General features: G+C 45.2%; 2 protein-coding genes across 12 annotated transcripts in view; both read right to left on the bottom strand.

Moving 5' to 3' along the window:
- Positions 1–4,337: 4,337 nt before the first annotated feature.
- AP5B1 (adaptor related protein complex 5 subunit beta 1) lies at positions 4,338–32,566 on the bottom strand. 8 transcript variants are annotated; one of them, XM_085879062.1, is made up of 4 exons: positions 31,441–31,570; positions 24,613–24,801; positions 15,189–15,325; positions 4,338–11,651 (listed from the first exon to the last, which is right to left on the bottom strand). In XM_085879062.1, the coding sequence occupies exons 3-4, from the start codon at positions 15,306–15,308 to the stop codon at positions 8,781–8,783; spliced, it is 2,991 nt and encodes a 996-aa protein (XP_085735188.1). In that variant the 5' UTR covers positions 15,309–15,325; positions 24,613–24,801; positions 31,441–31,570; the 3' UTR covers positions 4,338–8,780. The 8 variants fall into 8 exon arrangements, with proteins under 8 accessions (XP_085735188.1, XP_085735192.1, XP_085735194.1 ...); XM_085879066.1 differs by having other exon boundaries at positions 24,635–24,801; XM_085879068.1 differs by lacking the exons at positions 24,613–24,801; positions 31,441–31,570 and adding an exon at positions 32,530–32,566.
- A 17,278-nt stretch (positions 32,567–49,844) lies between these two features.
- The window catches only part of WNT4 (Wnt family member 4), a 180,635-nt gene continuing 166,790 nt past the window's right edge, over positions 49,845–63,689 (bottom strand). For 3 of the 4 annotated variants that reach the window (XM_085879081.1, XM_085879080.1, XM_085879078.1), the window contains 3 exons: positions 63,667–63,689; positions 51,703–51,843; positions 49,845–51,609 (listed from right to left, as the gene is read on the bottom strand). The exon at positions 63,667–63,689 is cut by the window's right edge and continues 43 nt beyond it. In XM_085879081.1, coding sequence (XP_085735207.1) covers positions 51,283–51,609; positions 51,703–51,843; positions 63,667–63,689 — 491 coding nt within the window. In that variant the 3' untranslated portion in view covers positions 49,845–51,282. The remainder of the gene's footprint in view (positions 51,610–51,702; positions 51,844–63,666) is intronic. The other variant, XM_085879079.1, reaches the window with a different exon arrangement.

Genomic DNA, 63,689 nt, shown 5'->3' with positions numbered 1-63,689 from the left:
TGTCTGTCTATTTGTGTGCAGGATATCTCTAAAAGTTGTGGACGGATTCGGATGAAACTTGGTGGAGAGGTTGGGTGTGTGACAAGAACGAATTGGTTCAATTTTGATAAAAATCCAAATGCGAAAATATTATCAAGCGATTCTTCACTATTAAGAGATTGGCCCTAACACGATATAGCATATCATCTCCAAAATTGATTGCACCCGATATGTTCTACCTGATCAGGCATTACGTGTTGGAGGCATGTACTCTAGTTTTTTTTTATACGTATTTATCGATGCCGAAGTGACGGGTCGTATAATAAAAGAAGATCGTATGAAATGGGGAAATGTGCCGTAAAATAAAATTGCACATTTTCAGCGAGCCAGCCACTGCCCGATGTACCGCAGAACAACACGGGGCCAACACAGCTAAGTGGTCCCTGAACTTTGTTCAAGTCTATCGATATACGGTATTCAGTGGCAGTGCGACTATTGTATATAGAGCGCTCACAAAGTGGCTTAAGCACTAAATAAAGTGGTTGACAAGGAACGGTTGGCTTGGCAAGCGATTAGTGATCACCGATCAGTCATATTAAACATCCCCCAGAAACGCCCAACATATCCAATGATGTCCGAATTGGAGAAATGAACTTTTTTTTTTAGCAGTCAGAACTTCTGCTAAGTTCAATTCTTCAGCTTCAATTTTGAAATTCGGCTTACTTTAAGATTCTAGAGGTGATGGCATGTGTAAAAATGAAATAAAACCATGAACACTCGTGTCTCCGGGTGTTTATAAGCATTGCAATGTATCCAGTGATTCATAGGTATGATCATCAGGCATTCAATGATCTGATTAATGGAAAGTAAAAAAGAAAGAAGGAAACAAACAAAGAAAAACTATTGTTAAGAAATCGTTGAGGCCTGTTCCAAGTCGAGATTTTGTTGAGCGGGCCAAAAAAAATAATTACCCCCGGTTGAGGGTGACTGTCATCTCTGAAGCTCTGTAGATGTGGATCTCTGATCGGCTTAGAATGGCTTCGATGTCGTCTTGTCTTTTGTTTCAACGTACAAACGAAAGCCCGGGAGTAAAAAGGATAGAAAACCTCAGAAATCAAACTACATTTCTGAGTTATCCGGAGATAGATTTTGAAAATGGTTGATTTGGAACATTTATGATCAATGTGTTCAAAAGGATAGAAACTGGACCCCAGAAATCAAACCGCATTTCTGAGTCATAAATGGCGGATGATATTTTGACAATGGATGATTTCACAAGTTTACAGCATCGGTGACCTTGACATTGACCTTCAATCAGGTCTAAAGTCACACCGTCGTGCATCACTCATCGACCCCTACCTTCATACCAAGTTTCATCAAGATCGGACAAAATTTTTTTGACCGTATGACATCGGCGTTTTTTCCAACTTTGAAGACACGTGACTCGATAACTTGGACGAATTAAAAAAAAAACCAGCCCGACCAATTTTAGATATTGTTCCATATTATCAGAATCCAAAGAAATTTCGAAGATCGGATCACAAATGGCGGAGGAGATAGATTTTGAAAATGGTCAATTTCGCAACTTTGGGGTGACCTTGACGTTGACCTTGACCTTCAATCGGGTCAAAGGTCATACCGTCGTGCATCCCTCATCGACATCTATGCACAAACCAAATATCAAGAAAATCGGAGGAAAAAATGGGGACGTATGTACGTACATACAGACGGACATCGAGACAGGTAACGAGATGACCTAAAAATGGTGACTTAAGACCCCATTGATGGAGAATGAGGTGTCCGAGGATGCGGATGATGAAGGATATAATTACATAAGGCCGTTAATTACCTTCTTAAGGTGGTGTTTTAAATAACTCAAACACCCAATTTTCACCCCTGCACACTCTTGGAGTTTTCTTAGTGTGCATGCAAAGTTTCAGGCTGATAGGTTTCGTGGTTTTTGAGTTATGGACACACACACACACACACACACACACACACACACACACACACACACACACACACACACACACACACACACACACACACACACACACACACACACACACACACACGTCAAATTCCAAAAAAAACATTTCTTAACAGTAAAGAGAAATGATCATCTGATTTAGCGTACTCGGGCATTTTGCCTCTCGATGGCAGAAATAATCTACAGTGGTTGTCAGTCCTATTGTAGATCGTGGTGTTCGCTTGAACCGGTTTCCCCCCAAAGGCGGAGTGCATTTCATAACGTTCTGCAAGTATATTAGCAGTCGCTAATTCGTGCCTCATCTACCCGCTGCCATAGATGATTCCTCTGACCTTGAATGGCTCAAATATCCCAGCAAGCTGGTACTCAATTTGCCGATCTCAGAAGGATGACAGGCTAAGTCAACCCCCTGGTGTGTATTAATTCAATGGCCAACAGGTCTTGAACTCAGGACCCTTGGATCCCAAGCCGCCACCCTAACCACTGAGCCAACACCAGGATTATATATATATATATATATATATATATATATATATATATATATATATATATATATATATATATATATATATATATATATTTAAGGATTCAGCGATGGAGGGATTCTCAACCCACTCCGGCCGTCTCCGGGATCGAAAACGCTGGCCGGCTCAGCACAGGCCTCGGGTCACGTGCCTTCAATCGCGATACCAACGTAATCCTTGTACCTTGCCAGTTGGGGAAACAGAACCCCTGGTTACGGACTGGTTTTGTCAGATGCCGAGTGTTTTCTGCCAGTCTGTAACCATTTTGGTTTTATATACCAATCGAACGGATCGTTTCTCGATGCGACACAAATTAATCCACAGCGGCAACTTTATACGAATTAACCAGATTTATTGGGGAACATCGGGGATCACGACACAAGCAAAATCCACGACAATGGTTCTATTAACAATCCTCAACCCGTTCTTAACTAGGTAACCACGGACTACAGGTTTCGAAGGAATCGCTACAGAAATATTCCTCAAACAATGTGCAGACAAAGACAGACAGACAGACAGACAGACAACATGCATGCAAGACAAGAGAGAGTACTTGGTGATGTCTCATGGACACAAGAGGACAGTGTCAAAAGCACGAATGTCGCTGGCAACAGGCGGATGTCCACGGATTCGAACCCAGCTCGAACGCGCCGCTTGGCAAGATGGCGGCGCTGCACTCTTCCTTCTCAAGGCACCGCGTGCGCACGCCCTCCTCAGCACGCTCCGGCCCCGTGCAATGTCAACGATGGGCCTCAGCCAATCTCTCTCAAGGTCCAGCATACAAATCCAGGCCTGGCCTGTTCACCAGACAAGGCCCAAATCGAGGTGCCGGGCTCCGGCAAGCGGATCGGCAAACGTGTCAAACCGTTGGTGTGAGCAGGGACCGTCAGAGGCTCCGGCGTCTCCTCTCCTGCCTTCCCGCCTCAAAGCCCGACTTCCCAACTCCGTCCTCTCAGTTTCTCCGTGTAGGCCGCCTCTCCCACTGCCCCAAAAAGGCCGACTTGACGTGCAGGCAGCCTCTCTTTCGTTCACTCGCTTCGAAACACGAGCACCCTCTCAACCGACTGCAGTTTTGTCTTCTGCCAAACTGAAGTTGTTCACGAGGTCTTTGTTTGCTCTCTTGTTCGCTCCTTCGACACACGAGCACACCTTCTCTCAGCGAAGCCGACAAACTCCTCCCCTTAGCTCCACCTCCTCCCCTTGGCCACACCCTCCCAGCCGACTGGGCGGGGCCCATCGTCCATAGAGGGGAGGAGGAAGAGGGAGCCCTTGTTCCACCACCACCTAAAACAATAAAACAGCCTCTTCACCTCCCGACAAACATATAACGTCCATTTTATCAAACAACCGAGCTATACATGCATTTAATGTGGGATCTGAGCCAATCCTATATTTAGTAGTCCAATAAGGGCCATTTCCATAACAATATATAAAGGTATATATATATATATCTCAGGAGCAATCGAGGATCTCTGTTGAGATCCCTAGACACCGATGGGTTCAATTTTTTTGTTTGTTTGTTTTATTGAAAAAAAAAAAGAATGCCTTTGAGGCAGATATGATGGTACTATATCAATCCTGTGGATTATTATTATTTTTAAAATATTCAACAAATGCCATCATTCAAGCTCCACATTGCCCAAACATAAACTCCATATATCCACATGAAACAAAGTCTGCAATGGCGGAACATCGAGCTTTTAAGTCTCAAAGTAATGATAAGAGCAAGATCGAAAGAAGTATAAAACAAGGTAACAGAATGGTTCACAGCAAGCTAGTAGTGTTGCAACAGTTTAATTTTCAAAATAAAGGACGTTGATTGAGAAAGACGAGACAAAACAATCAATGATTCACAGAGATATTTTATTTTTTATTTCAAACAATGACGAATGTTTGAAAATCATGATGGAAGAAGTAAATTTGGAGTGTCAGAAGATCAGATGAAAATCAAGTGCAGTACAAGTTTCAAAACAAAATAATGTTCAACTAAACCACAAAGCAAAAAATTCATTCAAATTGATCATTGCAGAATTGGAGCAACCAGCAATTGCAGATATTTACACCAACTTATTTAAAAAAGAAAGAAATACAAGTCACTTGAGGAAAGTGAAGACAAACGAGAGCGGGATGGGCACGGGATGTTAATTACTCGAGCAACTGTTTGTACCTGCCTCTGTAAACTATTTTGATTCACCCAAGCTTTGTTCAAAGAGTTCTGCTCTGTGGCGAGTGGAAATTCCACCTAGGATAGGACAATATATTCCCAGCTTCATGTATGCATGTACATCGATAAATACCAAGTGATAGTCACGCATTTTCCAAAGGGCCTTTGGCTTTGTTGGTGCAAATGTGAAGCATTAATCAAGGTACCAGGCAAGCCACAAACACAGCTTTATCCACCAGAGATCACCAGTGTCAGTACTCGTATCGTTTTCTGATAACTGAAATTCCACGAAGAGAACGAGAGAAGCACAACTGAGTACGAGTGGCCCTATGATGTTGTGGATCGAAGTGCAAGTGGACACAAAATTTGAATGGACAAGGTTTTGGCACCAAATGAGGATTCGTGCATCAAGTGCCAAATGACAAGATGTGGCACAAAATTACAACAGCATAATTTGTCAAAAATAAATAAATAAATTCCCCTCATCAAGCCTACTTGCAGCACAAAAAAAAAATGTTAAACTAATGAACGAAGCAAACAAATGGAATACTCTCCTCGAGCGTAATGGTTCCCAACAGAGAGTTCAATCAGCATCTTTCTTGCAAATGGGAAATCTGTTCGAGGCGTTTTTGGTCTTAAATACGCGCATGTTTCCATTTTTTGATTCGAAGGAGACATGGTGAAATGTCCCCTCATAACAGAGTTTTAAAAATGGCATCTCAATTCACATCTTCAATGCAGAACTTTTGAAATAAGCCGATCGGCTCATACTGCATTGACGCACGTGCACAGAAACCCTTAGTAACAATGGTGATCGGGGCATAATACATCATGCGTACAAGGTAACGATTGATATGTTGGCCTCTACCTATCGAACATGCCAGCAAATGTACACGACATGTATGATATCTGTGTCTGTTTGTGGTGAGGATGTTGAGGTCGTGGAGAGATTCACTTACCTTGGCAGTGATATTCATGTCTCTGCTGGCTGTGAGTCAGAGGTCAACAGACGTCTGGGTCGGGCCTGGGGAGTCATGGATTCACTGGATCATGGAGTGTGGCGCTGCCGGTACCTGTGCGGGAGGGCGAAAGTCCGAGTCTTCAGGTCCTTGGTGCTTCCAATCTTGCTCTATGGATGCGAGACTTGGACTCTGACCAAGGATCTGAGACGGAGACTTAATTCCTTTGTTACCAGGTCTCTTCGGAGAATCCTTGGCTATCGCTGGTCAGATTTTGTGTCCAACGAGCGGTTGCTGAGAGAGACTCGGATGAGATTTGTTACCTGCATGGTCCGTGAGCGTCAGTTGCGGCTGTATGGACATGTGGCTCGTTTTCCTGACGCTGATCCTGCTTACCAGATTCTCTCAGCGAGGGAGTCTCATGAGTGGAGGAGGTCAATGGGCCGACCACATGCCTCGTGGTTGCAGCAGGTTGACCAGCATCTCAAGGAGATGGGGATGGGCCTGGCATCTGCCTCGGGGAAGGCCAGACGGAGGCCCCTGGAGTAGTAGTGGACGCAGTGGACGCAGCGACGCGCTGTTCTGGCACATGCTCCCATACCTGACCTGACCTACCTATCGAATGTATTGTGTGAATTTGATGTCAAAATCTTTCTTCATTGCTGTGATTTATCATCAAATTTGTGAGCTACTATGGCTCACCAAGCTCATATGTACGCATCAAGTGAATTGTGCTAGAATTATTAGTCGAGGCCTTATGGCTGAAGTGATAGAGAATGCAAGTTACAACTGCTGAAATGAAAAAAGAAAAATAGTGGTGGAAGGGGGGGGGGACAACAACCTTCACAATCCCTTACGTGATCATCTCTTGTATTTAAAAAAAACCAACAATAAATCTTGACATGCTCCCATTCCCCGTCCCCTCAAGAAAAAAAAAAATCAGGAGTACAACAGTACGACCACCCTTGCTCTCAAAAGTACAGATTTTGCTGCAGCTATTTTCACGTGCAATGTCAGCAACTAGCTCAAGCACAGTTTCAGTAAAGACAATTATGTCTGATAAAGCCGATAGGTTACTGACAGCAACTGGTGAGGACCATGGATGTTTAGCATCTGTCACAGTCCCTGGAGATAGCATGCGAGAAAGCTATTTGGAGGATACACCTTGGATCAAAGCGAGATAAGTACGTGCTCGATCTTGCACATCCAAATCACCGTGTCCTCCTGCAATGCATTTCAGCAAGTTGGAAAGTGGTACGCCAAGATGAGCAGAATCTGATTGCACCATTACTGCATGACAAATAGCCAACAAAGCATGGCCTGTGAGCCAATCATTTGCTACACAAAGTTGTGATGAAGCCAGGAAAGCGAGTATGACATGCTGATCCATTGAAGGTTGTTCTACCGCACAAGTGAGAATAGCAAGACCCTCTAACGGGGACTCATTTATAAAAAGGAGGGTTACCACATGCAATGGTAAAATAATGTGGCTAATGTTCTAACCTCTAACCCTCTGAGGATTTGTGTTGTTCAAAATCAACTTATTCAGACCCTGGCAAGTCTCTCCATATGGAAATATAACAACAATCCCTCTCCATCACCGCAGAATGAGAGTGGCCCACCATTGGCATTGATCAACTCAGCCGGCAGTGAAACATTGTGAAAGTTCACTCGTTCTTCAGCAAGTTGAGCAGGTATTTGTGCCATTTCTTTATGAGCTTCAAGTTTATTCGGAGTACGTTTGTTTAACTTGTGGTGGTTCATCTTCAAGATGCCAATCATTCCACGGGAACAGTTCAGGACGTCGGTGCTTTCAAGATGGAGGTTTCTTCCCACTTCCATCTGTGTTTCGCGGAACAAAGTTACGGGTGCACACCTTCGAGTTGTGGGTACGCTACCAGTCATCAGGCCCATTACACTTGCCTCATCCACTGCAGCTGCTCGTTGGTATTAACAGTATATGGTAGGAATGCGACAGCTCTCATCCACAGATATGCCTCACATTTCAGATATTTTAGTGAGTCCGATTTGCATCCAGAAACAACAATTATGCTTACCATCCTTAGTTTGTCTCTTTCTTATGAATGATACAAATTGTGTTCAAAAGACCATTTGATTTCACCCGAAGAATGGCAGGCTCAAAGTGCCCCGATTATCGGAAGTCAGTCACCGAAATTTAACGTACAATGCATGCGCGGAAGGCATCATTGAGCGTTGGAGACATTTAAAAAGTCCCGCATTGTGAGCACACAATACGATAACTTGTGTTAGGATTACATATTGGAGCACATGCAATATCACAAACTCAAAAACAAGTCGCAACGTTCACCCTCTTAACACAAAAGGATTGATCAATAAAGTGAAGGTGTCTGTTAAAGAATTATTTCAAAATAAAATAAAATAAAATAACTTGTTCAACACTCTTCAACTAATCAGGTTGGTAAAACTTTAGCAAATGTACACTACATGTATGATGTAGGATGTCTGTCTGTCTCTGCGTCTCTCTGATGTACCATCATTTTTGCAGAGCGTTGATGCCGCCAAAGCAGCTTTCTGAGCAAGGGGTATACTGGGTGGTTTGCCATTGCTTTCCCAGTAATAGTTAGGGCAAGAATTTGGGATTTGGCCATAGTGCCGGCGATAGCTCGCCTTCTCTTCACAAAGGACACAGTGGGGTCTTTAAAGTCCACCAAATAATGTTGGTGATGTGACGCCCAGTTGAATGTCCATCAGAGGGACAGCTCACACATTGATGAATCACCCTGTCTGTGAAACACTAGGACGACCGTTTATAGCTTGGCCACGATTCAAACCCAAGCGAGATAGCTAAGATGCGAGTGTGCGTACCTCAAGCCCATCCTGCCAGTCCATGGTGCAGGTATTGTAGCATCCACAAATATCCCAATTAATAATCATTTGAGAGCTTACAAATCAAGATTCGAGACGAACTAATGAAGCAAATTTTCTGCAACCATGGCAACATTACATCATCAAATCAAATGACCTATGATAAATCCATGGCATGTTAATTATTTTTTTTCATCTGGAGGATGTTCATTTGGGGGGGGGGAGGGTGGAGGGAAAGGTAGCATTTGCATAAAGAAAATTAACTCTGCAGCTCGTAAGAAAACAAACTGGGAATTTTTTTTCTGAAATAAAGCTAATCAACCTTGAGTCTTCATATTTTCAGCAAGAAATGAGCAAATGAAAGGCAGCAATTGCCAGCAATCTGTTACTATAGAGATCTTGACAGTGGCATCCAATTGGGTGAAACGCAAAAGTACATGATTCCTCGGCGGAAGAAACATTCCGATGTCGTACTGAGCTTCCAGTGCTTTGACAACAAAATGACCAAACCTATTATTAACCAAAGAGTCCAAACTTGTGTCATTCAGCTGACAGCAAAATATGCTTTCTGCACACTCCCCTTCCTCAGTGGCAGCAAGAAACTCATTCCAAAGAGCATCAAAAATGGCTCCACGAAGAGTAGAGGGGACGGGTAGTGGCAAGCAGAGCGCACAAAATGCAACGTCGACTGGTGGTAGAAGGCACAAACATGTGCGGCCTTCCGCGTCACAAAAAAGGGCTTCACCTCGTAACACACCAGGTCGTGCCTGAGAAGGCTCGACCCTGAGTCTCACCAACTGCCCCAAAGGTTCATCTGCACCAATACAAGGTACAATGGTCTCTGGTGAGATAGCACCAAGGTTCGGCCCTGCATCGAGCCGCAACTCAATAGCACACAACTGCTGCAAATGAACAGGAATGTCTGAAGCAGACATCCTATACCTCAACCAAAACCGCAGCGTTATCGTGGATGGCAGCTTCCCAGCTTCTCGTGACGCATAATACATTGCAACAGCGTCATCAGACTTATCCATGGAAACACCGTTTCGAATGCAAAATGAATGCGAATTCTGAATGTCATTGGATAAAACCTTTTTCTTCTCATCTTCATCATCATTCTTTTTACATTCTGCTTTTTGTCGAAACGGATCCCTTTCTTCACCATCACAATTTTCATCATGGTCATCATCATGATAAATTGTGCTTTCACATTGAATCACGTTGTTCTCATTTTGGACTTTCAGTTCATCAATTTTTCGATGTCCCTTTATCTCAGATTCAAGTATGTTAACCAGCTCGTGGGCACCACCCTTGCTCTCAAAAGTACAGATTTTGCTGCAGCTATTTTCACGTGCAATGTCAGCAACTAGCTCGAGCACAGTTTCAGTAAAGACAATTACGTCTGATAAAGCCGATAGGTTACTGACTGGTGAGGACCATGGATGTTCAGCATCTGTCACAGTCCCTGGAGATAGCATGCGAGAAAGCTTTTTGGAGGATACACCTTGGATCAAAGCGAGATAAGTACGTGCTCGATCTTGCACATCCAAATCACCGTGTCCTCCTGCAATGCATTTCAGCAAGTTGGAAAGTGGTACGCCAAGATGAGCAGAATCTGATTGCACCATTACTGCATGACAAATAGCCAACAAAGCATGGCCTGTGAGCCAATCATTTGCTACACAAAGTTGTGATGAAGCCAGGAAAGCAAGTATGGCATGCTGATCCATAGAAGGTTGTTCTACCGCACAAGTGAGAATAGCAAGACCCTCTAACGGGGACGAATCCAAAATTTGACTTTGGAGAATTTCATTTTGTAAAGTGCGCAAAATGTTCAGTGGGCAGACATTTTGAGGCTTCTCCGCAATCATCCAATTGAGAAATGACACAATTGGTTTCACCAAACAGGCATTCCACTTGTGCAGTCCAAGCAGCAAGTACTCCATATTTGATGAAACCGCATCACTGTCACCAAAGCAGCGATAAAGAAGTTCTGCAGCAAGGAAAAACGTTTCAACCAATTGGTTATTACTGGGCTGCAAGGTTGTGGCCATTGCTTCAAGACAGTGATACAACATTTTTGGACCTTGGATGTCCGAACTGTTTTCAGCGAGTATGATGGCGAGGATGTGGAGGCGAGCAAGGAGCAGTGACTGATGAATAGGTGCCAATGGAACATCAGGTATGACAGGTGGGCAACCCAAGAAAACAGATGGAAAAAGTGGTGCCACCATCGTTGAGGTAAGCGAAACAGGTGCATGGCCAGTGTCAGCACCATACAGTGGGAGATTTTCTGGGAAGTGAAGAACTCTATGAGCAGCACTCAGACATATCTCTGGAGTAATGAGTGGATGAACTGAGAGAGCTAATGTCCTCTTGACCAATACTCCTTCATCTTCAGCTGCAAAAAGTGTTTCTCCAAAAGTGGCTTTCAATACAAGGGAAGACTCTTGGAGCTGCAGGATTTGAGAGGCAATCAGGCGAGGTAGCAAGGGCTTAAAAACAGCTGGTGGAATGCATGGTCCACATGAATGCACAAACCAAGCTAGGTCCATCACAGTGGTCAGTTGCTGGGCTGTCGGAAGGTAGTAGAGGTATTCAATTGCCTTTACAAGAGTGGCACGCAACTCACGGGTGTCTGGCTCTGTCATAGAATTTACAATGGTGTTCAAAGGTGGGCTAACAGGAGAAATTATCATCGAGGGAAGCAAATTCGGTGGTCGGTCATCATGCAACGAATAGTCTCTGAAATTGGCCCCATGTTTTTGAATCATGTGCTGCAAAGTCCTTGTGAGTACTGGCAGGGTGTCGACGCCCAATGGTGTAGAAGCAGCAAAAATAAGTCTATCTAGCTTTCTAGACAGGAGTCCTGGAAAGCACGTCTCAAGTTCAAGCAAGCTTGCCAATGCAGCTCTTCTGAGGTCATCTTTGGACCTTCTACAATCTTCCATGACACCCAACAGAAATTGCAAAAAGTCATCAAGCCTTTGGATTTGAATCTCATCGTTCTCTTCTCCACAGCATCCACCAAGCAAGGTGGTTAGGGCCAAAACAGCATGTACCGATAGGTGTGAGGACACTGCATCAGAATGACTTGGGATAAGAGAGAGAAGAACGGTGATGGCTTCATGAAGAGACTCAGCAGACACTTCCTCAGGAAACTCCTGAATATGTCCAAGGCAAGCCAACTGCATGGGAGAAGAGGAGGAATAATTACACACAATGTGAACACTTTGACCTACAAGATAGTGGTAACCATAATATGTGTATATATATATATATATATATAGAGAGAGAATAGACATTCGGGTGTTAGCACAGAATTTCTGGTGGCCATATTGGAGTGTGTATGACGACGGCGCCTTCGTGGAAATCACGTTGCAACAGTGGGGCAGAATATTTTGCGATTAACTACACAAACTACCGAACCAGGGCAAAAGAACATGGTCTCAGCTTCCACAATTGAGTAGTGGTTATTCATAATTTCTATGATGATCCGTATTTAGTTATGAGCTAGAGTTGCACGATTTATTCTGTGGCTTACAACTAGGTAGGCCCAGCGACTATTATTGTCGACATTACTGGTTATATGGAAGCCAGTGGGACTGTGATTGCATTTGATTGATTAGGACTGATGGTGGGTGGTACCAGGGCCGATGAGAGGGAGGAGGGGGTGAAGGGAGGGAGTGAAGGGAGGGGGTGAAGGGAGGGAGTGAAGGGAGGAGGTGAAGGGAGGGGGTGAAGGGAGGGGTGGGGTTGCTGCTTCGGGGTCTGTTGAGGGGCCCGAGCTTCTCCTGTTAAAATTTTTTTTTTTTTAAACAGGAAAGTGAAACCCCATGTCAGTTCGCCCTCAGTAACTCATTACATGATTGAAGAGTCATGTCATGTCCAGTGAAAGATCACATTATACTTTATTTGAAGTCCCACATTCTTGCGGGGTTGGCCAGGAGAAGTTTGGCTCAAGTTTTTCACGAACCGGCTGTTCAGGCGTGACGTTCAACTGAGGTTAGGACAGGAATTTGTAATTTGCCCAGGGTACCGGCAATAGCTTGCAGACTCTTCGTGAAGGACACCATGGGATCTTTAAAGTCCACCAAATAACGTCGGTGATGGGACACCCAGTTTCACATCGATAGGAGGGATGGCACACACATTGATTAATCACCCGGTACGTAAAACACCGGGATAACAGTATATAACTGGGTCAGGATTCGAACCCAGGCTAGAAAAGCAAAAGCAGCACCGAAATTGACTGCCGATGCACAGACACGCACTTCAATTTACATAATAGATTTGCATTAAAAAAACAAAACTTCATATATTTACTTTTTGACACTTACACTGTGAGCTAAAAAAAAAAAAAAAGAGAAGGCTGATGATGTGATTTTGCTATCTCATTGAGGATCTTCATTAAAGAAAGTTATTTTTTAAAGTTACAAAAGAGAGAGAAATGGTTCCAACCAGAGGCCACGGTTACCTTGCAACCCGTCGGACTGCAGAGTTATTTGTGGCCGACGGCCTCAAGACCGAAGGTCGAGTAAAGGTCCGAGGAGCTTCCTCATGATAAACCCAGACCCCAGATCCATAACAATATATTGTAAGGTTCAAAGAGCGATTACAATATGGGTGGCGATGTCCGTCAGTCGAACCTTTCAGCTTTTTCTGCCTGTCCTCCGTTATTACTCGGCTGATTGTTTTGAAACTGACCATCAGAGCCACTCGGATCTATTATTTAATTAATAGTTAGATGGCTTTCCCCTCAAAATATATGGAGAGAACATAACGAGCTTTTTGGAGCACTGTTGATATCCTTGCAATGGGTCCGATGGGTCACGTGTGGAGTATTCATGCAGAAGTATTTCACAAATGAAAGCAAGTGAAATGGGTAACCCATGGAGTATCTGTGTCACATCTGATATTAAGAGTAGTACACAATACCAGTTAGGGTTTATATTTATGCAATGATCCCTGAAATGGGATTGTTTTGGATGGAAAAGTTTGGATCTTCAGCGCAAAACTTGCTCGATCGATGATGTCATAGTCGCAATTACACACTCCAAGATGGCCACCACAAGTTAAGTGTGCCACCAGAGGAAAGGATCAGAATGTGCATTCTATAATATATACATTCCAAAAGCAGTTCGGGTCTAACGGGTCTGAATGATTTCAATGTCTAAAAGGAATCTAAAGGGTCCAAATTCTATTAAAAAGTCGACAAAAGTCTAAAGGGTCTTCAGGGATCTTAAGGGGTTTATATGATCTAAGCTCAAAGGGATCTAAATGTATAACTACTTTGGGAACGTAACCTTTACACCTTCACACCCCACAAATTTTATGACACTTTCAATCCTCACACCTGTAAAACCCTTTTGACCTTTACACCATTTAGACTCTTTAGACCCAATAGACCCCCAACTACGACTGGAATGTACCCTTTAGACCCTTTCAATCCCATAGCCACTTGAGACCTTTATACCCGTTAAATCCAACTAGTATTGAAATGTACCCTTGAGACCCCTTAGATCCCACAGCCCATTTAGATTCCTTAAGTCCTTTTAAGACCTTTTAAGATCCTTTCAACACTTTAGACCCTTGCACCATTTAACACCGCTGTAGGGTCTAAAAGGGTTTCAGGGTCCTTTTACTGGACAAAAACTAATGGAACGTTTTTCATCAATTCAGGATCCGCTCATCCAACTGTACATAGTTACCTCCACCACCAAAGGTGAAGGAGGTTATGTTTTCACCTCTTTCTGTCTGTCTGTTTGTTTGTTTGTGTGTGCAGGATCTCAAAAAGTTGAGGATGGATCCAGATGAAATTTTGTGGATAGGTTCGGTGTGTGACAAGGACAAATCGATTTTGGTGAAGATCCAGATCCAGATCCGAGAATTTTTAAGTGATTCTTCACCATTGAGAGAACGGGGGGGGGGGGGAACGGGGGCCAAAAACGATATATAACAACATATCTCAAAGTTGTGGATGGATTCGGACGAAACTTGGTGGACAGGTTGGGTGTGGGGCAAGGACGAAGCGATTCGATTTTGGTGAAGATCTGAATACGAGAATTATTTAATACTTAAAGTGATTCTTCACCATTGAGAGATGGGGCCAAAAACGATATAGTCCTGTATAGCATGATATTTCAAAAATGTATTGGGCCCGTACGTTTTCGTGGATCAGGCATTATGTAGTGGAGGTATGCGCTCTATCGAGTGCCCTTCTAGTTTGCACTGGGTGAATACAATCATGTCATCAGGCCTTTCAGCCTACAGGAGCCACTAATCTTCCATCAAATCAAATTGAAAATCAGCTTTATTACCTAATGCACCTCAACTATGACCGCCCTCCATCAGTAGATGAGTGTCCCACTTGGGACGATTCATGTTTTATTTAAATGCAATCTTGTGTGATGACGGAATCTCATGATTGTGATGGACACACAAACATAGATTACATTTCGAGTTAATTAGTTAATTATCTCGCCATGTGGATGGAAATAAAAAAGGGCTCCATTAGTTTTTGCGCATTGACGTCAGGAATCATCATGCCAAGTTTCAAAACTATCAGTTGAGCTGCCTCCAAGGGAGGAGGAGAGAAAAAAAATGTTGCCTGACTGAAGGACATCATTATGGCTTTAACAGCTCATCTCAACTTCATCATGAACGATCAAAAAATAATAAGTGGAACTATAGACCTACATGTGGCAAACAACACAAGGGCTCACCTTCCTGTATGTTGCCTCATTTTCATCCTGAAGGATAGAAAGAATCTCTTTTGGCTCCAGGGACATTTCATCACAAGAGGACAACTGAGCCACCAGGCTGTTACTTCTCCAACCAGCCATGTGCTCTTATTCTCCAACTGGACAAATTCAAAGTTTCCATCAGTTTCCTCAATCGAACAGAATCGGCAAATAACTTGAGTCGAAGATTTAACTTCCTAACAGCTTCCACTACAAATGAAGCCCATATGCATAATTATACTAAGCAGATTAAAAGCTAAAAATGACATTTAAACAATAAATGTCTAAATAGTCATCCTTAGATTGGCCTGTTACAGAAGGCCAAACTCGAGCTAAGTCGATGACGTGGCATCACAAATTGCCACGCTTCCCACCGAAAGCAAAGTTGAAAGATGGCAAAAAATTCCACCAGGAATGACCCAATATCAAATCAAGTTTTTTTTTTTTTAATCTCGTGTTTTAACCCCTGTGACCCCAAGTCCTCAACCCCTGGGGCATGAACCGAGGGTCAAATAAATAAATAAATGAATAAATATGTTACATATTTCATGCATTCCACAATGTTGATTGTATGTACTGTACAAAGTTTCATTAAAAAAAAAAGTTTAAAAATCTGGAAATAATTGCTTCTTTTTTGTTTGACCTTTTGACCCCACATCAGGGACCAAGGGGGCAGGGCCAAAATGATACTACTCTTGTAAGTCGCACATTCTTCTCATCTGGTGATCATAACTACCACGTTTGATGAATTTCTGCACAACTGTTTTAGAAGGAAATAGGGTGACACAGGCAGATAGGGAGCAAATTACAATGTCCCCATTTTTAGCTCACCCCTGGACTTTAGTCTCGTGAGCTTATACGATCGAGCAGTGTCCGTACGCAAGTCCGTCAGTGAATCTGTAAATGCTTCAGTCAAGGCCCAGTTACACCTTGACGTTTTAGCCAGGAATGGCAATGTATAAAAAGGAACGTAAAACGTTGGCGTACGCTGAAGTTTTGAGGTTTTTTTTTTTAAGTTTTGGTCGTATTCATAACGTGTTGGTCGCATGCATAACGTATTAGTAACGGGCACAGAACGTTTCGTTGTGTTAAAGAAAACTTATAACAACGAATGCTTAGCCTGTTGTCGGCGTTCACAACCTATGCCCAACGATAGTTTAACTTAGTCATAGTGCGCTGCACGTATCGCCGACGAACTCGTGGCGTTCTCTGTTAAAAAAACCTGCCGCAAGCAGATTTAAATCATAACCGCCTGAAAATTGGAAGTGTCAACATCGCAGTAACACCTTGACGATTTAGCCAGCGTGTGCCAACCTATGAAAAATGTGTCTAAAACGCTGGGACACGTCGAATACGGTATGGGTAAGTTGTGTATACGTTAGCAGCACGATGAAAAACAATGAAGTACGCTGGCATATTATGTGGTACGTCTCGTACATCGTGAAATTTCAAGCATGCTGAAAATTTTACGACGTACTCGACGTATGGCTCACAAGTTCCGCATACGCTGGCGTAAGTTGTCGGCACACTCCGCAATAGTTTACACACGTCGGCCTTGCAAGTTACTCATAAGTCGAAACACGTTGAGGTAATGTTTAGCATACCCGAAACTTAATTTTAAACCTACGAGTAACGTGCTTTGAACATATTAGTAGCGTGCTTTGAACCTATGAGTAGCGTGCTTTGAACCTATGTGTAACGTATCTCAAACGCACGTATGCAGACGAATTTGATTGATGTCTTCCAGACGACCACAGAACTTACTGAACGTGTTTCTAACTTACAGCTACCGTATATTGGCATATTGGCAGCGTTTAGGGGAATTGGTATATACAAATGGGCTTCACAAGAGGAACCCATCAGTGTTCCAGGCTCCATGTTGAGTAGATGTCAATGTCACTAGCAGTGGCAGTAGCAGTAGTAGTAGTAGTAGTACGAGAGAATTTAGTGATGTCAATGTTATTAGTCGTAGTAGTAGTAGTAGTAGTTCGAGAGAATTTAGTGATGTTGATGTTAGTAGTAGTAGTAGTAGTACTAGTAGCAGTAGTAGTAGTTCGAGAAAATTTAGTGATGTCGATGGTAGTCGTAGTAGTAGTAGTAGTAGTAGCAGAAGTAGTAGTTCGAGAGAATTTAGTCATGTTGATGTTGGTAGTAGTAGTAGTAGTAGTAGTTCGAGAGAATTTAATGATGTCGATGTTATTAGTAGTAGTAGTTCGAGAGAATTTAGTGATGTCGATGTTGGGAGTAGTAGTAGTAGTATAGTAGTAGTACTTTCAAGTAACGTGTTGCAAAGTGTGAACAACGTTCGTGTCGTGTGCTTACAAAACGTTACTCATTGGTTAGAAATAAGTTTCGGGTACGCTAAACATTACCTCGACGTGTTTCGACTTATGAGTAACTTACAAGTAACGTGTTTCAACGTGTGTCAACGATCGCATAACGTGCCTACAACTTATGGCCAGCGTAGCTGAACGTGCGAGTCATACGCCGGCATAGTCGTAAAATTTCAAGCATGAAAAAATGAGGAAAAACCAAAAGTTCAACTTTTAAAGCCAGCGAACTACCACTTATGGCAGTGTTTTTCAGCGTGGTCTTAACATATACATAACGTAACCATAACGTATTCGACGTGTACCAGCGTTTTACACAAATTTTTGCAAAAATTGGCATAAGCTGGCTAAAACGTCAAGGTGTGACTGGGCCTTCATTATCGCTTGAACAAAACACACAATTTTGATGAAACTTGGCCACAGGCTTCATATCTGATGCCTAATGAAGGTGAATTGACCATATCAAAATCTGCGCTCATCAACGGATTGAAATCAGGCCTAAAACGCAGAATGGCTGTGTGAGGCAAGGTGCAATGCGATTGTCTCCTGGCAAGACTGAATAATTTATCGCATACGTTCATTAAAAGTTGATATTCGAAGTATTGATTCCATATTTGACGATTGCACCCACGGCCTAAATAATTATGTCGGAACCGAGAATGAAATCAAAAAAAAAAATTGGGAAAAATCGGTTTTTTCTAACCCAACGGAAATAAATAATTGCTACCTAGTTTAAGGGAAAGCAAATACCACCTGTCACTTCACAGATGGGAATACTGAGGGGTGGGTGGGGAGAGGGAGAGAGAGAGGGGGGGAGAGAGAGGTGGGGGAGAGGGGAGGGAGAGGAAGAGAGAGAGGTGGGGGAGAGGGAGAGAGAGAGGGGGAGAGGGAGAGGGAGAGGGAGAGGGAGAGAGAGGTGGAGAGGTGGGAGAGAGGGAGAGAGAGAGAGAGATGGGGGAGAGGGGAGTGAGAGAGAGAGGTGGGGGAGAGGGAGAGGGAGAGAGAGAGGTGGGGAGAGAGAGTGTGGGGGAGAGAGAGGTGGGGGAGAGAGAGGTGGGGGAGAGGGAGAGGGAGATAGAGGTGGGGGAGAGAGAGGTGGGGGAGAGAGAGGTGGGGGAGAGGGAGGGAGAGAGAGGTGGGGGAGAGAGGGAGGGAGAGGGGAGGGGAGAGAGGGAGGGGGAGAGGGAGGGGAGAGAGGTGGGGGAGAGGGAGGGAGAGAGAGGTGGGGGAGAGGGGAGAGGGAGAGAGGTGGGGGAGAAGGGGAGGGAGAGAGGTCAGGAGAGGGAGGAAGGGAGAGGTCGAGGAGAAGGAGAGGGAGAGAAAGGTCGAGGGGAGAGGGAGAAAGAGAAGAAGGTGGGGGAGAGGGAGAGGGAGAGAGAGGTCTGGGGGAGAAAGGGAGAGAGAGAGAAGGTGGGGGGAGAAGGGAGAGGGAGAGAGAGGTGAGGGGAGAGGGAGAGTGGAGAGAGGTCTGGGGGAGAGGGAGAGGGAGAGAGAGGTGGGGGAGAGGGAGAAAGGGAGAAGAGGTGGGGGAGAGGAGAGGAGAGAGAGGTGGAGAGGGAGAAAGGGAGAGAGAGAGGTCAGGAAGAGGGAATGAGCGAGAGAGAGGTGGGGGAGAGTGAGCGAAAGAGAGGTGGGGGAGAGAAGGGAGCGAGAGAGAGGTGGGGGAGAGGAGCGAGAGAGAAGAGGTGGGAGGAGAAGGGGAGGGAGAGAGAGGTGGGGAGAGGGAGGGAGAAAGAGAGGGTGGGGAGAGAGGGAGAGGGGAGGAGAGAGAGAGGTCGAGGAGAGGGAGGGAGAGAGAGGTGGGGAGAGGGAGGGAGAGAAGGTCGGGAGAAGGGAGGGAAGAAAGAAAGTCGAGGAGAGGGAGGGAAGAGAGGTGGGGGAGAGGGAGGGAGAGAGGGTGGGGGGAGATGGGAGGGAGAAGAGAGGTGGGGAGAGGGGAGGGAGAAGGGAGAGAGAGGTGGGGGAGAGAAGGAGAGGGAGAAGGGAGAGAGAGAAGGTGGGGAGAGGGAGAAGGGAGAGGAGAAAGAGAGGTCTGGGGGAGAGGGAGAAGGGAGAAAGGGAGAAAGAGGTGGGGGAGAAGGGAGAGGGAGAAGGGAGAAAGAGGTGGGGGAGAAAGGGAGAGGGAGAAGGGAGAGAGAAAAGGTGGGGGAGAAAGGAGAGGGAGAAAGGGAGAAGAGGTGGGGGAGAAGGGAGAAAGGGAGAGAGAGGTGGAGGAGAGGGAGAAAGGGAGAGAAGGAGAGAGAGGTGGGGGAGAGGGAGAAAGGGAGAGAGGTGGGGAGAGGGAGAAGGGAGAAGAGAGGTGAGGGGGAGAAAGGGAGAAAGGGAGAGAAAGGTGGGGGAGAAGGGAGAGGGCGAGAGAGAGGGGAGAGGGAGAGGGAGAAGGAGAGAGAGGTGGGGGAGAGAGGGAGAGCGAGAGGGAGAGAGAGGTGGGGGAGAGGGAGAGAGAAGGGAGAGAGAGGTGGGGAGAGGGAGAGGGAGAAGGGAGAGAGAGGTGGGGAGAAGGGAGAGGGAGAGAGAAGTGGGGAGAGGGAGAGGGAGAGAGAGGTGGGGGAGAGGGAGAGGGAGAGAAGGTGGGGGAGAGGGAGAGGGAGAGAGAGGTGAGGGAGAGGAGAGGGAGAAAGAGTGGGGAGAGGGATCGGGAGAGAGAGGTGGGGGAGAGGGATAGGGAGAGAGAGGTGGGGGAGAGGGAGAGAGAGGTCAGGGGAGAAGGGAGAGAGGTGGGGGAGAGGGAGAGAATGAGAAGAGAAGGTGAGAGGAGGAGAGGAGAAGGAGAAAGAAAGTCAGGGAGAGGGAGAGGGAGAGAGAGGTGGGGGAGAGGGAGAAGGGAGAAAGGGAGAGAGGAGGGGGAGAGAGGGGGGGAGAAGGGAGAGAGAGGGAGAGGGAGAGGGAGAGAGAGGTGGGGGGAGAAAGGGAGAGGGAGGGAGAGAGGGTGGGGGAGAGAGGTGGGGGAGAAGGTGGGGGAGAGGTGGGGAGAGGTGGGGGAGAGGAGAGGTGGGGGAGAGGGAGAAAGGGAGAGAGAGGTGGGGGAGAGGGAGGGGAGATAGAGGTCAGGGGGGAGAGGGAGAAGGGAGAGAGGTGGGGAGAAGGGAGAAAGGGAGAGAGAGGTGGGGGAGAGGGAGAAGGGAGAGAGGTGGGGGAGAGGGAGAGGGAGAGAGAGGTGGGGGAGAGGGAGAAAGGGAGAAGGTGGGGGAGAGGGAGAAGGGAGAGAGATGGGGAGAGGGAGAAGGGAGAGAGAGGTGGGGGAGAAGGGAGAAGGGAGAAGAGAGGTGGGGGAGAGGAGAGGGAGAGAGAGGTGGGGGAGAGGGAGAGGAGAGAGAGGTGGGGGAGAGGGAGAAAGGGAGAGAGAGGTGGGGAGAAAGGGAGAAAGGGAGAGAAAGGTGAGGGAAGAAGGGAGAAAGGGAGAAAGAGAGGTGGGGAGAGGGAGAGAGAGAGAGGTCGAGGAGAGGGAGAGGAGAGAGAGAAAGGTGGGGGAGAAGGGAGAGGGAGAGAGAGGTGGGGGAGAAAGGAGAAAGGAGAGAGAGGTGGGGGGAGAGGGAGAAGGGAGAGAGAGGTGAGAGGGAGAGGAGAAAGGAGAAGAGGTGGGGGAGAAGGGAGAAGGGAGAAGAGGTGGGGGAGAGGGAGAAGGGAGAGAGAGGTGGGGGAGAAGGAGAGAGGAGAGAGAGGTGGGGGAAGAGGGAAGAGGGAAGAGAGAGAGGTGGGGAGAGGGAGAAAGGGAGAAAGAGAGGTGGGGGAGAGGGAGAGGGAGAGAGAGGTGGGGGAGAGGGAAAGGGGGAGAAGAGAGGTGGGGAGAGGGGAGGGAGAGAGAGGTGGAGAGGAGAGGGGAGGGAGAGAGAGGTGGGGGAGAGGGGGAGCGAGAGAGAGGTGGGGGAGAGGGGAGCGAGAGAGAGAGGTGGGGGAGAGTGAAGCGAGAGAGAGGTGGGGGGAGAGTGAGCGAGAGAGAGGTGGGGGAGAGTGAGCGAAGGTGAGAGGTGGAGGGAGAGAGGTGGAGGGGAGGGAGAGAGAGGTGGGGAGAGGGAGGGAGAGAGAGGTGGGGGAGAGGGAGAGGGAGAGAGAGGTGGGGAGAGGGAGAGGGAGAGAGAGGTGGGGGAGAGGGAGAGGGAGAGAGGTGGGGGAGAGGGAGAGGGAGAGAGAGGTGGGGGAGAGGGAGAAGGGAGAGAGAGGTGGGGAGAGGGAGAGGGAGAGAGAGGTGGGGGGAGAAGGGAGAGGGAGAAGAGAGGGGGGGAGAAGGGAGAGGGAGAGAGAGGTGGGGGAGAAGGGAGAAAGGGAGAGAGAGGTGGGGGAGAGGGAGAGGGAGAAGAGAGGTGGGGGAGAGGGAGAGGGAGAGAGAGGTGGGGGAGAGGGGAGGGAGAGAGAGGTGGAGGGGAGAGGGGAGGGAGAGAGAGGTGGGGAAGAGAGGGAGCGAGAGAGAGGTGGGGGAGAGGGAGCGAGAGAGAGGTGAGAGGGAGCGAGAGAGAGGTGGGGGAGAGGGGGAGCGAGAGAGAGGTGGGGGAGAGGGGAGCGAGAGAGAGGTGGGGGAGAGTGAGCGAGAGAGAGGTGGGGAGAGTGAGCCGAGAGAGAGGTGGGGAGAGTGAGCGAGAGAGAGGTGGGGGAGAGCGAAAGAGAGAGGTGGGGGAGAGGGAGCGAGAGAGAGGTGAGGAAAGGAGGGAGGGAGAGAGAGGTGGGGGAGAGGGAGAGAGAGGTGAGGGGAGAGGGAGGGAGAAGAGAGGTGGGGGAGAGGGGAGGAAGAGAAGAGGTGGGGGGAGAGGGAGGGAGAAGAGAGTGGGGGAGAGGGAGGGAGAGAGAGGTGGGGGAGAGGGGAGGGAGAGAGAGGTGGGGGAGAGGGGAGGGAGAGAGAGGTGGGGGAGAGGGGGAGGGAGAGAGGTGGGGGGAGAGGGGAGGGAGAAAGAGAGGTGGGGGAGATGGGAGGGAGAGAGAGGTGGGGGAGATGGGAGGGAGAGAGAGGTGGGGGAGAGGGAGAGGGAGAGGGAGAAGAGGTGGGGGAGAGGGAGAGGGAGAGGGAGAGAGGTGGGGGAGAGGGAGAGAGGTGGGGGAGAAGGGAGAGGGAGAGGGAGAGAGAGGTGGGGGAGAGAGAGAGGGAGAGGGAGAAGAGAGTCGAGGGGAGAGGGAGAGGAGAGAGAGAGAGAGAGGTGGGGAGAGGGAGAAGGGAGAGAGAAAGAAAGGTGGGGGAGAAGGGAGAGGGAGAGGGAGAGAGAAGGTGGGGGAGAGGGAGAAGGGAGAGAGAGAGAGAGGGGGGAGAGGGAGAGGAGAGAGAGGTGGGGGAGAGGGAGAGGGAGAGAAAGAGGTGGGGGAGAGGGAGAGGGAGAGAGAGAGGTGGGGGAGAGGGAGAGGGAGAGAAGGTGGGGGAAAGGGAGAGGGAGAGAAGAGGTGGGGAGAGGGAGAGGGAGAGAGAGGTGGGGGAGAGGGAGAGGGAGAGAGAGGTGGGGAGAAGGGAGAGGGAGAGGGAGAGAGAGGTGGGGGAGAGGGAGAAGGGAGAGAAAGTGGGGAGAAGGGAGAGGGAGAGAGAGGTGGGGGAGAAGGGAGAGGGAGAGAGGTCAGGGGGAGAGGGAGAGGGAGAGAGAGGTGGGGGAGAGGGAGAGGGAGAGAGAGAGAGGTGGGGAGAGGGAGAGGGAGAGAGAGGTGGGGAGAGGGAGAGGGAGAGAGAGGTGGGGGAGAGGGAGAGAGAGGTGGGGGAGAGGGAGAGAGGTGGGGGGAGAGGGAGAGGGAGCGGGAGAGAGAGAGATGGCGGAGGAGGGAGAGGGAGCGGGAGAGAGAGGTGGGGAGAGGGAGAGGGAGAGAGAGGTGGGGGAGAGGGAGAGGGAGAGGGAGAGAGAGGTGGGGGAGAGGGAGAAGGGAGAGGGAGAGAGAGGTGGGGTAGAGGTGGGGGAGAGGGAGAGGGAGAGAGAGGTGGGGGAGAGGGAGAGGGAGAGGGAGAGAGAGGTGGGGGGGAGATAGAGGTGGGGGAGAGGGAGAGGGAGAGAGAGGTGGGGGAGAGGGAGGGAGAGAGAGGTGGGAGAGGAGGGAGAGAGAGGTGGGGAGAGGGAGGGAGAGAGGTGGGGGAAAAGGGGAGGGAGAGAGAGGTGGGGGAGAGAGAGGTGGGGGAGAGGGGGAGGGGGAGAGAGGTGGGGGAGAGGAGAGGGTGAGAGAGGGAGGGGGAGCAAGGAGGGAGGGAGAGTGAGGAGGTGGGGGAAGGGAAGGCAGATGTGCAATGGAGTGTGAATTATGATTTCTGCTGTTTCATCAAAATGATTCTGCATAGAATAACAGTGAAAATGGAGACAAAATAATGTCTGAAATCCATTTTCTACCGGTCATACTAAAAATACCGCCCAGAGACAAACACTGCACAGACACATCCAGAGACAAACTTCCAGCTGGATACAAACACCACCAATGCACGTCTGGAGACAAACACCGCTCAGACATAGCACTGTCCGGATATGTCTGGAGACAGAGAGACAGAGAAACAGAGAGAGACAGAGACAGAGACAGAGACAGAGACAGAGACAGAGACAGAGACAGAGACAGAGACAGAGACAGAGACAGAGACAGAGACAGAGACAGAGACAGAGACAGAGACAGAGACAGAGGTGGGAGCAGGGTGCTGCACTGTATTGGGAAGGGGTAGAGCAATAATGGGACAAAGGGAGAGAGAGACAGACAGACAGACAGACAGAAACAGAGACAGAAACAGAGACAGAGACAGAGGGGTGGGGTAGGGGAGTTAGTGGAGATATGTTATGCTTTATTAACAAAGCGTGTGCACGCACACGCACACGCACTCCCATAAAATTGCCAATTGGCAGGTTGGAGTCAGTGCGATTCCTGACTGCAGTACATACTATATACAACCCAAAAACCTTGAGTAGCTTTCGCGGAAAAACAACGTTGCATGTTTATGGACGTTTCAGGGATATCTTCACAAACATTAATCTTTATATGCAGCTGCATGTGACGGGTGGAAAATAAAAAAATTAAAAACTTGGCTCGCTGGGTGAAAAAAAAAAAAAAAAAAATTAAAAAAAAAATTGGCTCGGTAATTTAGAAAACACGTTAACATGGCAAACCGCTTAGAAATCAGGTGTTATTTTACAACTCGCCTCAGGATGACAGAACACGAACCATTCGGTCAGGTTGACGTGGCGCGACAACAGCGTCTGCAGTGAGGGAACGATTTGCTCAGAATTATGAAGCGTGCTGCCGCTGTTGACTGGAGGATGCTCGGCAAGTGGCTTAAGCACTCAAGCAAGCACTCCAATTAAATGGTTGGTGAGGAATGGCTGGCCAGGCTGTGGGTGCATATCATACAGGATTCCTTTAACTTTAAAGCTGTCTTCACCGTGCCCGGTGCAGTTAAAGAAATAAAATGAATTCGTTCAATAACAACTTTATCCACAAAAGAGTTGCAGCTTAATACAGAACAACCCTGGAGACATCACAAAGTTTAATCGCCCATGAAATAAACATTGCAGATAAATCCGCCACGTTGCCTGCTCGTCCGTGCACGCGTCATGTGGTACATCGGTTTGAGGTCCGCGCAAACGTTATCACTTCATTTTAAAATGTCCATTTTTTACCAGATTTGCTTTGATTCCCTGGAGAGTACCACATGAAACCTCTGAAAGTATAGACATAGATCTGGCAGGTGCTATGGATAAGCAGTCCCTCTGGGGGACAGGGTGTGATGTCAAGCAGTGAATGCATTAAATCATATCGCTCAATGAAGCTGGTTAATTTTGGCATGTTCCTAAATATTTTGTTCACTCAATACAATTATGATGCCTGGTGTTGGCTTAATGGTTAGGGTGGTGGGCTTGGGATCCTAGGATCCTAAGTTCAAATCCCACTCGGCTGTTGAATTAATACCAGGTGCGGTTGACTCTGCCTGTCATCTTTTCGAGGTCAACAAAATGAGTGTCAGCTTGCTGGTATCCTGTATCGGAGTGGCGATCCATCCAGGATTGTGTCCAATAGCCAAGGACTGCTTAGGCAGCACCAACGCTCTGCACAGAGTGTGGTCCTAATGGATGGAATACAATTCTCCAAACAATAGAAAAAGAGAAGTTCAATGCTTTGGAAATTTCACTTTTTCTTGCGCATATATGAAGGAAGAGGGACCATATCATTGCTCGCTTAAAGTAAAGAGGTGTATCGGCTTAGTTATAAGACTCGTTATTTCTTCAAATCATCAGATTTCACTCCATATTTTGACACTTATTGATTCCGGATGATATCCAATCCTCAAAGCCGAAATATTTTGACGATATACTTGAATTAGTCCGTGAGAGTAGATCATGGAAAATTGAATCATATAATGCATGAAATCACACCAAGCTCCTAATTTGAAAACAACAGCACTTACAAAAGTAATGTACCCAGCGATTTGAAGCTTTGATGAACAGGCATTCGATAATATGAGTGAGAACAGTGGAAAAAAAAACAAAACAATTGTTATTAAATCGTTGCAGCCTGTTCAAAGCCTTGGCATGGTTCGGCAAGCCAAACACGTGGCAGCTTCAGACCCCAGGGAGGTAACTCAGGATATGCCTCAAGACCCCAGAGGGCTTGGTGGCAGAGGATGGTGCCTGATAAAGGATATAACTAAATAAGGCCCAAAATGATCTTCAAAATGGGTGTTTTAAATAACCCAAACACCCAATTTTCACTCCGGCACTTCCTTGGAGTTTTCTTAGTTTGCATACAAAGTTTCAAGCTGCTAGGTTTTATAGTTTTGGAGTTATGGAGGACACACACACGCACGCACACGTTTCGAGTGTCGTGAGGTAAAATGGATCCAAATTTAATTTTTCACTCTTCTCGAGGTAATTATTGTATGCTCCATTTTATTTTACACCACCCAGGGACACTGGTAGATATTTATTTGACCTCTGGCAGGATGACCTCAAGATATGCATACTCGCCTCCAAGCTGTCTAGCTTGGGCTCGACTCCTGACCCAGCTCCAAGATGTCATCCCGGTGTTTCACAGGCAGGGTGAATAATCAATGTGTGTGTAGTCCCTCCAATGGATGTTAAAACTGAGCGTCCCGTCTTCCGACATTAGTTGATGGACATTAAAGATGGACGTTGACCCAGGGTCCTCCGTCTGACAAACTGTTTACCGAAGAACATGTGATCGCCTTATCAGGAAATCAGTGTCCTTCACGAAGAATGGGTGAGCTATCGCCGGGCACCATGGCCAAATTACAAATTCCTCCCCAAACTACTGCTGGGAAGGCAATGGCAACCCACCCAATGTATAACCCTTACTCAAGAAGCTGCTTTGGCGGCAGACGCTCAGTAATGAGCTCAGTCATGTTCAGTGTTGCACATCAAATCTATAATAATAAATGTCTGTGTCAATGTGTCAGTTTTTCCTCCATAACTCCGAAATCATGAAATCTTCCAGCCTGAAAGTTTGCATGCATACTTCGGGAACTCATAGGGAGTACATGAGTAAATATTGGGTGTTGTGGTAAATTTTAACACCCCTTTTGAAGACAATGAACAGCTTACCTTCATGAAAGGCTTATCCTTGGTCAGCCAAGTTCACCTCGCAGCCCGGTCTTAGCCACCACATTGATTCAGCCTCTTGAAACATGCCTTGCCTTGGAAACACGACCTACTGTCATGCACTAATTAAAGTATATAATCAAAATATTATATCAGATTTGAGAACAGGATCTCATGGACTAAATAAGTGTCGAAATATGGAGGGAAATCTGAAAATATTGTCGCTTCCCCGGAGTCACAGGTGAACCACAAGAGTCAGGCTGTCCCTGGTTACTCTCTGGACTCACCGGAAATCGCAGGCCGTCACACACGAATAACTTTGTGATGTGGCGGGTCACTAATTGACCACGAACGCCAATAACTTCACCACGTGACCCAGCGTCCTCCGTCTTCCTAGGTAAATGGTTTGTCACACGTGATCGCCTTAACGGGGAAAAAAAAAAAGATTAAAAAAAAAAAAAAAAAAAAAAAATCGCACACGCGATGCATACTTGCGTTACTCAAGTACTTACAGTATCAGATGCAGTCAAGTGGAACTTCCAAGTACGCACTGGCTATTTAAGCAGATTTTGGCGAATACGTCCCGGCTAAGCTGGGGTGCGGGCCATGCTCGATCAATGAAGGAAAAGACAAAAACGAGCTGGGTTCTTTTCTAACAGGCACATTTATTTAAACAAGAGCGAGGGAAATTAAGTGGCACACAAATGTACAGCAGGGAAAGCAAGGAATTTGTGGGGTGTGGCAAAAGACATACAATAGTCGGAGGAGGAGGAGGAGGAGGAGGAGGAGGAGGAGGATGAGGAGGAGAAGGAGAAGGAGAATGAGAAGGAGAAGGTGAAGGTGCAGAGTTATATTGAATATTCTTAAACCGTCTTAACTTATGCTACTACAGGCACCATCACACGCCCACAAACCCGAGGAAAATTAGAGATAGCCCAAAGAGATAGAAGCAGTTGAGGATTCGTGACCTCAACATCTGGCGCGGTCGGCGGACCTGCGCAACCCAAAACACTAGGAAATGGCGAGGAGAGATAAATACTGAGGGTGTCTTACTGGAATTAGTGAGAGGTGCGAGTGGAATGCAACGTGGGGTGCAGTGTGGTGTAAGAGGAAGAATGTGAGGTGCAGGTCAGTAGTACGGTTCACTCTCGAGTTCGCTCTGAAAAGAACGTTCTTGGTCTGGCTCACCCGTGTCGATTGCTCTTTTGCGTCCACAGTAGATGAGAGATAGATGGCAGAAGAAAGATGCACTTGAGAGAAAAGATGTTATCGTAATGGTGTGAGAATCTGTACATGCAAGTGTTGCTGTGGGATGCAGCCTAATGGAGCATCGATAGAATGAGAGCAGACCCGGCTGCATAGCAGTAACTCGTGATCCCACGCTTCATCACGCCGACTCATGGCGCCCCTCGCTCAGTGCTGATGTGTGCCCTCCTTGCGCAACCTGTTTCCCCGGAGAGGTCCGAAATCTGCCGCAGTCTCTTGTCTGGCAAGCTTTGAGTCCTTGCGATTCTGATTCCTGGCGATTCTATCGAGTAGTTCTGCTACTTTGGCGAGTTCCGACTCAACTGAGCTGTTTGTTCTTTTTATGAGCCACAGGCGAGGGATGGAGCCAAAACCCTATCAAATGAGGCTTTTGGTTAATTCAAGTTTCCCCATTGGTCCATAGCGGTGGTAGCCATGCCCCGCCAGGCCCGGAACGTCAAAAATGGCTGTGTTGTTTGCCAACCTGGTCAGGCGCCGAAGCTCCGACATTAACAAGGGGCCATGATTTTTGGAAGTGCTCTCTGGCCGTGAACGTGCGCTGGCCTCCATTCAAACATGAGATTTTATGGAAATCCCTGCGCCACCCATATATCCTCATAAGAGCGCACGTTCGTACTTCGAGTTATACCCCGTAATATCCCGACCCGTCTGCTCAGCGTCTCTCGAGGCTGCGGCGAATGTTCGATGAATAAGTGGCAGTTGTACATAAGTAAGAGTACATTGTGGAATTCCTGGTGAAGAGATTGTAATGTGGTATTGTGGCGAAGAGGTGGAAATTCCTTGTAATAATGTCCTCCCAGCAGGGAGGGAGAAGTTTGTCCTTAAGAGTCGCGTTTGTAATAAAAATGCAAGCGCGAGTTGTTGCAGGTATTTTTGGTAGTTGTGTGAAGTAGTTGTGGTGCGCAAGTAGCAGCGCAATGAGCAGATTGAAGGTCTGAGGTGAGACGGCAGTTGAGAATTGGCACGCAGATGCAAATCAGGTGCTCGGGGTGCATTTTGCTTGGTTCCTTCCATCGTTATTGGTTTGCGTCCGTGATTGCTTGCGTGCTTTGTGTGAGAGAGACAAAGGAGTGGAAGAAGTGCAAAGATTGAAGATCAAGGACCCAACTAAAAGAGCCCTACGCAACTCATCTTTCCCATTTACCCACTAGACATATGGAAAGGGCCAACAAATACACATACTATTGAAATAACTACGATTTGTTGTGTCCCATTGCCTCCGAGGAATGCGGTTTTACAAAACGCAAACAATATTAACAAATTGGCAATTTTTATAACAAAGTGTATTTATTTAGGCGAAGCATTTACAAAAAAATAAAAACAACTTTTTCTACTGTTCGGATGATTATATTGAGTGAAGAAAAGATTAAGGAATGTGCAGAAAGTGGAACAAAAATAATTAACCAACAGGATCGCCACACTCTGAAAGCTGCTTTTGCAGATCATGGCGATACAGTCCACAGGGGTCCTTTTTTTCGCAATTATGTACGCAGTTTGCTTAATTTCATCGTTTTGTGCAATCTGCTTTCATGACAAAATATTAATAGAAATATACTAATAGTCAACAGTTGCTGCAAGCAAAGAGGTACTTTTTGTTGCTGCAAGTGAAGAGGCTTTTTTCTTTAAACCATTTTATGCGATCTGCTTTCATAACAAGATATTAATACAAATATACTAATAGTTGCTGCAATATATTAACTTGGCAGTTTCTGCAAACGAAGAGGTACATAGACAGCACACACGGAGGTGGTACAACCGGGTACAAAAGACGCCCTGTGGGGGTGTGTGTGCCTGCATGTGTGCGTGTGTACGGTGTGTGCAGTACATGCATTTTACAGGTGCACGGTCCAAACTCGCACCTGTGCCCGCGGTGCGTGGCGCTATGGAGGTTACGTGGCCATCTTGCGAACAATGCGCTTCTCCATGCGGGGAGCGGACGTGCTGCGGTAACCGAAGCCACGCGGGACATGCCATGCAGCGCAGGTGTGGGGAAATCCGTGCATGTGTGCAAATGGAATGATCAGTATATGTCGCCAATGTATGTGCATGGTTAGCATACCACGAGGATGACAGAGGAACGCATATATGGTGCGGGTGGGGAGGGGTGTGGGGGGGGGCTAAGGACAGAGGTCGATTGCGTGGGTTTTAATTTTTAAATGATCCCACCCGGTTCGATGGAGAACACGGCGATTAAAAAGAAAATGTTCCTGTTTGGGCGACTTTTATCACCCCGGTAATGCCTTGGTACGCCGACTACCTTCCCTTCGACGGGTGCTATTTGCTAGTATCAAATAAAAGTAACCAGGTGAGCTTCAGGACCCGTGAATCCACAGATTCCTTGACCAGCAGGTGATTTGTCAGTGACTATTGGTAAGGTGAGATTTTTTTTTTTTTTTTTAGTTTTCCATTTCTTGTTCTACATTCACCTCGTGTGTTGACGAACCTCTTTCTACAAGGGATGCTTTGGTTTAAAGGTTGCCTTTGGTCTTCGAAGGCTGTTAACATGTAACATGCGAACCGGTGGTCAATCTGTTTGTCGTGCAGCAGCCACTGCCAAGGGAGCAACCACATTTGAAGAGAGCAACCACATTTGAAGAGAGCAACCACATTTGAAGAGAGCAACCACATTTGAAGAGAGCAACCACATTTGAAGAGAGCCACCACATTTGAAGAGAGCCACCACATTTGAAGAGAGCCACCACATTTGAAGAGAGCCACCACATTTGAAGAGAGCCACCACATTTGAAGAGCGCAACCACATTTGAAGACAGCAACCGGTGTAACCTGGTCCTGGTGTCACGGGACCTCCCAAAAAAGGGCCTCACCACTCGCACCACTCGCTACTCGCAGTCCAGGCAGGAATTGGCTCAGAGTGCCGGAGATAACTCGCCCGCGTCACCATGGAATTTTTAAGGTCGAACTTGTTTTTTTAATACTGCACAGAGTAAGGAGTATAAATATGTGGGAAAAACGACTTCCGGTGAATTTCAGTGACGTGTTTTATAGACGCGGCACACACACCGCACATATCTGCAGAGCACCGTACTCCATGAGAATGTCCTCCTGTCGGCGATTACACAGACAGCTCCACAAGTACAAAACAAAGTACACACAACACAGGAAACGTTCCCGACGTCGCAGTCTTCTCACCGCTCATCCGGTGCTCTGTCATGGCTGAGCCCGTGAACGTGACAGGAAAGAGGAGAAGGGCCTGGCTCTCCCAACGGGAACAAAACACCAAACATTAAAAACAAAAATAAAACACCATCATGCAGCCAGGCTTTAAATAAACACGTAAACAGCGGACGGTAGTGAAAACGATCGAGTTTTCAAACAGTTTATTTTATATCAATTAGATTCTAATTTCACACAACACCGACGTACATTTAAAATGTCAATAAAACACCGAAAACAAAAAACACACAAGTTCCAGAAAACTGCTGAAATCTGACGAAGCAAACAACGTGTTGTGCTCATACAGCGCCGAAGTACTACTACTACTACTAACGATACCGCCATGGCGCATCAACCACGCACCAAAAAAGGCGCCTTCGGTGAGAAAGAGAAAGATTACAATCTATAAAATCCCAGACAAATATTTTTTAAAAGCCTTAATCACACCAAACCTGGACGAGTGTTCTTGTGTGTCACGAACTGTCAAAACGAGATGCAAAGAAAATACAATAAATCGGTCCAAAGAAGAACCACAAAAGAGTACACCTGTACAGGTAGGCATGAACAACGAACCCGATTTCAAACTTCAACAAACAAGCTCGAATGAGCAAAGATCCTCGTGCTATTAACGATGACGTCATAAAAACGAATATGACGTCATTGTGATGTATCAGGTTTGCAATAAATTATCTCTGCTAATGCCCTGTTCGATTCCCGCAAACAGAATTTAAAAAGCTTGCCAAGTTTCGGAGATAATTTTTTAGGCGATTTCCATTAGCGGAGATATTTTGACGTCATAACTTTTTTTTCTAGGAGGAATTTTAAAAATCGGAGATCGTTACTGTCTGCGCAGGGTATTTTTACATATATATGCCGAGTTTCAGGAAGTTTCGATGAAAACTGTAGGTTGTGAAACAAAAAAGGCCACAAGAGGAAGATGAAGAACAACAACGTGAGTAAAACGACATCCTCCACGAGGATCTAAAAAAAAAATTCATTGAACTCTGATGTAGTAAGTGTGGAACACAAACCAAACTAGAAGGGCTCTCCATGTAGAGCGCATACCTCCATGTAGAACGCATACCTCCATGTAGAGCGCATACCTCCATGTAGATCGCATACCTCCATGTAGAGCGCATACCTCCATGTAGAGCGCATACCTCCATGTAGAGCGCATACCTCCATATAGAGCGCATACCTCCATGTAGATCGCATACCTCCATGTAGAGCGCATACCTCCGTATAGAGCGCATACCTCCATGTAGAGCGCATACCTCCATGTAGATCGCATACCTCCATGTAGATCGCATACCTCCATGTAGAGCGCATACCTCCATATAGAGCGCATACCTCCATGTAGAGCGCATACCTCCATGTAGAGCGCATACCTCCATATAGAGCGCATACCTCCATGTAGAGCGCATACCTCCATGTAGAGCGCATACCTCCATGTAGAGCGCATACCTCCATGTAGAGCGCATACCTCCATGTAGATCGCATACCTCCATGTAGAGCGCATACCTCCGTATAGAGCGCATACCTCCATGTAGAGCGCATACCTCCATGTAGATCGCATACCTCCATGTAGATCGCATACCTCCATGTAGAACGCATACCTCCATGTAGAGCGCATACCTCCATGTAGAGCGCATACCTCCATGTAGAGCGCATACCTCCATGTAGATCGCATACCTCCATGTAGAGCGCATACCTCCATGTAGAGCGCATACCTCCATGTAGAGCGCATACCTCCATGTAGAGCGCATACCTCCATGTAGAGCGCATACCTCCATGTAGATCGCATACCTCCATGTAGAGCGCATACCTCCATGTAGAGCGCATACCTCCATGTAGAGCGCATACCTCCATATAGAGCGCATACCTCCATGTAGATCGCATACCTCCATATAGAGCGCATACCTCCATGTAGAACGCATACCTCCATGTAGAGCGCATACCTCCATGTAGATCGCATACCTCCATATAGAGCGCATACCTCCATGTAGAACGCATACCTCCATGTAGAGCGCATACCTCCATGTAGAGCGCATACCTCCATGTAGATCGCATACCTCCGTATAGAGCGCATACCTCCGTGTAGAGCGCATACCTCCATGTAGAGCGCATACCTCCATGTAGAGCGCATACCTCCATGTAGAGCGCATACCTCCATGTAGATCGCATACCTCCATGTAGATCGCATACCTCCATATAGAGCACATACCTCCATGTAGAGCACATACCTCCATGTAGAGCACATACCTCCATGTAGAGCGCATACCTCCGTATAGAGCGCATACCTCCATGTAGAGCGCATACCTCCATGTAGAGCGCATACCTCCATGTAGATCGCATACCTCCATATAGAGCACATACCTCCATGTAGAGCACATACCTCCATGTAGAGCGCATACCTCCGTATAGAGCGCATACCTCCATGTAGAGCGCATACCTCTGCCAGGTGTTGAACAGTTTACATTTTGTATCCCACTGATAGTCCGGGTCTTGATCTGAGCCAAATCCATTCGGCTTGTTCTTGTCACCGACTCAACTCATCCACATAGTTTTGTCACATATAACACCGGTACACAACGTTTTTGAAATATCGTGCAATATATCGTTTTTGGCCCGATACCATCTCTCAATGGTGAAGAATCATTTGGAGAAAATTCTCGAATCGTCACCAAAATCGAATTAATTCTTCCTCATCACACACCCAACCTCTCTGCCAAGTTCCGTTCGAATCCGTCCACAACTTTTTGAGATATTCTCTTCAAAGACAAACAAACAGACAGATAGACAGACAGGGGTGAAAAGTGAAAACGTATTGCTGAAGATTCGGCGGCACTTAACAGCACCGCCATCTCAGGGGTTATAACGCCGACTAGTTCGGCACAGGTCTCGGGTCACGCGCCTCAGATCACGATACCAAAGTACACCTGGGCCATACCAGTTGGGGATATAGACCCCGGCTACAGATTGGGTTTGATCAGAGACCGAGCGAAGTCTGCCAGTCCGTAGCCCGTTTTGGTTTTAAATAGAAATTCAGCGGATTGTACCTCAGCATGGCACGAATAAATTCTCGGTGGCAAATCTCGTATAACTCAGCCAGATTTATTGGGGACACATCGGGGAAACACGATACAAGCAAAGCATTCACGACAACGTTATAATTAATCTATAACCCGCTCTAACTAGGGAGCTGTGGATACGGGTTTCGTAGGGAACCCTAGCAAGATAAACCTTAGGCCTGGACGACATGCAGACAAGATGCAGACAAGACACGGAGTACTTGGTGGTGCCTCATGGACGAGAGGAAAAGTGTCGAAGGCATGAATGCGGCTCGTGACAAGCCAGAGTTGTCGGATTCGAGCGCCCAAGTTCGAGCATGCAGCGTGGCAAGATGGTGGCAACGGCCTCCTTTTGTCGCACCGCTCACGCATCAGCCTCGGCGCGTTCAGCCCCCGTAAGGTCGACGACACAGGAGAGAAAGATCTATGGTGTGTTCCAGCTGGTTTCTCACAAGGTCCAGGATGCGAATCCAGGCCTGACCCGTACACCAGACGAGGCCAATCCCGGTGTTGGGCTCCGTAGACGGATCGATGGGATGAAAGACGTGTCGAGCCGTGCAGGGAGTCAGGACAGTCAGAGGCTCCGTGACTGGACTCAGGATGAACCTGTGGATGACCTCAGGCTGGATCCATAACCGAGGAGGAACAGCCGACCAAACCACTCCTCATGAAGAAGAACGCAGACTCGACACAGCAACCAGTTCCTCTTGCCTTTTTGGGGCGGGCCTTTCCAGGACCGCCTCCAGGGACCCGTGATTGGTCCATCGTTCGAGATTGCAGCAGCTCTCTGCCAATGGGTTGCTGACACGTCTTGTTGACTGAGTCTGTCAGGGCGCTGGGTGGGGGCTAGTTAGAAGGAAGGAAGAAAGAAGAAGAAGGCGCTTCTCGGTACACCACCACCGTATGAACACTGGACAGCCTGCTCCACCTCCCGACACACATGTAACGTCTAATCACCGAACAACCTGGCTAAACATGCATTTAAGGGGGGATCTGGGCTGATCCTATATTTAATAACCCACGAAGGGCCCATTTCCACAACAGTATAACCTCCACCCACCTTTGGTGGCAGAGGTAATACAGAGGGATCTTTCAAGTATACAGAATTCCAACAATAGATTTTCAAGATGTCTTCCATCATTCACAAGACACATGCGAAGATGTGCAGCACAGTTGCTGATTACAACCCGCAGCGTCTCACGCCCATGATTGGCGATAGTTATAATCACAAAATCCTTCAGCTCACTAAATGTTCCTGACTTCTCCTGAAAGACTTTTCTTTAATAGAAAGAAAATAAGACCACCAGACCTGTAGCTTAACTGGGCCCTGGCCTAATGTTGTAACCCAAATTTGGTAGAATTCTGACTGGTGCATCTGGAGAAGAAGATTTTGGAATGAATTTACACGATTTTCCCAAAAATTGATTAAGTCGACCATTTTGACACACTTCCGGTCACGTGATCAGTATTGCCTCCGCAATTTAACATCCCGATCTTGGCCTAATGTTGTCACCCAAATTTGGTAACATTCTGACTGCGTCTGGGGAAGAATATTTATGAAGAAATTTACTAAGTCGGCCATTTTGACCAGAGCGAGCTTTGCAATCCCCATTACCAGTCAAGAGTGAACCTGGTGTTGGCTCAGTGGTTGGGGTGGCGGCTTGGGATCCCAGGGTCCTGAGTTCAAGCCCCGTCAGCCGCTGAATTAATACACCAGGGGGTTGACTCAGCCTGTCATCCTTCCGAGGTCGGCGAAATGAATACTAGTTCCAGTGTGTGTACTGGTAGAGGGGCACTGCATCAGCGACACAGTCGTGCCTCAAGAAATGATAGCTACTCCAGCAGCTGAGCTGCCATACGAACACCAGTCAAGAGTCGAACATTGCTGCCAAATTTCAGCCGGATTCGACTTCTCCGGCCAAACTGCTGGGCTGATCCGGCTGAGATTTGGCAGCGAGGTTCTGCGCTTAACTGGTAACGGGGATTGCAAAGCTCGTTCCAGTCACGTGACTTTAATTTGGCCAAAATAGCTGACTTAGTAAATTTCTTCAAAAATCTTCTTCTCCAGACCCATCAGTCAGAATTCTACCAAATTTGGGTTACAACATTAGGAGTCGACGGGTCCTGACTGGACCGAAGATCGCCAACAGGTCACCCGCGTGGAATAGGGTGAATAGCCAAATTTCTATACACCTAAGTATCCACGCGGGGAATCTACCGGGGAAATTCACCCTCGACGGAACTCGTATAAAACGAGTCGTTTAGCGCGCTCGTTCCTTGTGCGTCCCGAGCGGTTTGATCGCCGGGTTCCATCGGTCCGATTGTCCCGTTACAACGGCAATGGCCAGCTAATTCCCAACACACAGCACGCTCAGCCAATGAAGGAATGGACACGAACGACCAGATACAATGAACAAATGGGGTTTATTACAACGGGGAAATGAAGGAAAGCACGCAAGAGGTAGCACTAAACCGAATACTAATAATGCACGTATATACAAGCAAAAACACTTACACAGTTTACTACTTAACGGAAGGGCCCACGGACGGACACACACACACACACACACACACACACACACACACACACACACACACACACAAACAAAGAAGTGGTGGCTAAAGCCTTTATTTAGGCCTTCAGCTCGGAGGACAGTCGAGCTGAAGACCAGGGTCTATTTTGGACCTGTCCGCCTCGTGCAGTCTTCAAGCGGCTCAATCCGCAGAGGAGGAGGAGGAGGACGAGGACGAGGACCAAGGCGAGAGAAGACCAGCACGATGAGCCCAGCAAGACGACAACCTCAATGGCGACCACCACGACAAGAAGAAGTCCCCCCTCCAAGACCAGCGAAGACGAGATGTGATGTACCTCATCAAAATGAGCGCCCGCGTACTTATTCACCCTGTTTTTTTTTTGGGGGGGGGGGGAGTCTCCGCTCAGGTCTCAGGTCGTTCTCGATCTTAGGTCGTGAGGTCCCTGATTGGCCGAGGAGCCCACCCCTCTCATTCTGGGCGGAGTCCCGATCTGAGGTGGCAAAGTCCCTGATTAGCCAAGGAGGCCCACCCCTCTCATTCTGGGCGGAGTCTCGAGCGAATTCCCGCCCACGTTCGTGGTTGAACGCACGAAGGACAATGGCGCCCGTCAGAGTGAGGGGAAGGTGTATAAATAAAAGAAAAACCCTATCAAAGTAAGTCACAGCACATTTACATTTATTTACCCATTAAACAAGGGAAGGGAAGCTATCTATAAAACACATACTTACCGATATAACTAATCTATAGGACCTGAATGTTGTGTGCTCATGGTTTCCAGATTCGCAACAATACAACCTAAAACACGATTTACTTTACCTGTAGTTGCTTGGCCCTGTGCTGCCTGCTGACCTCCCGTATCTACTACCACCCCCAGATCCTTCTCCTGTGTGACACGCTCCAAAATTAGACCCCTTGCAAAATGCCATGTCTATTTTAGCTTGTCTATGACGAAGTCAACGTAGGCTGTCAAAGCCATTACGAGGTCCTTCAGTCAGTCAGTCTTTCCTTCCTTCAAGGAGTGGGTCCATCAATTTTTTTTTGTTTTTTCCCCTACTCCTCCGAGGGGGCTCAACGGATCATTTTGAAACTCGGCATGATGATTCATGATGTCAAAGCACAAAAACTAAGGGAGCCATTTTAAAAGATCTCCATCCAGGTGATGAGATAATTAGCTATTTAATTCAAAATGTAATCTGTTTGTAGGTCCATCACACATCGCCGCAGAGATTGTCATTGATGTTCCCTCGTTATTTAATTTTAACCACTTAAATAATCTTCCTAATTTAATCTTTAATGTCATCTTTATCATTGTTTAGTTTAACCTCTTAATTTGATCTTAATTATTATTTAATTTGATCTCTAGATTAAAGAGTTACCGATCTCTTTTATTAATCCTCTATATCTCTCTGCTGATGACTCTACCCTCTGCCGTACCATCTGTCATCCCTCAGACCGGCAAGCAGCAGCTTCTTCACTCTCTGCAGATCTGGATAAAATCACAAACTGGTCCAACACGTGGAACATGTCTTTCAATCCAGACAAATCTCACACTCTCACTATGTCTCTCCGAAAGGACCGTTTGGAACCCCCCACTCCATCTACTTTCTCAACAATCCTCTGGAAGAAGTCCTTTCTTTCAAGCTTCTGGGTCTCACTATCTGCCATGACCTTTCCTGGGAAAGCCACATTTCCAACCTCACTTCCAAAGCCAGTCGCTGACTGGGAATCCTCCGTCGTGCAAAGTCCTTCCTCGGGCCACCTGAGCTCCTAACCACTTACAAAGCTTTTGTCCACAGCCTGATGGAATACTGCTCTCCCCTCCGGGCTGGTGCTCCTGCCTCTCACCTTTCTCGGCTTCACGTTGTGGAAACTAAGGAATTTCGGATCATTGGATCTCCCACGATGAGGTTGAGTCTTTGGGCCTCTCACTCTCTCACTGCAGGCTGGTCGGTGGTCTTTCTGTCTTCTACCGTCTCCTCTCCGGTCTCGCTCCCCCTGCTCTCTCTGCGATTTGTCCCCACCACATTTCCGCAGGGCGGTCAATGTCCGCCAACAACCCCCTTCTGGTAAAAAAATACCAAAATCACGAATCACTGCTCACCTTCACTCTTTCATTCCTCATTTTTCCCGCTTTTGGAATAAACTCCCTTACTCTGTTCAATCCCATTCTTCCCTCCAGGCCTTCAAATCAGCTGTTCACCACCACCTCTTATCATCCCCCACCCAAATCCTTGATCTTTTCTACCCCCGATAATCCACCCAAGCCCACTTCCTTCAAATTCCCTGCTTTCCTTCCTGAAAGTTCTTGTAATGTCCATCTTGTAATGTCCCCATGTTCCCCGCCCCATCCCTCTCCCCTTCTACAGATCTTCTGTCTCTGTTCCCCACTGCTTTGTCCTTCCCACGCCCCTCTTGTCTCATGCCCCCCTTGCTGTGCGTTGTGTATACGAGTCTTGACAAGGTATACAAAAAATAACTATAAAAATAAAATAAGGAGAATGTTTGAACAGTTTGTGATTTTGTCAACGTCTGAGGAGAGGGAAAAGGCTGCTGCCTGTCTGTCAGAAAGGATGAGGGATGCCATGGCAGAGAGTGGATTCATCAGGAAAGAGATAAAGAGGATTTTCCAGAGTGAGTGAGATCATTATTGAAGATTAGGAACAACATGGGGCCCAGCACACTGCCTTGGGGTACTCCAACCTTGACAGGGAGAGGAGAAGAAAAGATTCCATTGAAAGCCATATGTTGGCTGCAAGAGTACAGGAAGTCAGTAAACCAAAAGTGGAGTTGACCATGGCTTCCATAGGTAGGAGACAGTTTGGAGAGCAGGGCAGGAAGCCAAGCCATCATAAGCTTGAGATATGTCCAGAGAGACGGCCTTGCTGTCATGTCTGATAGTGAGGGACCCCACCATTGTTGGGAGAGTAGAAGCAGCATGTCCAAGGTAGAGTGACCATGTCTGAATCCAAATTGATGATCTGAGATAAGGTTGTTGGAGAAAAGGAATGATTTCTCTGCCTGAGCAGCTGGAACCGTGCGAGCTTTCTTCCTGCAGTGTTCTGCTCGGAGAACCAAGTATTTTCTGTCCTGTCAATTCCCTTTGTCATCTCTATTGTGGAATGGATGTGGGCCCAGATAATTGGCATCAGATAATTAAGGATTCTCATTTGTTCATTCTTGGGCTTGTACCGGTCGGAGTTAAGGGGTTTTGTTATTGGTACGTGGAGGGGATCCACAACTAGATCTCTGGTAAGTGTAGTATGGTCCGTGTGTTTTGCGCATGTTAGATTGTGTGTCAGAGTAAGTCGAGGTCGAATTTGACTTCCAGGAGAAGGGATCTGTCAGAGTAAGTTGTTTGTTACATGTGACGCTGAGGAGGTAGCGTATGTAATTTACAAAGTAGACAAATTAATTATGTATATGCAAATACCTCATGTTTGTGAGCGGGGATAGGTGAAGACTTCCCATCGCAGAGGCACACGTGTCACGTGTGCAACAAGGCCGACTATGATCTCTCTCACCTGTTTGTGCCAGCCATGGTGGTGTAGTAGGCTGTAGAGCCTGATATAAAAGATGTACATTAACCCCACGGGTGGCACCCGAGAGCAAGACTGCCCAGGAGGGAGAAGAGAACTTGAGTCCACCAGGAGAGGACCAAGAGAGGCTCATATGGAAGAAGGTCAAGTAAGTGGTCCACGGAGGAGCTTGTGAGGGAGATGTTCTTGTGGACTTGTAGAAGCTTTGGGATCCATCCAAGCTGGTATCATCCTGCCTTTCAAGGGGGGAAGAAAGACATCAGACAGGAGAGCTCCGCATGCGTGGAGTGCAAAGAAGCACTTGGAGGAGGAAGAAGAAGTGCCGACCAGGAGACCCCATTGGGGAAAAGGACAAAGAGGACGACATGGCCTCGTTGAAGGCCTACTCATCGCTGGCTCTGCTCGTGGCCATTTTACTTCGTCTTTGGACACCATCGTCACTGGATTTCATCTTGCACCTGGTTTCTAAAGTGGACTGTATCGAGTCCTGCATCCACCCTGTGCAGTAGACAAAGGGAAGTCCCGCCTGCGTTATTGTCTTGTTGTACGAGTGTGATGTCTGGTGCCCAGTGGGTTAGGCTATGCATTTTATTTCCCCTTCTTGTATATAAGTTTGCTTATACCCAACTACATATAAAAGGGCGTCATATGTCTGGTACACAGAGTCTATACGTTGAAGTCCTTCCTTGAGACAATGAACAATGATGTCCCAATTTCCTTTTCCAGATCTTGGGCCAATTGCTGCCACCTCAAAAGACAATGCAAGATTATATCTCCGGTAGTGTTAATCTGATGGTCTGCAGTTTTTGTTTGCATGGAACACTATCTCGTAATCATGACTTCCTGTTAACTATATGGCTTTGCAGAAACTCCTTAGATCGTATGTATGTGTTGTACTCATGTAAAACTTCTTGCTACTCATGATGGACATACGATTTTGGAGTTCCTGATCTGAGTCAGGAAAGAATTATTGAGGGAAAGATGGCTCAGTGTTTGGATTTGGAAGTAAAGACCCAAGGAGATGGTAGACGCGTCCATGAATCTTAAAAGTCCGACGGAAAGCACGCACGGCATCATTTGACTCTTTGCATCATCAGGACGCCAATAACATCAAGGTGTTGTCGGCTGTAATGCGTTTCAAGAAGGATGTGTCACTTAGTTGAATGTCGTATAACTTTTTCAATTGATCAAGTGGTGTTGGAATTGGATCAAGACAAACTGTTCCCTTCGCACAGCAGACTCTTTCTGATTCAGCTGTTCATTTGTAAGCTTTGCAGTGTTGACAGCAGTAATCATAAAATGATCCAAGATCGCTCACTCCAACTGTACATCACTCTCTTTTGTACATCACTCTCTCTCTCTCTTGCAATATCTGACATAATCTTGTTTCTTTCATTATAATGGCACTCCGATTTCTATCTGATGTCATCTCATTTGTTCTCATATTCTGAGCATGACTAGCCATTTGTAGTAAGCGATTGCTTCTTATTGATGGTGATACAGCTAAGCGTTGTTCACTGGCATGTCGAGACTTGTTGAAGTCGACATCCTCGGTCTTCAGAGGATTCTGATGCCCTTAATTGACTCTGACATGTTGAGACATTTGTTGAAGCTTGATTTTTCAATCCTGGGAGGATTGGGAGTTTCAATGTTCACAGGCATATTTAGCCATCCATTTGAGTCTTTTGGTCCTACGTTCTGTACTTTCAGATGGCCCTCTTTCTGGAGTTTGTTTTGCTCTTGCCGCAAGTCTTTCACTTTCATCTTGAATTTTTTTTGGTCTTCCCATGTCATATTGTCTAATGGTTTAAAAGGCTGTTGTCATTGTAAGGCACAGCAAATATCTATGGTGTACTAAAGATCCACTGTGTGCCTTTTGCAAGAATAGGCCATTACGTATCTGCATTCTGCAGCCAAATTCTAATTTCCTGCATCAATCAGCTATGCCAGTCAAATTCTACTGATGCCCGAAGGCACCACAGGAGTAGCTACCTACAGTACCAGCATATGATGAAAATATCATGTATGAAGGTTCCACCTTGATGACATTTCAATGCACTTAATCAGGGAGGGGTAGGATAATTTATTAGATGAGAGATAATGTATTATTTCTGCCAATTGCAGCAGCGACACGTAGTTTGGCCTTAAATATTTTGAATGTGGTTGATCATCCCATTCTGACAACTGCACATGGCAAGATATTTCTTACTTAGACATTTTGTGACTTATTCAACACTGTCACTGACAATTCATCAAATAAGCAATACAACAGTTAAATTATTGCATTGATTTAGAGTTTATTGAGTTTATGAAATTTGGAAGTGTTTTGTTTTGTCTCAGATCAAATTGTCGGTGGGGATTGTTCGTACATAGACAGCTATTTGGGACTAGATAAACAGGCTGAAGGTTCGTAGATGAAGTTTTCTTACAAGTAGATATCATGGAGAGGGATGCTTGCATTTGCTGGTGGGTATTAAAGATCTCACAGAACTTTGTGAAAATGTGGGCCAATGAGGCAGAGTGTTGCTCCCTCGGCAACTGTTAGGATGATTGAAGCTTTCAGGAAGCTGGCATTCAAGCATGGTGGGGGTGTCAAGGACAGTCCCCAAGAGCTTTCTCGACCTCAACACCTGAGCTCTCCACTCCAGTCCCAGGTGAACGACCAAACTCGCTGCCATTTTTCTGCTTGGACAAGTGATTTATTTATCCTTTCCCCTGCACTTCCGTTATATTCCCGATCATTTTTCAAACCCTTGTTTGTGTAGAGTTGTACCTAGAGCTGAGGATAGGTCTCCTGTGATTCAATAAGTACATGTTATGAAAGTCTGACCATGGAGGCCGATCAGATATGTAGTGCTGTCATTTGTGTGTGCTTGTATATTTTATCATTCATGAGCAAATACCACCCGTCGCATCGCTGATGGTAATATTAAAGGGGGGAAGAGAGAAAAAGAGGAGGGGGGATAGGGAGAGAGGGGTGGAGAAGAGAGAGTGGGCAGAGTGAAGAGGTGGAGGGGAAAGAAGAGAGGAGGGAGGGGGAGCGAGGAAGGTGGCGAAAGGGAAGACAGTGTGAGGTGAGAGGAAGGGAAGGCAGATGTGTGGTGGAGTATTAATTACGATTCATGCTGTTTCATCAAAATGATTCTGCATACAATAACAGTGAAGATGGAAATAAAATAATGTCTGAAATCCATCTTCTATCGGTCATACAATAGACATGTCCTGGAGACAAACTTCCGTCCAGACATAAATACCGCCCGGATGTATCCGGAGCCAAGCTGAATGGAGCCAAACACCACTCAGACACGTCCAGACAAAAACACTGCCTGGACACGTCCAGAGAGAGAGAGAGAGAGAGAGAGAGAGAGAGAGAGAGAGAGAGAGAGAGAGAGAGAGAGAGATGTGGGAGGAGGGTGCTGCACTGTATTGGGAGGGGGTAGATCAAGGATAGGACAGAGATTGGGGTAGGGGAGTTCGCAGAGAGAATATGTTATGCTTTATGAACACACACACACACACACACACACACACACACACACACACACACACACACACACACACACACACACACACACACACACACACACACACACACACACACACACACACACACACACACACACATACACATACACTTGGCCGATATCAGCAATTTTTCGGGAATCGGTGGATTGGAGTCAATGTGATTACAAATGACAGTACATACTGTATACAACCCAGAAACCTTGAGTGGCTTTCACTGAAAAACGTTACATTTATATAGACATTTTACGGAGATGTTCACAAATATTACTCTTTATAAACAGCTGTGTGTGATGGGTGGAAAAAAAAATTTGGCTCGGTAATTTAGAAAGCACGTTAATACGGCAAACGGCTCAGAAATAAGGTATTTTTCACAACTCGCTCAGAATGACTGAGCACAGATCACTCACTCCCTCAGGGTGACGGAGCACTCGCTCAGGGTGACGGAGCACGGAGCACTCGCTCAGGGTGACGGAGTACGGAGCACTCGCTCAGAGTGATGGAGCACAGACCACTCACTCGCTCAGGGTGATGGAGCACTCGCTCAGGGTGACGGAGCACGGACCACTCGCTCAGGGTGACGGAGCACGGAGCACTCGCTCAGGGTGACGGAGCACAGAGCACTCGCTCAGGGTGACGGAGCACGAACCACTCGCTCAGGGTGACGGAGCACGGAGCACTCGCTCAGGGTGACAGAGCACGGAGCACTCGCTCAGGGTGACGGAGCACGAACCACTCGCTCTGCCCTATGAAGCTGCTTAATTTTGGCATGTTCTTTCATTTTTTGTTCATAAAATATGATTCTCCAAACAATAGAGATGTTTAATGTTTTGGAAATTTCATATTTTGTGTGTGTACGGAGGAGGGAACATAGCCTTGCTTGCTTAAAGTAAATAGGTATATCAGCTTAGTTATAAGACTTGTTATTATTTTTAAATTATCAGATTTCACAACAGATTGACACTTATTTAGTCTGGACGATATCCGATCCTCAAAACCGAAATAATATTTTGATATACTTTATTCCGTGAGAGTAGATTGTGGAAAATCGTCTCATATAATGAATGAAATCGCTCCAAGCTCATAATTTGAAAACTTTTCGTACTTACAAAAGCGATGATGAACAGGCATTCAATTTGAGTGAGGAAAATGGTAAAAAAAAAACTATATCATTAAGAAATCTTTGCAGCCTGTTCCAAGTCGAGGCATGGCTGAACAGGCCAAAAAACATGGTGACTTCAGACCCAGCGAGGTTACCCAGTAAACGCCTTGAGACCCCAGAAAGCGAGGTGGCAGGGGATCGCCTGATGAAGGATATCATTTAATAAGGCCATGAATCATCTTCAAAAGGAGTGTTTTAATGAACCCAAACACCCAATTTTCGGTCATGCACTTCCTTGGAGTTTTCTTGGTATGGATGTAAAGGTTCAGGTTGCTCGGTTATTCCCACCAACAGCTTTCTTCACATTCAGCCAATCAAGCTAATCAGTTTATCTTTGGGGCAAATACGCTCAACGTGACCATTGTCCACCAAGACCTGGGATTGCCCACGAACACTACAAGACATATATATATATATATATATATATATGTATATATATATATATATATATATATATATATATATATATATATATATATATATATATGTATATATTGTTACGGATTTCAGAATCCGATCTAATGAATGCATCCACACATCCAGGTCCTCAGACAGTTATTTCCTTAAATGTATGTTCAGATTAGCCCCATCCCCATGTCTAATATAATTGTAAATGTGATGCGTTGAGAAGGGTAAAGAATAGATCCCATCTCTTATGGGAAGCTTCTTTTTTCTTTACGACAGACACATTTATGCATGATATTTCTTTCACGGAGGCCGACGCCTGCCTTTTTCCAGCAACGTTTTCACACATTTCTTTTACGGATACCGAGACCCTCCCTTTTTCGAGAGCACAGCTTGTCATGGTAACGGTGCACAAGTGGGGCGGGGTGAGCTTAGGGAGACTCTGTGCCAGCCGAAAAGGGCCGCATACATAAAAAGAATTGGAGGTCCGTTGGAGAGCGAGCAAGAGAGCAAACGAGAAAGCGAGCGAGTGAGTGTGTGGGTGTCTGACCAGTACCAACGAGAAAATTTGTCAGTCAGTTCGTCCTTTCCAGTGCTTGAGCAAGTGAGCATGTGGTGCACGTGTGGGTGTGAGCAGCGCCGACAACGAGTGAGGCACGGATCAGTCACCAACGTGTGTGGCACGGGTCGGTCACCAACGAGTGAGGCACGGGTCGATCACAACAAATGAGGCACGGGTCAGTCACCAATGGACCGTGTGGGTCACTGGACGTTACCAGTTTCATGAAGTGTGAGGAGCTGCCCATGTCGCAGTACCAGGGTCGAAACCCGCAACAGACGATCTCGGTGCCCCCCAGACGTCGACTGGCGTTCAAGGCTGGGTGCTGTTGACGGACAAGACATGCACACACACATTTCAGGACGTTTTCACTTGAGGGACGACTTCTCTCTGGTGGGCGAGACAACTCTCCCCACTCCCCCGAATAATCTGCTGGGTCCCCTTGTCTGTGTTTAGTTGTAAGTCAACCCCCAATAAGCATCTGCTCTCTGTCTCTTTCCTGTCATTTTGATCGATTTTGCTGATTAATTATTCATTTCATTTGCTTTGGAATTTATTCACTTATTTACCTCAGGAAATAAAAAGTTCTTTTATTTATTTATTTTCTTATTAATAAATCATTTGCTGACTTCCAACCTGTCCGTGTTTGTCCTTTCCTTCCATTGGTCTAGCATTGTCCGAACCCAGATAGACTGGGAGGTAATTACCACAGATTCAACCAAAAATAGTCGGCACGCACCAGCGGTTAAACGCTCGGCCGCCCTAATTAAAATCTAATCAAGATCAGATTGGTGCTTTGCTGAAGGCGCGCTCCCCGTTCAGGTAACCACGTGACCTCGAGTTAAACGGCATAATTAGACGGTGGACACTGGAACTCGTGCTTAACTGGGTGGCGTTCATGGTTCTAAAACAACCCACCATACCACAACGTTAATTGTGAGCGGTGACCACAGGTCCGGCTCTTCAGAGGACAACTGGGGATTAATCCCCGAGTAACAAAGTGGTGTCTCGGTGCCCATGGCCGTAACAATATATATGTATATGTACATATATATTATATATTATATGTATATATATATAATATATATATATATATATAATATATATATATATAATATATAATATATATATATATATATAATATATAATATATATAATATATAATATATATATATATATATATATATATAATATATAATATATATATATAATATATAATATATATATATATATATATATAATATATAATATATACATATATATATATATACATATATGTATACATATATGTATACATATATATATATATATATATATATATATATATATATATATATATATATTTAATTTCTGTACAACTGTCAAATAGTTGAAGAAAAATTACAACAAGGCAAAAATCAAAATAAAGTATAATAAAGAATATATTTATAAACAGAAACGGGACATGTGGAAAGAGGGATTAATTGCAGCAACTTCAGCAATAGTTTGCACCACAGATTTCCCCAGAGAGCAAGAGAGTTTGCAATGTCGATTTGTCCAGATAGGTGTAGATTGTTCAGGTAGAAACAGTGAAGACAAGAAAGGAATAACCCAAACTTAAAGCTTACGGATGGTCAGCATTGGACAATGATGCCTATGCAATCCCAAGACTCGGAAAGTCTTCAGTTGTGTGTGTCCAAATCTCTATATTTTCACTTTAAAAATGTTTTATCTGCAACTGGTTGTCCGATTGATGCAAAACTTTAAACATAGGAGGGACTCCTCATGGAGAATATTTTAATGCTAACTTTGACATCATAGGTCACATGATATGGCAGCCATATTGGATTAAAGGAAAAAATTTGGACATAGTTTTCTCTGAAACGGCTAAACGAAAATTCCCCATGGAGATGTCATCGCAGGCTGATGACGGTGATGTCATCGATGAAGTGGTATTCCATCCATAATTGGTTGAATTGAAATCCTTATCCGAAAAATCTGAAACTTCATATATTTGATCTATGACACGATGTGAGTGAAGAATCAAATTTATGACATTGGTCATATGGTATGACAGCCATATTGGATTAAAGAAAAAAATTGGACATCATTTTCTCCAAAACCGCTCAAAGAAAAAATAAAAAACCAATGTCACCCGCAGGGTGACCCGTATCTTGCCAAAAGGTGACCACGTGTGACTTCTTTAAGGTCACACTGAGGTGAACAGAGCTGCTATCCACCAGGAGCGACTCCTTGAGGAATATCTGCCTACGAGAGATTCCGATGAGAATCGTTCTACAGAGTAACCATGAAAAATATGCTTTTGCCTCATAACGTCACCAAATGACGTAATAATGTCTCAAGCTTGACATATCTAGAAAGCACTCATCGAGGTGTTCAATTTGAGGTACTACACGAAATGGTTCCTAAAACTTGAAAATTTGACCTTAGGGTCAAATATGTTTGACCTGAGGCACTAACCATGAAGGTCAAGGCCAATCGCCACCAAAAAATAATCAGCTGAGCGCCAGACCATGAACTATATTCACATGAAGTTTGAAGACGATCCGATCAAAATTACTCAAAAAAATAAGGGTTTCGTCGACTCCCCTGATTTGCGACAGTGACCTTGACCTTTGACCTTCAAAATTTTATACGCTGAAAGGGACCTCTATAGGCCTCTGATATGCGAAGTTACAAAAATTTCCAATGACAATTGTGCTCTGCAAAGTGATTTATACGTGATTACAGACCAAAAAAAAAACAAAAAAACAACAACAACAAAAAAAAAAACTTATGAAGGTCAAGGCCAATCGCCACCAAAAATTAATCAGCTGAGCGCCAGACCATGAACTATATTCCCATGAAGTTTGAAGACGATCCGATCAAAATTACTCAAAAAATAAGGGTTTCGTCGACTCCCCTGATTTGCGCCAAAGTGACCTTGACCTTTGACCTTGACCTTCAAAATTTTGTGCACTGAAAGGGACCTCTATAGGCCTCTGATATGCGAAGTTACAAAAATTTCCGATGATAACTGTGCTCTGCAGAATTTTTTATACGTGATTACAGACAAACAAACAAACAAACAAAAAAAACAAAACAAAAAAAAACATACAAGCTGACTAACATATCTTGCAAAACTTCGTTTTGGCAAGATAAAAACTTGAAACTTGGCATATGGTATCAACTCCCCATGGGGTATATAGGGTGATCACGACCACATCATCAGAGAAGCGGTATTTCAGCCATAATTGGTTGAATTGAAATTCTTCCCCGAAAAATCTGAAACTTCATCTATATCTGATATTTAACTCAATGTGAGTGAAAAATTAAATTTATGATATTCATAACCTATGCCAAGAAACTACGTGACATAATAGATTGCATGGATGATGCGGGTATATGGACCATAATAGTAGTGGGCCATAAAAGTAGCGTGTTTATTGTTCAGTTAACAATGGTATTTTTGTTTAGAATGAACGCGCAAGGCAAGACTATGCGCTCTACGATTGCCATTCTAGTTGGATATGTTTCATACACCAAAAATACCTTAGCAAAGCAGTTATAAAATTGAATGAATACTTGCAGAAATTGTATCACATCAATGCTCATTTGACTTTTTTTAATGAGTAGTATATCTCTACAGCTGAAAGTGGTTTTCTCTTAATCTCTCAGTACTGTGTTGTTGAGAGTCATTAATTTGGCAATGAACTGTGCAAGGTAGGTTCTGTGTTTGCTTTGTGTTTGTGCTTGGCATACATATAGTCATGTGGCTCAGAAGATGCATTTAAAAAAAACAGCATATTAAAAAAACCTTTTTAACAATCATAATTTATACCAAAGCTATCTCCATACCATCTATTCACATAGCATACACAACATCCCAAACTCCCACATGCGTATGTAATATGGAGATGGCATCTATGCTGCACCTTGCTTCCCAGATTGCTCATGCCAATTCACACTCAAAATTTGTTTGGATAGAAAGCAATGGCAAGAGTATTTGCTTTTTTTGTAAACGCATGTGCAGATTAATAGAAGTACTACCATTTTAGATTTTAAAGACGTTAGAAAATAAATATTAAAATATCTGATAATGAAACATATAAACTGCAACATTAAATAATATTTCTTTAAAACAACAAAGACAATGACAGCAAGAACAGAATCAAAAACATCATAGGAATCGCTCCTTTAGGCGACACTTAGGCAAATATGCTTTGGATAATGTTATACAAAATATACAAATCCTTTAAAATCCCCCATCTCAACATAACTAAATTGAGATGGAAACTTTTTCCCAGTAGCTACGTGTTCACAGTTTCATCCACCATCACCTAGAATCATCTCTTTGAAGAATCTTCACTCGCCTTGTTGAAATGGCAGTGTGAGTGGTTCAGGGTTCTCTATAATCAGTGAAATCTTTTCTTTATATATACTCAGTTCTTTTCTGACCTCTGGGCATTTATATTCAGTTAAATTATCAGAACAAATGAAGGTTATGGAAGGATTCCAAGAATGGAAGATAGAGGTAAAACTGGACAGTAGAAGTAGACCCAGACTCGTTGGTAGAAAAAGGGAAACAAAGAAACAAAAGATAGTAGCAATTATTTCAAATTATGTATGAAAAGGATGAGGAGGTAGAAAATCATAAATGTGATTTGAAAGAGCATTCGTACAAGAATAAGTGGAGAACTAAGAGGAAAGAGAAGTAAGATAATCAGCTACAAGTTCACAAAAAAGTGTTTGTAGTTGGAAAGATCCAAATTCAAAAACGAAGGCAACACAAACTAGAATAGCTATCCAACAGTTAAGGCTCAGGTCAGATGTTTCGACCACCAAGTGGTATTTATTCAATCCCGGACGAGGACCACTCGGTCATTGAAAGGTTGCATCTGAGCCTTGTTTGCTGGGCAAAAATGTGGTGGTCTTCAGCTTTGAATAAGATGATGAGTTAATAAAGAAAATGTTACATGTGCTAAGAAGTTGGAAAAAGAGGAGCACAAGTAAAATTTATGAATGGAGGCAGCACAAGTGAACAAGATGTCACCGGCAGGTGTGTAGCTCAACCTGCCGATGGCACTGCCTGCACTTGACATAGCAGCACCAATGAAACTTGCAGGAACATCTCTCTACAAGTTCAGCCTCAGCGGTGTGAAATCCCCGACCACAGCAGAGCAGCTCACAACCACCCAGTGCCTTGGACGTTCGGTTGCAGTGGCGGCCGGCTGTCCCTGGTACCCCAGCCTTCATGTCACGTATACAGAAGTCTGGACTAGGAGATATGTACACGAGATCCTCATCTGTGTGTGGCTTGAATTGTGGATTCTTGGGCACCAACTGCTTGCGTGTTCCAATCCTCTGCATCTCTACCTATCAAAAGAAATGGTTGCAGCCAAAGCTAAGAAAATTTCAATATCTGCACTTCCTCCCTTATGTCAGCTGAATTAAAAAGGATCACCTTACCTCTGTAGCTCCGTCAAACTTCTCCTTGATGACATTCCCAACCTTGCGGAAAGGAGGCATGGCTCTCCAGCAGGTCTTCACCTCACATGAACCCGACACACCGTGGCACTTGCATTCAATGCGCATGTGTGCAAGAATTGCCTGAAAAAAACATATATTTTGATTCTAGTAGTTTAATTGTTATTGTCTACACTCCACTAAATGACAAGTGTATCATGCTTAACATTGCATTTTAGTGGTTCTTACCAGCGTTAGACAATGGCATAATTTCACTATCCTTTCCTCATTAACTCTAATTTTAGAAGTTATCTTCAAGCTTTTGCATATGATAGGAAATTGCATTTTCAAATATAAAACATTTATACTAGAGTATAGGAATGTTAACATACTTGTTGTTGTTCATCTTTCGGCTGCTCCCGTTAGGGGTCGCCACAGCGGATCATCCGTTATGATCCGCATACTGATTTGGCACAGGTTTTACGCCGGATGCCCTTCCTGACGCAACCCTGGTCGCCTCTTACGACACAGGGATCAGGATTTGGGTTTCGCCATGATTCCGGGCTGCTCTACACCCTGCCCAGTGCAGAGCCCCCGTCCTCAAGCGATCCTCCAACCCAAGCCTCCGAGTAGCCGGATTACAGGCGCACGCCACTACGCCCGGTAGGAATGTTAACATACCATGTGGAATTAAATGCAAAGCCAAGCAATGATAAAATCTCAAATACTAGTACGTGGCCAGACGTGGGGGGGGGGGGGGAGGGGGAACAAAAATATTTCAAACCCCGAGCCAGAAACAACAACCACACAGGCTGTTCCTTCGCTTTTGTAAACGACGACTGGATTGGGGCATTGTGTTTATCTATAAATGTGCATAAGAAATCGAGAAATTATTAGAATACACTAAGTCATCACTATCCGGAAGTGGTGCATGCCTGCACGGAATGTTCCGATGCATTCCACGAATTACACAGAGTTAATTAAAATCAAAATCAAGTTTACCTCCCTGTCTGCTTGCCATGACATTCGCTGCCATTGACCATTGCCACTCCTACGCCACGGTAACTAAGGCACCGATCCCCCATCGTAACCGGCACAGCACGTGACGTCATCGTCGGACGGCCGCGCACCGGCCTACGCAGCAACGTGTCTTGTCATCGGTTGGTAAATAAATGGCCATAACTTGGGAACCACTTGTCCGATTAATAGCGAACACAGTGAGCTTCATACTTAACGCGTGCACGTGAGAGAATTGGAAACAACAACAACACAATATCCCTGGCTATTTGGAATCCGTGTCATTGGATATAACCTTTTGCTTCCAGTTGTTGTTAAACGCTGCGCGGTGTATAAACACGATTGGGTTTTATTTCTAGCTTGTGAATATTACTTAACGCGTGCACATGAGAGAATATGAAACAACAAAAACAACACAATACCCTGGCAATTGTGAATCCGTGTCGTTGCCTATGACCATTTTGCTTCCGTTTTTGTTTTGTTTCTGGTTTTTTTTTTTTGTTTCCGGTTTTTGTCATGGGGAATGATGCATGCCGGGAGATCATGACCGGAAGTGTTTATTTATTTATTCAATTATTTTTTTCCCAAAGTTAATTTTATACTTCCGAAAGTTATTTTTTTCATGACAGGAAGTGTTTATTTTGTATTTAACATTACCGGGAGTGATTTTGAAACTCTTTCCGGAACTTTTAATTTCTTTTATTCTTGACTAGAAGTGATCGTTTATTTATTTATTTATTCAATTATTTTTTTTTCCCAAAATTAATTTTAATAAAGATATCTCCCGCATCATCAAAAAATAATTTTTAATCGTGATTTACATTATTTGTTCGCTGATCCCGAATCCAGGCCGAAGTAACCGGAAATCGCGTCAAAATCATCAGCTGTGCGGCGCTTACACGTACCACGGTATAGTTGGCAAGTATACAGTTGTGAACAAGTTTTATGTAAAGTCAGAAGCGAATGTAAGAAGAATTCTACATTCGCTTCTAGGCTTTGCCTATTCCATATTATCAAACCTTGAAAAGGCACATCCACAGGGCCCCAGCAATATACCTGGCAAGTTTCAATGAGATCGGACCAGTGGTTGTCGAGAAACAGCGGTGTCACACACACACACACACACACACACACACACACACACACACACACACACACACACACACACACACACACACACACACACACACACACACACACACACACACACACACACACACACACACACACACACACACACACACACACACACACACACTTCTGGAATTATAGATAGATATGCAGTTAACTACTTTCTCTGCAGTGTGACGCCATTTTCTGGGGGGAAAAAAGTACCAAAACAGCAACAAAAAACATCTAAAGGTACCAAAAAAACACCTGTTGTTTAAATTTTGTCTCCTACTTGCTTATTTTCGATCGTAAGTTATCGAGTGTTTAAAATTTACTTCCTGGTTCGGAGCATACCAGCTCACTCTGTTACCGAAATTTATGCACCGTCTAATATGAAAACGATCATAACTTGGGGCATTGTGTTTATCTATAAATGCGCATAAGAAATCGAGAAATTATGAGAATACACGGTCATCACTCTCCGGAAGCCCATACATTGTAACCCTTCATGGGGAACGCGGCTGAGGTTCCCTTCCCCCATCGGCCACGCTGACGCAGCGACGTGTCCTGTCATTGGTTGATAAATAAATGGCCATAACTTGGGAAGCACTTGTCCGATTAATATCAAACCTTGAAAAGGCACATCCACAGGGCCCCAACAATATATCTGGGAAGTTTCAATTGGATCGGACCAATGGTTGTCGATAAACAGCGGTCACAGACAGACACACACACACACACACACACACACACACACACACACACACACACACACACACACACACACACACACACGCACACACTGCTGGAATTATAGATAGATAAACATTGACCGCCACACCTTTTTTTTCCTTTTTCTTATGGACCATACTCGACAGAGCATTGGTGCTGCTGAAGAAGTCTATTGCCAATGGTTATACTTGGTGGTTTGCCATTGTCTTCCCAGCTTTGTCCATGCTCTATCCTTTTAAATCCTGAACATCAGGAAGGGAGCAGTATGTACCGTTTTTAAAGTCTTTGGTATAACTTGGGCGGGGTTTGAACCACCGATCTCCCAGGTCCAGAGTGGACACTAACCATTACCTCATCGAGTCCGATTACTTTTTGTTATAAATCATTACAAAAAGAAAGACAAATCACTGAAAGTTTGCAGAGTGGTATTGACAACATCTGTAAACATAAGTGTGAAGTGACCAAACAGCTGCACAAAGTATGCAGAGTATTTTGAAGATGGTGGAAAATAATGTGTTATCATCATCATATACCACACTCGATGATACAAAGCGTTAGTTCTCTCGAAGCAGTTTTCTTGGCTCGGGTTATAATCCTGGATGGATTGCTACTCTGACACAGGAAGTCAGGGCAGAAATTTGGAATTCTGTTTGGGTGCTGGCGATAGCTCACCAACTCTTCGCAAAGGACACGGTGGAATCTTTAATGTCCACCAACTAATGCCAGCAGAAGGGATGCCCAGTTTAACATCCATCTGAGGGACGGAACACATATTGATGACTCATGCTGCCTGCAAAACACCAGGATGACGGTTTATAGCTAGGCTGAGATTCAAACCCAAGCTAGACAGTTCAGAGGCGAATGTGCGTACCTCTCGGCCATCCTACCCGCAATACCATTCCTTAATTCAACTCAAATGGCCTCATCTCAGTCTCTGCTGGAGATGATGCAGAATGTCTCTCAGTGTTTATCATCACACTCTGTGTACCCACCCAACCAACCCCACTCTGTCCACACCTTGCACCCTCAAACATACTGAATTGTTGACTGTTATTCACACCCAAGAAGATAGAAACAGTTATGTCCAGCCATGACTCTTCATTGGTGATGAGCGCAGATGACATCAGTGCCCATATTCATAGTTTTTGCTCTACTGCTCATTTCATTGCTGCTTATGTCAAGTATTTCCTCTTTTTCAAACAGCCTGATCTCTGAGCATCACTTTGGATTCCATCCTGGTCACTACGGACATGAACCTGCATCATTGTCAGTGATGTTTGGAGGCCCAAAATCTTCCTCCACTCACATAGGTACCCTCTCCTCTTCTGTGCCAGTACCTTGGGACTAGTGTTGTTCAACATTGACATAAGCAACTTCTCTGATGCTCTGGCAAAACTTCTCTTACTTTTTGCTGATGACTCCAGATTGTTTCATAGAACACCCCATCCCAATGACAGGCTGACAGCAGCTGCATCACTCTCTGCTGTTCTGGAATTGATTCAATGTAGGTTTGATAAATGGAACATGTCCTTCAATCCTGGAAGAGCTCAGTATCACTCTGTCACTCCGGAAGGGCCATCAAACTAACCCACTGATATATTTTCATGGTAAACTACGAGAAGAGGTTAAGTGTTGAACTTTTGGGCCTCACCATCGGCTATGACCTATCCTGGGTCGACCCAATAGCACATCTCACCTCCAAAGGCAGCAACAGACAAGGGATTCTCTCATGTTCCCGGTTTCTTTGAATAATGATAAATACTTACAGCCTCCAAAGCTTTTGTCTTGCTCATCGAGTACTCAACTGAGTACTGCTCTACTCAGTGGGCTAGTACCTCAGCATCACATATTTTTATCCTGCATTCTGTGGAATTTGAGCTCTCAACATCATTGGTATCTCCCACAATGAGGCTCGTACACAAGGTCTGTTGCTCTCACATTGTAGGCAGATCAGTGGCTTTTGTAGCGCCCCCTACTCCCTCAGCCTCCCAACCCTACACAGCAACTCCAGGATGCATGTGTTCTTCCAGTAACCCCTTTCTGGTTAAACTTCTGATATCCGGGCAAACTGCACGCCTCAACTCTTTTGTTCCTCACTTCTCCCAGCTGTGGAACAACCTTCCCAAGGCTGCTTGCTCTATGTCACTTGTCCCTCCAGAGGTTTGGCGTACGTGCATGTGCATGCACATACACACACTTTATCAGTGTGCACATGTGTACTGTACACATACTAGTAACCAGAAGGAGAGAATGTGATGTTAGAGTCCATTAGATTTGTAGGGTTTGGGTTAGGGATAGGGTTATATGTCTGGTGTTGGCTTAATGGTTAGGGTGGTGGGCTTGGGATCCGAGGATCCTGAGTTCAAATTCCACTCGGATGTTGAATTAATACCAGGTGGGGTTGACTCTACCTGTCATCCTTCCGAGGTCGGCAAAATAAGTGCCAGGTTGCTGGTATCCAGTGTTGGAGTGGCGACCCGTCCAGGATTGTGGCCAATAACCCAGGAGACTACTTAGGCAGCATCAACTCTCTGCACAGAGTATGGTCCCAATAGATGGATGGATTTGGGAATGGTAAAGTAGAGTAATATTGAACACAGTGCCTTTAAAGCCAGTTTTGGTCCATCCATCCAGCATCAGTGTTAAGGCCTAGGTCACATTTTCTCTACGGCGAGGATACGACGGCCGTACGCCCTCTGAACTGACAGAAACGTGTGGCGGCCGCAGAGAAACGGAGGTGGCCTCAGGGAGGTCCTACGCTGTTTGGCTATATTTTACAGGCCATATGGGGCGCCGTGGAATTACAGCACAGAGTTATAACTTTTTTCCATTTCTACGTTTGCCGTAGCAATTCGACAAGCCAAGCTATGACGTAGATGTGTTCCACGTCGACCGTAGGGCGTACGGTGGGCTTGCGTTATTTGTGCGGCTGCCGTAAGCTCTTCTCAATGAAAAATGAATTTTCCCAACCCCCAAAAAATTACGACGGCTGCACTATTTCCACGGTCGCCGCATGGTGGCCTTGCGGTCTGTGTGACTACCTGCAGGCAACGCAGGGTCGACGCACGTTTCCCCTACGCCCGCCGTGCACGTATGTACGGCCTCCGTGGCAGTCTGCGTCGACCGTGCGTCCACCGTGCGCTACCGCTAGGGATCGGAGTATAGGTGTTTGCCTATACAGTGGTACCCCAGAATCCGAATTTAATTCGTTCCAGGAGGTTGTTCGGATTGCAAAAAAGTTCGGATTCAAAAAATATTTTCCCAATAAGAAATAATGGAGTGAATTAATCCGTTTGTGGACCCAAAGAAAACCCACTTTCAAGACACTTTAAACTGAAATTCCCCATGTTTAAGGTAAAATAAGATGAGTAAATGACCTTCGGTGGCGGTGTATTGTATGTAAACTGGTACAATCACCACATCCAAAGGTCCACACAGGCTCGAGCTCCGGCCTGGGTTCCGATCGCTCGCGCACTCTGCGAGAGCGCTGCCCCCAGGGCAACTCATCAAACATGATGCCCGCAGAACCACAATCACTTTCATCAAACGCATCGGGCTGACGTAATCATGGATATTCCAAATTACAACTGGTTTTGCTGTGAAATTCAATCCTTGCCCGACAGTCCGTCACACCACGTGATCAGATTGCTTTTTGTGTTATTAATTAAAACACAAGATGATTAAAAAAACAAACATCACAAATGAAGGTGAAAACACGAGGTAAGGCCTAAGTCACATTTGGCTCTGCGGCCGGAGGGTCTACAAAATGTACGGCCACTAGCAATTATACGGCGGCCGCAGTATTTCCACAGTCACACAATGTAGCAGTCACATATATTTTTATTTTTCGGGTAGACGCACGGGGTATTTATTAATTGTGGAGACCGAAAACGTGGGGGTGCCGTACGGTCTTTGATTTGATGTTGCACGGTGACCTTAGGGCGTTCCTGCGGCGGCCATAGAATTTTCAAGGCAGACGCAAGGTGCCCGCAAGGCGACCGCAGGGCCCCAAAGGTGAACGTGCGGCCAGACGGACGGTAACGAGTGGGTTAATTGTTTTTTTTTTTTACCAGTTCTTTTGTTTCGGCTTGTCGAATTTCTACGGCGAACGTAGAAATGAAAAAAGTTCTAACTCCGCGTTATAATTCCATGGCGACCTTACGACCTGTAAAATATAGCCATACGGCGAAGGGCCACCCTGAGACCACCTCAGTTTCTCTGCGGCCGCCGCACATTTCTGTCAATTCAGAGGGCGTACGGCCGCCGTATCCTCGCCGTAGAGAAAATGTGACTGAGGCCTAAAGTATCGATCGACACACGAGAGATGCTTTCACGAGGACTTCCACCGACGAACTGAATGAACAAAGCGCGAATATGCGGCTCAAACAGGTGGGGGAGACACGTGAACAAACATGAACGCCACGTTGTGTTCGGTTTTTTAAAATGTATTAGGTTTTTAGGGCAAAATTTTCTCGAAAAAATTGTTCGGATTCCAATTTGTTCAAACAATGGGGCGTTCGGATTCTGGGGGCACCACAGTATATTATAGTTATAGTATATTCAGTTATATATACTGGTATATTTTTATTTCAGCAAAAAAAAAGAACTGGTATATATACCCACTCGTTACTGTCCGTCTGGCCGCACGTCCGGCTTAGGGCCCCCCTGCGGGCACCTTGCGTCTGCCTTGAAAATTCTATGGCCGCCGCAGCGACACCCTAAGGTCACCGTGCGACATCAAATCAAAGAACGTACGGCACCCCCACGTTTTCGGTCTCCACCGATTTCTAAATATGCCGTGCGGCTCCCCGAAAAATAAAAACATATGTGACTGCTACATTGTGTGACTGGAAATACTGCGGCCGCCGTATAATTGCTAGTGGCCGCAGATTTTGGAGACCCCACGGCCGCCGTGGCAAATGTGACAAAGGCCTAATCGCCATGGACACAGCAATATGTATTGTGAAGATCGTATGTTGAGGTTGTCGTGATTTGTCAACAACACAAATTTAATTATAATCGTGTTTACATGTGCGCCTGTTATTTTAAAAATTGCTTTACACAGGTTTATTAAACACTTCCGTATTCAGGCCTCGAGCAAGTATGTTGCTCACACACTGCCGCGATCGAGTAATATGTATTGTGAAGATCGTATGTTGAGGTCATTTATGCATGCAAGCTAATAATGGAAACTGTGTACTGTATTCTCTTGATACAACTCACCCCTACCTCTAATCCTCCCCATCTCGGTACGATCCGTCTGTTGCTTTTTAAACTATAATCTACCGCATCACGAAGGTCAGCACGGTAAGATGCCTGCCAGAGCATTTCTGGTGGCTTCACTCACGCGAATAGAGATAGCTCTGGACCATTTAGGGCACCTTGCCTCTCAGAATTTATTACAACACCACAGTGTTCATGCCTCCCCGTATGTTGTGCGGAAATTACACGGGCTCAACTACTGATGTTAATTACTCGATTTTTATCTATTTATTTATTTTATTTTGCATTCCCTGGTCATGAAAACGAACTTTGCATGTAAGTGATCTGCCTCTGGGCTTGCAAGATATTTTTGATGCTGACTTAGAGTCAACTTTCAAGGGAACTCCCAAGGGAACACTTCTGGTAAGAAATATCTTAACTTACTTTACTTGCATTATAAAATACTGCCAAATGCCACCAAAAACAAGTGAAATCCTTCAATACAACGCGTGTGGTGAATCAAATGAGTACACTAATGTTAAAATATGCAATTTATGCTTTTTCAGTTGAAAAACAATTAAAAAGCGTACTAAATATTTGAAATGTAAAAATCTTGTTGTTATTGTGAGAAGCACATATATATATATATATATATATATATATATACATATATATATATATATATATACATATATATATATATATATATATATACATATATATATATATACATATATATATATATACATATATATATATATACATATATATATATATACATATATATATATATACATATATATATATATACATATATATATATATACATATATATATATACATATATATATATATATATATATATACATATATATATATATACATATATATATATATATACATATATATATATATACATACATATATATATATATACATATATATATATATACATATATATATATATATACATATATATATATATATATATACATATACATATATATATATATCAGAAGGAATGAAATCGTTCGATAGAGCGTGGCAGGAGGCCGCAAAAGAATGATTGTAAGTAAATTTCAACTACTAATGCATGGCGAAACACTTGTTTATGGCTAATATTAAAGAGAATGATGGCATAAGAAGAACTTAGCCTGGAATCCTCGTGCATAACACCGCCCACACAACACACGTGGTGTCCTTTGACCAATCAGGAGCAGTGCAGTTACAGTATCGTTTCCTTCAGCTCGATTGGTCTTGTCCTGCACGTGATGTTTTCGGGGGTTTTTTTCGTTCTTGTTGAATGAGGAGATTATTTTTTCGTTCTTGTTGTAAGTAAATTTCAACTACTAATGCATGACGAAACACTTGTTTATGGCTAATATTAAAGAGAATGATGGCATAAGAAGAACTTAGCTTTCTGCGTTCGGCGCGAAATGCCATGGTGGACGGAAATGACGTCTTTCGTTCGTTCGTTTGTTCGTACATGAGGGGAGCGTTTCTTCGTTTTTTTTCCGTCAAGCTATAAATTAAATGGTTTTCACATATATAGCACATTAGTTTCACAAATTTCCATTGAAATACTCGGGTATTTCCGTCAATTGTCGCCATTTCCGTCGAGGTTACGCACTACATCTACCGGACGGCCGTCATTGGCTGTCTTGAGGCACGTGGGGGGGGGGGGGGGACGGGGGACACCGGACCCACCGGAGACGTGGGAGACAACCCCGGGGACATTTCAAACTCGGTGCAATTGTATACAGCGCACGCGCTGTAAAAAGACCCCTGATTGGCAGAAACAAATCAGTTGCAAAGAGAATGGCAGTCTACAGATCACCTGAGACTCAAGAGCAAACACAGGCTCGAGTTGAGGATCAATGTGCAAGACAAGTAGCCTGAGGGCAGCATGTTGGACACCCTTAGAAAGTGAAGCATTTTGATTAAAGTACAAGTGCATTTTGCAATGCCCAACATTGGTAATTCATACAAAACCAATAAGCCAACATTCCTCAATTTGTCATGCATATTTCAATACATAGTGCATCAAATTTCCCTGGGCAACGCCGGGTACTTCAGCCAGTTACATCTAAAGACAAATGACCCTTTTCCATTTAGAAGTTGAGAATCTCTTTTTTTTAACCTTTGAATTTTTTTTTATACATGGTCTCGGCTCATGGAAGAGCTAAGATGCAGAACAGACCAAGACACAACATAACAAAGGGAATAGGAGTAAGGGGAAACACTAATAACAGGGTGGAGGGAGAAGGTAGATGGAGAGAGACAAACAAGGGATTCAGGTAATGGTGAGGGTTAGGGGAGAACGCACCATGATGATATGCAAGGACAATCCCGCCATCTATTTTTGATATCGAGTGCGTTATATCAATCTGATGTCATTCATTTACTGGAGTCATATGTACATTTCAAAAACATAAACCAGGTTGTTTGTTGTAATTGGTTGGTTGTTGTCATACACATACAAGAGAATTGTGGTTCCAGAGGGAGGCATTGCATTTCGTCTTGGTGTCCTGCTTTTTGCACAATAATTTGTCCTAACATGTCCAAAATAATGCAAAACTAGGGGTTCTTGGGAGTGGATGGACGGACAGCTGAAAGGAAGGACATACCCAAATACTGAAGCGGCTTCACGGTTAAAAATTATCTCACTTCTCTCTGTGTATGCGTGGTCGGGCCAAATTCAGAGACAAAGTACTGTAGAAAGGTAGGTTTGTTTTCCAATTCATGTTCAAATTTTAATTCAATTTAAATAAGTTGCTCCTCGATCATAAACTGACGTTTGTAGACAGACAGACAGACAGACAGACAGGTGGAAGGACAGGAACAAATTGCTCAACCCAGCTTTTCGCTTCGCATGCGCAGGGTAATTAAAAGAACGCAGTGAAAATTAGGAGACTGTGTGGTAATTTGAGGTCTTTGGACCTCTAGCTCAGAGGGTCTGCTTTCGCCAGACATCTTATACTGACAACTTGTGTCTTTGGAATTGGATACAAACTCAAATTTAAATTTCCCCAGGATAATTATTAAAAATTCAAATTTGAGTGCAAAAAGCGTGGTTTGGCTGTGCAAAATTTTAAAAGATAATTTTACTGACTGTAGTTAGTTCACAGTGCAGCTTGAAAGAGGTAGTTCTTACTGCAGCCTTGGAAACCTTGGGCCAAACAGCTCGTAAACATCAAGACTGGTTTGATGAAAATGAGGCACACATTGAAGCCTTGTTCCAAGAGAAACATTGCTTACACTTAGCTTGGATAAATGACAAGTATCCTCATCAAAGAGACAGGCATATAACATCTGCAAGACAGTTCAAACTAATCTCAGAACCATGCATGACCAATGGTGGAGGGATAATGCTGCTGTACTCCATTCCTTGTCAGACAGCAACATAAAGCAGTTCTATGCTACGTTGAAGACAGTGTATGGTCCTCAATCTTGAGGCTCTTCGCCTGTTATGGACTCAGTCACTCAGATAGATCAACCCTTTTAAGTGACGAGGCCAAAATTATTGAGAGATGGACTGGCCACTTCAACAACTTACTGAAGAGAGAAACAACTATCAGCAGTGAATCCATTTAACAACTTCCTTAATGTACCATCAATGAAGTTTCCGCAAGGGAAGCCACTACTACTGAAAAAAAGAAAGCCTTGGAGGTGCTAACGGCAAATAAACTGGTTCTGATGTAATCCCAGCTGAAATATAAACAGTTGGTGGAGATTACCTCGTACATTGCCTGACAGAGCTGTTTCAACATATGTGGACCCAAGAAAAGACTCCCCAGGAATTCAAGATGTCTTAATTGTCTATTTATACAAGAGGAAAGGGGATCAATACATATGTGACAACCAATGGGGTATCGCTTTGTTGGTAATCACTGCAAAGATACTCACCTGAATAATGCTGAACCGTTTCA

Source organism: Eptatretus burgeri, chromosome 4, assembly GCF_056783735.1.
Source record: "Eptatretus burgeri isolate ZD-2024b chromosome 4, Ebu_testis_v1, whole genome shotgun sequence".
Taxonomy (NCBI): domain Eukaryota; kingdom Metazoa; phylum Chordata; class Myxini; order Myxiniformes; family Myxinidae; genus Eptatretus; species Eptatretus burgeri.
The sequence above is the reverse complement of the archived record's forward strand: the minus strand, read 5'-3'. Positions and strand labels throughout refer to the sequence as shown.

What these genes read in the sequence shown, in the direction of transcription:
- AP5B1 (XM_085879068.1), bottom strand. Translation starts at nt 15,308, where the DNA reads ATGGCTGGTTGGAGAAGTAACAGCCTGGTGGCTCAGTTGTCCTCTTGT. An exon ending in ATGAGGCAACATACAGGAAG is followed by an intron (nt 11,652 to 15,188) that starts GTGAGCCCTTGT and finishes TCTCCCATGCAG; the next exon opens with TTGGCTTGCCTTGGACATAT.